General features: G+C 44.5%; 2 protein-coding genes across 3 annotated transcripts in view; one reads left to right on the top strand and one right to left on the bottom strand.

Annotated features, from left to right (window-relative positions):
- Positions 1 to 9,490, bottom strand: part of TAOK3 (TAO kinase 3) — a 249,497-nt gene extending 240,007 nt beyond the window's left edge. The window contains exon 1 of one of the 2 annotated variants that reach the window (XM_017887864.1): positions 9,184 to 9,490. The gene's annotated coding sequence lies outside the window, so the exon portion shown is untranslated. The remainder of the gene's footprint in view (positions 1 to 9,183) is intronic. The other variant, XM_017887867.1, reaches the window with a different exon arrangement.
- Positions 9,491 to 13,034: 3,544 nt separating this feature from the next.
- Positions 13,035 to 56,043, top strand: SUDS3 (SIN3A corepressor complex component SDS3). The gene is made up of 12 exons (XM_017887883.1): positions 13,035 to 13,373; positions 16,666 to 16,735; positions 21,437 to 21,492; positions 23,224 to 23,295; positions 27,072 to 27,091; positions 28,330 to 28,486; positions 38,855 to 38,950; positions 39,957 to 40,018; positions 40,182 to 40,203; positions 41,598 to 41,703; positions 49,158 to 49,242; positions 52,419 to 56,043. The coding sequence occupies exons 1-12, from the start codon at positions 13,232 to 13,234 to the stop codon at positions 52,515 to 52,517; spliced, it is 987 nt and encodes a 328-aa protein (XP_017743372.1). The 5' UTR covers positions 13,035 to 13,231; the 3' UTR covers positions 52,518 to 56,043.
- Positions 56,044 to 71,399: the final 15,356 nt, after the last annotated feature.

Below are 71,399 nucleotides of genomic sequence, written 5' to 3'. Positions count from 1 at the left end.
AGAGAGAGAGGGAGAGAGAGAGAGAACAGACAGACAGACAGACAGAAACAGGCTGATAGGAGCCTAAAAACAGGTTTATAGGCTGGGTGCGGTGGCTCATGCCTGTAATCTCAACACTTTGGGAGGCCGAGATGGGCAGATCACCTGAGGTCGGGAGTTTGAGACCAGCCTGACCAACGTGGAGAAATCCTGTCTCTACTAAAAATACAAAATCAGCTGGGTGTGGTGATGCATGCCTGTAATCCCAGTTACTCGGGAGGCTGAGGCAGGAGAATCACTTGAACCCGGGAGGCAGAGGTTGCAGTGAGCCGAGATCGCGCCATTGCACTCCAGCCTGGGCAACAAGAGCAAAATTTCATCTCAAAAAACAAACAAAAAACAAGTTTATAAATCTGTACTGAGTTTGGTAGGTCATGGGGAATTACTAAAGGTTTTGAAAACGTGAGTGTCAAAATCAGAGCCATACTTTAGGGAGAATAGGAGAGTAACAGTGTATTTAGGAAGAATGAAAATGAAAAGGAGACTGGAAAATTGTCACGGCTGTCCTTACCTTGTCTCTGTGACCTTTGGAAGTCATTTATCCTTTCTGAGTTTCAATTTTCTTATGTATGAATCTATTAATTATTCTTTTTGAAAAAAGTCAGGAGCCAGCTATGAGATTCAGCAAATGATTAGATAGTAGGAGTAGAACACACACATACACAATACAAAATTGTTTCAAGTGATTAAAATAATAAAGAGGCCAGGCACAGTGGCTAATGCCTGTAATCCTGGCACTTTGGGAGGCCAAGGCAGGAGGATCGCTTGAGCCCGGGAGTTTGAGACCAGCCTGGCCAACATGGTGAAACTCTCCTACTAAAAATACAAAAATTAGCCAGGCGTGGTGGCGGGTGCCTGTAATCGCAGCTACTCCAGAGGCTGAGGCAGGAGAACTGCTTGAACCTGGGAGGCGGATATTACAGTGAGCCAAGATCACACCACTGCACGCCAGCCTGGGTGACAGAGCAAGACTCTATTTCAAAAACACAGGCCGGGCGCGGTGGCTCAAGCCTGTAATCCCAGCACTTTGGGAGGCCGAGGCGGGCGGATCACGAGGTCAGGAGATCGAGACCATCCTGGCTAACTCGGTGAAACCCCGTCTCTACTAAAAAATACAAAAAACTAGCCGGGTGACGAGGCGGGCGCCTGTAGTCCCAGCTACTCGGGAGGCTGAGACAGGAGAATGGCGTGAACCCGGGAGGCGGAGCTTGCAGTGAGCTGAGAGCCGGCCACTGCACTCCAGCCTGGGCGGCAGAGCAAGACTCCGTCTCAAAAAAAAAAACAAAAAAACAAAAAACAAACAAACAAACAAAAAAACACAATAAACAGCTACCATTAAGCACACTTCCTATGTGTCACTGTGCTTGGCACTTTAAAAAAATCACTTCATTTATTCTTTTCACAGATCCCGAGAGGTATGGATTCTTATTTTACAGTTCAGAGAACTGAGAGCTTTAATGAAGACTTAAGTAACTGCCCAGGGTCAGGCAGCAGACATAGTAATGGAGCCAAAATCTTTAGCTGCCCAGATCTTTCCCAGTCTAAGGCCCTCTCTCCTTCCACTGTCTCTTGCTGTTTTTTATGTAGCAGATGAATAATGCTAACATTTATTCTTACATTCCAAAGGAATCATTATCTCTCTCACGTTTTATTTTATTTTTATTAGATAGGGTCTTGCTCTATCACCCAGGCTGGAATGCAGAGGGGTGATCATGGCTCATGCAACCTCCATCTCCCAGGTTCAAGTGATCCTCCCACCTCAGCCTCCTGAGGAGCTGGAATTAGAGGCATGCAATGCCATGCCCAGCTAATTTTGTACTTTTTGTAGAGACGGAGTGGGGGGTGGGGGTTGGGAGAGGATTTCCACTGTGTTGCCCAGGCTGGTCTTGAACTCCTGGGCTAAAGCAATCCTCCCGCATTAGCCTCCCAAAGTGCTGGGATTACAGGTGTGCCCATCGTCTCTTTAATACCTTTTAGATATACGTATTTTAAAAAGCACTCAATGAGGATAAGAAACAAAGTGTGGATATAAATATAACCTACTAGTTTGCTTGATCATTCATTAATTCATGCAATTCCCATTGACTGAGCATCCTTCATACCCTGTGCTTCGTACTAAGCATGGGGGATGCAAAGATGAATAAAATCCATCTCTGTCCTCACCAGCTAGTAAATAACACGCAGAAACAGGAAACTGGTATAAAACAACAGAAGAGAATTTTGCCAAGAGACGATGGAGGCATGTTACTATAATATTAAATCTCGGCTTTAAATCTTGACCTAGGTCATTTAAAAACTGTATGTATATGGTTTTGAAAGTATTTGTGTATTTACACATACAGACCCTGAAACTAAAAGCTAATGTTCAGAACAGAATAGAAAATTGGCCATGGGCTGGGCACAGTGGCTCACACCTGTAATCCCAGCACTTTGGAAGCCTGAGGCGGGCGATCACCTGAGGTCAGGAGTTCCAGACCAGCCTAGCCAACATGGTGAAACCCCGTCTCTACTGAAAATACAAAAATTAGCCGGGCGTGGTGGTTGGCGCCTGTAATCCCAGTGGAGGCTGAGGCAGGAGAAACGCTTGAACCCACAAGGTGGAAGTTACAGTGAACCAAGATTGTACCACTGCACTCCCGCCTGGGCAAAAGAGTGAGACTCGATCTCAAAAAATAAATTAAAAACAAAAAAAAAATAGAGAAAATAGGCCACGAACTATGATTCTGTTTAGTGTGCCTACTACCAAGACTAATGCATCCTGTCTTGATTAGTGCCATCTATTGTAATGGGTAAATAAAATATATTTGAATTGTCATACATAGCCTTGATTGCCATGGACATAAGCCAATATTAGAAAGTGAAACACATAAAATTAAATATGTACTGCACAGCATCCCTATTTGACTGGAAATAAAAGGTTCTCTTACTGACACTCAAAAATAGTGGAAGAAAGTAAAATTGATCCGTTCAATGAGTACTTTGATAACTGACTAAAACATTAATATAAAGTATACAATGTGAGGTTGATTTCACCACCCATCATTTCACTGAGGCCAGAGGTGAAGTGAAAGGGCCCAGAACACTAGACTCCAGCATGTAAACTCCTACTGCTAGGAGTTAAAGTCACGTGGACCACACCTCTTTGTTTAATGGAACTAGGTTTTTCTAAGTATAAAATGTTTACTCCAGGCTAGGTAAGGTGGCTCACGCTGGTAGTCCCAGCACTCTGGGAGGCGGAGGTGGGCGGATCACTTGAGGCCAGCAGTTTGAGACCAGCCTGATCAACACGATGAAATCCCCATCTCTACTAAAATTACCAAAATTATCTGGGTGAGGTGGTGGGTGCCTGTAATCCCAGCTATGAGAGAGGTGGAGGTTGCAGTAAGCCGAGATGGCGCCACTGAACTCGTCTGGGCGCCAGAGTGAGGCTATCTCGAAAACAACAACAAAAAAATGTTTATTCCAGGCCATCTTCTTTTTTTTACACACTCTAGGGATTAAAAATGTTTATTTGTGAGACAGGCTGACAAATGGTTAGGAGACTACTTTCCGATAACAAATAAAGAAATTGGCCCCTAAGTCATTCTTTTTGCCAGAGAATTAGCCCTTTAACTAGAAAAGTAGAAATAACTTAGAAAGATTTTAAATATACTTCAATATCCCTAACAAAGCTAAAGTCAGACAGGAAAAAAAAATATTAAGTTGATTTATAAAGCAGGTAACTTTAACAACATATGTCTGGAACAAAATTGATCAATTAAATTCTATCAGTTATTACACAAATTTGAAATATTTTATTTTCTTTAATTTGGTGCTTGTACCTTGGAAATGAGGGAGATCACATTTGGCCCATAAATTCAACATAACTGATGTATAATTAGAGGTGTATAGATAATATCACTTATGTTTCTTTTACTTAGCTGAGCCTAAGAAACAGTAAAAAAAACTTTTAATACAGCTTACAAATAATAAAGCAACCAATTAAATGGGTGACAAAGCTAAATTGTCACAAATTAAATTCCCTATGCTGATATGCAATCTTATAATATCCCACAACTTAAAAGTACAAATTCAAAAACTATCCATTACTGAAAAGTCGTCTTTTTTCGGAGAGTCACAAAATCCTCCCTCCCTCTCTCCCTTCTGTCTTTTTTCTGGGGGGGGTGGGGTGGGGTGGGGGGCGCAGCGAGGGAAGAAATTAAAACTAGGGAAAAAATTATTTTAAAAAAGAGGCATTTAACTAAGAATCTATTTTTTTAAAAAGTACCAACAGTTTTCATCTATTCCCCTATGCTACTGATATCAACAAATGTGAATACTGGCAGGCAATGAGAATGTTTATTCAGGTTGGCTTAAACATTACACCAAATTAGATATCAAGGTAGTCTCTAAGATTACAATAGTTTGCCTGTATCTGACTCCAGTAGTATAGAAAGTGTAAAATGTGTTATTGTATATACTGGGCAGTATTTGCATCCTGCTAAACAAAGACTGAAAACAGTTTGAGAATTAAAAAGAACTTGCAATGTGTGGTTGCTGTAAGCCTTCATATGGAACTGTAAGGCTCCATCTTAATGTATTTTATTACTATATTTTGAGACGGAGTCTAGCTGTGTCGCCCAGGCTGGAGTGCGAAGGCGCTATTTCAGCTCACTGCAAGCCCCGCCTTCCGGATTCAAGCGATGCTCCTGCCTCAGTCTCCGGAGTGGCTAGGATTACAGGCACGCCACCACACCCAGCTAACGTTTGTATGTTTAGTAGAGAAGGGTTTTCACTTTGTTGGTTAGGCTAGTCTCGAATTCCTGACTTCAGGTGATTCATCTGACTTCAGGTGATTCATCCGACTTCAGGTGATTCATCCGACTTCAGGTGATTCATCCGACTTCAGGTGATTCATCCGCCTTGGCCTCCCAAGGTGGTGGGATTACAGGCGTAAGCCACCATGCCTATTTTTCTATTAAAAAAATAACATGTCTGGGCGCGTTGGCTCGTGCCTGTAATCCCAGCACTTTGGGAAGCCGAAGTGGGTGGATCATTTGAGGTCAGGAGTTCTAGACCAGCCTGGCCAACATGGTGAAAACCCGTCTCTACTAAATATACAAACATTAGCCGGGCGTGGTGGCGGGCACCTGTAATCCCAGCTACTTGGGAGGCTGAGGCAGGAGAATCGCTTGAATCTGGGAGGCAGAGGTTGCAGTGAGCCGAAATCGTGCCCCTGCACTCCAACCTGAGTGACAGAGTGAGACTCCGTCTCAAAAAAATAAATAAATAAGATAAAATAAAATAAAATGAAATAAAAAGAAAATAAAAAGTTTAAATGAACAAAGGGGCTGGGCATAGTGGGTTTATGCCTGTAGTCCCAGCATTTTGGGAGGTGGAGGGGGGTGGATCACTTGAACTCAGGAGTTTGAGACCGTCCTGGGCAAGGTTGTGAAACCCCATCTCTACTAAAAATACAAAAAAAAAAAAAAAAAAAAAAAAAAAAAAGAAGAAGGAGAAAAAAAAAAGCCAGGCGTGATGGTATTTGCCTGTGGTCCCAGCTACTCAGGAGGCTGAGGCAAGAGGATTGCTTGATCTTGGGAGGCAGAGGCTGCAGTGAGAGGACATCCTGTCACTGCACTCCAACCTGGGTGACAGAGAGCTACACCCTGTCTCAAATAAATTAATAAATAAGCAAGTAAAGGTATAATGATTTCATATATTTATAGCTTCTCGTAGTATAGCTTTAGTTTTTTGAAACAAATGAAAACAATTTTCACAGAATCCCTACTCTCATAACCCCCAGGGAATGTAGTTATTACAGGCCTTTACTATCACTACAACTTCTACTGCAAAGAATCTCTCTTTAACGTCTCTGGATCAATACCATAACGTCATGTGGTTGAAATGACTGCTTTAGTCATCACTTAGGGGAGTATCAGAGCACCTTCTTTTCTTGCAAGGAAATAAATTTAATGTTTTGTCTTAAGAAACGATCATTTGTACCAGTCAGAAATGAGCTAAGAAATATGGTGGCAGCGCATCTGCTCAAATATTTCCATTACTTTGTAGAATTATCGGTGTTAAGATTCTCAATCCTTCCATAGACCATTTCATACATTGTATGCATTGCAAAATGAATATATGCCTGTTCTAAATACCCTTTCGAGTTAACTGACCTTATTTTTACTTGAATTCAACCTAGCATTCTGGAAAAATAAATTTAATGTAAAAAAATTACACTCGATACATCTTAAATATAGTGTCTCATATTTTAAATCTATATTTGCTGTTGCTGTTCCTCTCATCTGTATAATTTCTGTAACTCAGGAGAGGACTTCTAGTTAGTGGAATTTTCTTTTTTTCTTTTAGAGATGGAATCTTGCTCTGTCGCCAGGCTGGAGTGCAGTGGCGTGATCTTGACTTACTGCAAGCTCTGACTCCTGGGTTCAAGAGATTCCTCTGCCTCAGCCTCCCAAGTAGCTGGGACTACAGGCACACACCACCATGGCCGTCTAATTTTTTGTATTTTGGTACAGATGGGGTTTCACCATGTTGGCCAAGATGGTCTCCATCTCCTTACCTTGTGATCTGCCTGCCTCGGCCTCCCAAAGTGCTGGTATTTGTAATCGCAGGTGTCAGCCACTGTGCCCGGCCATGTTAGTGGAATTTTCATAACCACATCAAGCTCCACAATCTCTGAAGCCATATAAGAATGGCTCTGTATCAGATAATGTCAAATAAAATCCCTAAACACTGCATCTCCTCTACTTATTATCACTCTGATAAAAATAACTTCAGTAATTTTTGTCTTGGATTTACATAGCAGTTATATGTAAGGCATCTACATTATATCTTCAGAAAATAATACAACATTCCTTTATTCCTCTTAGTTGAAACTGCCCATATGGAACATTGGCAAAAGACTTCTAATAAAACATATTCTAAACCTGAAACAAAGGTAATATCTAAATAACTGACATTATATAATAATTATATTCCTCACTATTTTCCTGAAACCATCATTTTCGATGTCTGCGTCTATAAAAAAGAACCCAGTCCAAGAGAAGAGGTGAGGAGACACAATCTATAAACATTGAAAAGGAGGTTTTAAAAATTCAAATACAAAACTGCTGGTACAACCATAACAAGGCATGTGCATTTGAGTTTGAAACGTAGGTAGGGCAGTATTAACATATCCTAAGTACTGTGAACGACTAGCCTGATCATTAGTTTAATTTTCACATCCCTCAGAGTAGGAGGCTGTCCCTTAACTCCCACCCCCTATTGCTTTCCACTATTTGTTTCAGCCTTTTAATAGACACACATTTGCCTCCCACCAGGACACACTGTGTCTGGTTTAAATAGGTTTATCTCTCTCCTTAGCTTGTCCTGGAATTACGCCTTAAGCTCAATCCTGGCAGCTTTTAGGATAAGAAATCTAACTGGAAAGAGCTCTTAGTTATGCGACTCCAAAACCTCTTTTGAAAATTTAGTTTGACCTTCCAACTATCTCCAACAGATCAAAGCTAATCAGTCCGGATTCCAAAACTAGTATAGTTCCTTTAAATCTGCATTGTAAATAAACATTGATACTGATATGCTGCCAAATCTGAAAAAGTTTCTTAGCTCCTTGAGCTAAAATGAAAAACCAGTAGTCCAGGAAAACACAGTGGCCTATCAAAGAAACATTCTCATTCATCTAGAACACGGGTCTCCAAAAGGATCCCTGTCCCTTTCAACTTCTTGCGGTGGGGGAAGTGGGGGAGGTTTGAAGAAGCCCCTTCCAACTTTTCACCTGACCTTTTCATTAAGATCAGGAAGCCCCTCGCTTTCAAGGCGTCCACATCAAACTCTAAGGAACGAATGCGAAGCCAGCGGGCCAGTGAGAAGAGGTAGTAAGGCCGCGCAGGTCTCTTCATCATTCCAAGATCTTCGTCCTGCGGCCAGCCCCACCAGCCCCTCCAGCTCCTCCAGCCCGTGCATTCCACTTCGGAGATGTTTCATTACATAATCCGGCTCCAGAGTCCCCCCGGAGTCCTGGGGGCTCACTCTCCACCCTCAGGGAGGTCGCTGATGCCAGACCCTGGGAGCACCTCCCAGCCCACTGGTCTGCGCTGCCGCCGGCTCCTACTCGCTCGACGCCGCGACCGCGACCCAGGCTCCCCGCCGCGGCCGTTCCTGGGGGGCTCCCGCAACTTAGGGGGCGCGACCCCCCGCCCGCTCCCTCGCTGCTCACGCCGGGCCCCCGCTGTGCTGACTGGGGGCCCGACCCACAGCCCTGGCGCACTGCTCCTCCCTCGGGGTCCGCGCCTGCAACCGACGCTCAAAGCCTCTCTCGGGGTCCCACGCTCGCATGCGCTGTCCCGTGCCCTCTGGGGGTCCCCTCCTCTTACCCCGCCGTCCTGGCCCCTCTCGGGGTCTCTCTCCTCACACCCGCTGTCCCTGCCTCTCTCGGGGTGTCCTGCTGTCAGTTCCGCTGTCCCAGCCCAGCCCCTCTCCGGGACCCCTCCTCTTCTCCCGCTGTCCTGGCCTTTCCTGGGGTCTTCTCAACTCTGTTCTAAGCCCTCTTGGGGGGGGTCCCCTGTCTTCACATCCCCTGATCGGTCCCCTCTCTTCACTCTGTCCCGGCTTCTCTCTGGGTCCCCTCCCCTCAACTCAGGGTCTCCTCTCCCCGAGTGCTGTCCCAGCCCCTCTCGGGGTCCCCATCTCTCAGACTCTCAGTGCCGGCTCCTCTCGAGGACCCTTCTCCTCTCCGGGCTGTCCCGGACCCTTTCCGGGACCTGGTCCCTCGGGGGACCCCTCCCATTCCCCTATCCTAGTGCCTCCTGAGGCACCCACCCCTCACCCCGCTACCCCAGCCCCTCTCCGGGTCCCCTCCTCTCAAGCGCACTGTCCCGGCCCCTCTTGGAGACCTCTCCCTTCAGACTTTCAGTCTGGGATCCTCTCGGAGTCCTCTCCACTCAAAGCCACTGCCTCGGTACCTCTCGGAGTCCCCTCTCCTCACCCGCAGTCCCGGTCCCTCCCGGGGTCTCCTCTCCACAGTCTGCACTGTCGAGCCCTCTCCCGGAACTCCTCTCACTCGGGTCCCCCGCGCCCTCACTCCGCCTGGGGTCCCGCCGCTTCGGCTCCCACTGTCACCGCCCGGCGCCCCGGTGCTCTCACCTCAGACCTGCTGTCACCACCCCCGGGCCCGGCGCCGCCGCCGCCGCTTCCTCTCCCACACTTGTTCCTGAGTCGGTCTCCTGTGGCTTGTTCCCCGGGCGGATCCTTGGGGTCGGTCGACTGATGCCGGATCAGGCTGTGCAGAGCCTCTGCTCGCGAGCTCCGCGTTGGCGCCCCACTCTCACGCAGGACCCCGCCGCCCGGCGCCACACGGACCCTCCCGCGGGCCGCCGCTGCCTGCTGCTGCTGCTGTCCGAGGGGCGGCTCCTGCCAGGGGGGGCCAATCGCACCCGACTGCGCCGAGCACGCCCCGCCCCACCGACTCAGTCCGCCCGCCCCTGCCCCGGACCACGCCCCAGCTCAGCTCCAATAGGCAATCTACTGACCTTCCCTGATCGCGGGGCACAGGGCCGGGGCCGTATATAGGTATTTGATTGATAGAGCCTGGGAAGCCGAGCGGTCGATGGAGCCCGAAGATTGGCGGAGTTGTCGGTGGGCGGGCCAGGGCAGGGCGGGGTCTCCTCAGACGCGGAAGACTTTGCAACTTTAGTAACCCACGGGCCCGCCTGGGGTGCGGTCAGTCTTGTATGTGCTGCTCTCGGGTCAAAGTTCATGGCGCTTCTCCCCACGCCTTTACTTTTCTTGGGAGATTCCCAGGGACCACCATGTTAAAGCCTTTGGGGAGGACCCCAGTCACTCGCTAGACCTTGCACAGCTTTCTTAGTAATTCTGCCATGAACTAATATAGCATTTATTTGCCCAGGATTTGTAAACATTTCCTGGATTTAAACCATTTCTTTTTAAAATCTCTTGCAAGGGAGTTGCTTCTCCTTGCATTGAGTTCAGCAGCCGTCAGTTTGGTACCGTTGGGGGAAAATAAATCTCTACACAGTACTTGGTGCATACTTTGCCCAACTAAGCGTTCAATGCAGGGCACATTTTGGTGGGTGCAAGAACAAAGCTTTAGAAATTTTCAGTTTGTAGGTTTTTATGACAGTATGAAGACTAGTAGGAACCCTATTATTAGCTTAACAAGGTTTCAGCAAACCTATTCAGTATAACCTTTTTCCAGGGCCACAGGTTTTAATGATTTTATGTGAACGAGTGGCCAAAGGATAATGAGCTTTGACCCAAGTGTAATATGTGATAATCAGAGACTCCTCTTGATCCACGCTAAAGGATAGTGCCTGCCAGGGGTGAAAGTGCATCATGCTACTAAGACCCATTTGTGTTATTTTTGTGAAACTGGATACGCTGATCAACACCGGAAACAGAAAACTGCTTTCCTTACTCTTAACACCCTAAGTAAGTTTATGGACTTTAGAATTTAGCATTTTATGAAGAAATTGTTTCGTTTCAGGAACACATTTTGATCCTCAGTTTTGTCAGATGTATACAGGGCCTTAGTTCTCAGAGAACCCTCGATTGTTAACTTTTTAACTCCAGCTGACAAAATGGGTTTGTGTACTAAACAGTATACATGTTTCTTCTAGTGTTTAAGGATCATACTCCATTCATCACCTGAGGTCAAGAGTTCCAGACCAGCCTGGCCAACATGGTGAAATCCCGTCTCTACTAAAATTACAAAAATTAGCGGGGCGTGGTGGTGCACGCCTGTAATCCCAGCTACTCAAAAGGCTGAGGCAGGAGAATCACTTGAACCCAGGAGGTGGAGGTTGCAGTGAGTCGAGATGACGCCACTTCACTCCAGCCAGGGCGAAACAGCAAAACTCCGTTTCAAAAAAAAAAAAAAGAAAAAAAAAAAGAATCACACCCCATTCCAATTGTGATGTCCCCTTTTAAAGTTTCAGTTTGGGTGTTAGGGTAGGCAGAGAAGGCCTGGAAGCAAAGAAGTTGTGGAAATGGGGCTGGCAGCGCTTCATTTCAAGTCGAGTTGCTGAGCGGTGTGGCTGAGTACCATTTTGAGAAGGCATACAGAAAAAGATTTCAAGGTGGTAAAACTTGGTTTTGAGGGAACTTGATTTTTACAGGAGATTAGCGACTGTCCAAAATCATATTAAATAAATCTAAAGGTTGGGTAAGACTAAAGCCACAAGATAATTTTTTTGAGTAGGTCCACCTTCACTTAAGAGCATTTTTTAGTTCTGCAGCTGGCAATCTGGGTACAAAAAATGGGGTAAGTTTTCATCACCCAAGTGCTCAGTTGTGTCTGTTCATTACATATAAAAAAGAAATGCATGACCATTTACAGATGCTGTTTGCAGTCAAGAAGATAGCAGTAAAACATAAGCATGATAAAATCTCAGCATCTTGAAAGGAAACCATTTAGCAACGAAATAAACTTAAAAATTCATTGTATCAATGAACTCTTGATTTCTAAAATCTTTGCTTTTTCTGCACTATGATTATTGCTACTGATAGGAACGCAAGTTACTCAATATAGTTGATTGCAAATAATTTAGATGTGCTCCAACAGCACAAAGAAAGAAAATGACTTCATCTTTTGGACAAGAGACAGTTCTGAAATCCTAGTTTAAATATAGATGGCAGACCTACGGTGAGATCTGAGAATGATTCTTATTTAGAAGGCGCTTCAGAAGATCTCGGAACTCCTGGAAAGACATCTTAGCATTCCATTCTGGAAATTCTTTAGTTTTGTTGGGACAAAAAATCCCTTACAAATAGAGCCAAGATTTTAATTAAAGCAAGGTAGTAAATAAATGTCAAAATAAATGGGATGGGAATAATGTTTAATTTTTAGAAGAGTCCATGGGGGCCAATTCAGAGATAAATTTGATCACAAAGGTCTGGGAATGGGAATATTCGGTTCCACCCTGGTTTTCACAGCTGTGTTCATTTTCACTACTGGTTGCGTTTCCTACGGAGACTCGGGTGGAACATAAAAGTGGGGCTACTTTGGACAAACCATTAAAAACCTTATCCTTTTTTCTCGCTACACACTAGACCACACTGCTCTTAGCTAAAGGGACACCTTAAATCTATTCGTTGAGCAAAACTTATAACACCGTGTCTCTCTTCTACTCAGAGGGAATCGCACAAATTAATTCTTGCAGATACTCAGCTCTCCTGTTTTTTAAGCTTCCATGTAGGTCTTGCTTAGCCAAATAACTTCTGGTAGGCAAATTCTCCCCTTCTTCAGCTGAGAGCTCAGAGCAAGCTGTTGGATTAGGCAAAAGCACCTTTGAAAAAATTAATGTTCAAGGCAGCTGTACCGCAGAGGGCTTGGGTCTCCGAGTCTAAAAAATCAGACTGGACGTTGCTATTTTTTTTTAGGCAAACGACAGCTCGTTTCTCGTTTGTAAAACCGGGGGACCATCTTATCGAATAAGACTTACACAAATAGAAAGGATTCCTAAGGGCTGGGAAAATACTGTTTTGCTGTCCTCAGGATGGAATATCAGCATCCTTGTCTTTTAGCTCTTAATAAAGCTCTAAGTAGTCACAGGAGGAGCCAGGCTGCATGATCACGCACACTCTGGATGTCTAGGTTTTCCGACCTAACAAGGGGCAGTTCGCGTGGTTCCCCTGCTTAGATTAGAGACCACCTCCACCTGCCAAGGGCCCTTCAAACCCTCCGCCCCTAGGTCGCTAACGATCCCCGCTTTAGTTCTAGCTCCAGGCGCCGCCTGGTGGCTGTTTCCGGAAGTCGCCTGGGAGCCTCGGGGCCCTGACGGCTGCTGGGCCTGCCCGTAGATTTGCCTGACTCTAGAGAACCTGGCTCCGCCCCTCCCCCACTATACTTTAAGGATTTTAAGACGGCGATGAAAGGGCTGAGGCTGTGGCGACGGGAGCGTCCAGCGGCATCTCCACTCCCCCAAGGATGGCGGAGTCAGGCCGTCGTCGGGCAGCTCTCGACCCGGAAGTCGCTTGCGGCGCGAGGCCCCGGTTGCCGAGCGCGGGCGCGGGGGGCGGAGCTCGGCGGAGACCGGGAAGGGGTCGCCGCGGCTGTCGCGGCTCCCGCTCCTCGAGTTGGGGGCTCCCTCGGACGCTGCTAGGCAGACGGCGAGTACCGAGGGCGGGTGGCCGCGGTGTCCCTGGGCCACGCTCAGCTGCGGTCAGAGGCGACATGAGTGCCGCGGGGCTGCTGGCCCCGGCCCCGGCCCAGACTGGAGCGCCGCCGGCCCCCGAGTACTACCCCGAGGAGGACGAAGAGCTGGAGAGCGCCGAGGACGACGAGCGCAGCTGTCGGGGCCGCGAGTCGGACGAAGGTGAGTCCTGCAGCTCTCCTGGCAGCCGGGAGCGGAGGTGGGACCGCTGGGGAGGGGTGGGGCTGCTTGGGAGAGGGGCGGGGCGGCCTCTGGGGCCTGGGGCTGCGTGGAGGGGCCGCGGGGAGTTGCCGGACTCGGGGAAGTTACTCCCGTCCGCGCTGGAGTAGCGGGGAAGCCCTGGGTGCGTTACACTCGACTGTGATGGGGAGAGGGGACTTAGACGTTGTCATGCTGGGGGTCCCTTTAAGACCCCGTCCTCCCTCCCAGCCGTCTCTGATTGAACCTGAAGTCTTCACTAGTAGGAATGAGAAACTCATTTACTGAATGCACCGAGTGTAGTTCCCCCCTTTTTTGTGTCTGAGAGCATGAGTCCAAAGTTGCCCCTCCTCACCCCCGAAATGCATGTCATCTATGTTTTAGGTAGGACAACTCAGGTTGATTAAAGGAAAGGGACCTAGAACCAGCCAGATACAGGTTTAAATTTGGCTCTGTCACTTAACTCAGCTTTGTAAACTAAAGTTTCCGGCCTCGATTTACCCAGCTGTAATGGAGCTGTTTAATTCCCACACCTGACCTAGAAAGCACTTCCTAGGGTCGGTATAGGGATTAAATGACATGCGCATAAAGTACTTGGCCTGGTACAGTAAATACTCAGTAAATGTTCTCCCCACCCGCCCCCTCCCGGAAACAGGTAAGAGAGGGAGGGATTTGCTTAATGGTCCCCAGGTGTTGTGTTTTCAGTTCCATGCTCTTTACACTGTCATCACAACGTCTCAGAGCCTTGCTTTTCAAACTGAGCTTTATAATTTGAGGACGCTATTTTGGAGGGATGGAGGAGGAGGAGGGTCATGAAATATGAAAAATCAAGGGAGAAGAAAGAGGAGATAAAGAGAGATCTATATGTGAGTGGAATATTCTGGGACAAAATCGGGCCGTGGAGCAAAAGCTGGACCAGCTGTTTGGAATGGTGCATACGTTTTATTCATCTGAATTTCCCGAGTGCCAAGTAATGTGGCTGACCATGACAGGAACTCAGGGAAGGCCTCTTAACTGAAGGAGGGGAGAAGGGTTTGTGGGGAATTGGATCTGCCACAGCCTTACAAAAGACAGCTGCATATGCATGACACAGAAAGTTGAAGGACTGTCTTCGGTTTAACTCCATCCGAAGACGCGGCTTAACTAGAGATTTTGAATGTGAAGCACTTGCGCTGCATCTCATCCTCACGAGGGGGCGCGGTGGAGCCAAAATTGAGGGGTTTTTTTTCCTTCCAGTATAGGGGCTGTTAAAAATTTGTAGACACCCCAGCCATTAGCTTGTTCTAAGAACAATGTTTAAGATGTTTTGAAACAATTTTCGTTTGAGCATCTGGCCTCCTCCTTGTTCCCTTTAGTTATAACTTGGAAAATACTTGTGTCAGATTCCCTTTTTTATTGTATACAGTTGGTGCTCCATGTCTGTGGATTCTGCATCTGTGAATTCAACCAAGCGCAGCTCAAAAATATTCCGGAAGAAATTGGATCTGTACTGAACATGTGCAGACTTTTTTGTTATTCCTAAACAGTGTAGTGTACAACTACTTACATAGTGTTTACATTTTATTGGATATTGTAAGTAACCTTTCTTTTTTTTTTTTTTTTTTTGAGGTGGAGTCTCACTCTATCACCCAGGCTGGTGTGCAGTGTCGCAATCTCAGTTCACTGCAACCTCCATCTCCGGGGTTCAAGCAATTCTCCTGCCTCAGCCTCTGGAGTCGTTGGGATTACAGGCACCTGCCACCATGCCTGGCTAATTTTTGTGGTTTTATTTGTTGTTTGTTTTGTTCATTTTTTTTTTTTTTTGAGATGGAGTTTTGCTCTTGTTGCCCAGGGTGGAGTGCAATGGCACGATCTCAGCTCAAACCATTCTCCTGCCTCAGCCTCTCAAGTAGCTGGGAGTAGCTGGGATTACAGGCCTGCGCCACCACCCCCAGCTAATTTTGTATTTTGAGTAGAGAGAGGATTTCTCCATGTTGGTCAGGCTGGTCTCAAACTCCCGACCTCAGGTGAACCACCTGCTTTGGCCTCCCAAAGTGCTGGGATTACAGGCGTGAGCCAATGCACCCGGCCTTAACTTTTGTGTTTTTAGTAGAGATGGGGTTTCTCCGCGTTGGCCAGGATGGTCTGGAGCTCCTGGCCTCAGGTGATTTGCCCACTTTGGCCTTCCAAAGTGCGGGGATTACAGGCATGAGCCGCCATGCCTGGCCTGGATATTGTAAGTAATCTAGAGATGATTTAAAGTGTACTGTTGTCTGGGCATGGTGGCTCATGCCTGTAATCCCAGCACTTTGGGAGGCCGAGGGAGGCGGTTCAGTTGAGGCCAGGAGTTCAAGACCAGCCTGGCCAACATGGTGAAACTCTGTCTCTACTAAAAATACAAAAATTAGCTGGGCATGGTGGTGCACCCCTGTAATCCCAGCTATTTGGGAAGCTGAGGCAGGAGAATCGTTTGAACCCAGAAGGTGGAGGTTTTAGTAAGCCAAGATCATGCCACTGTACTCCAGCCTGGGTGACAGAATGAGACTGTGTCTCATAAAAAAAAAGTATACTGGAAGATGTGCGTAGGTTATATGCAAATACTGAGTGCCATTTTGTCAAAGACTTGAGCAACTGAGGATTTTGGTATCCAAGGGAGTTGCAGGAACCGTTCCCCCACGGATACTGAGGGACAGTCATGTATCCTGATGTAAAATGTGTGAAAGGTTCCAACTGGGTATGTATCAAAAGAGAATGTACATACTAGTTTTTTTCTGGAGCAGTGACTAAGGCTTGACTGCTTGCAGTATCCACTCTTACGCCCGCATCTCCTTTCTTGAATTGCCAGCATTGTTGTTTCTGCAGAAGTAGCAGCCTTCACCATAACTGCCTGTGTCTGAGACACCCTATTCTGTGGCTGCATTTCAGGTAAAGGCAAGCTTTTTGCATAAATCTGACTGTAAGTTGGAAATGGCCTTTTCTTTTCTGAAGTACAGCTGTCCCTCAATATCCATGGGGGACTGGTTCCGGGACTTCATGGATATCATAACCTCAGGATACTCAAATTCTTACATTGGCCTTCCATGTCCACAGGTTTCACGTTTGCAGATAGGGATGGCCTGCTAACTGTATGTAATGTTTTTCATGGATGACTTTGTGCCAGCCTGCATTGAATAGAAATTGATTTTATGGGAGTTTATTGAGTGCCTACTCTGTGTCAGGTGACGCCAGCTCTGTGAATTATGATTTTAACTAGCCCCTCTTTCCTAACTTTATTCAGACACTGAGGATGCTAGTGAAACTGACCTGGCAAAGCATGATGAAGAAGACTATGTAGAAATGAAGGAACAGTGAGTATGATTTGCCTGTGTCTTTACTAGAACATAGAATTGACAACAAAATCTTTTTATAGGTTGAGCATCCCAAATCTGAAATCTCAAATGCTCCCAAAACTAAAACTTCCTGAGTGCCAGCATGATGCTCAAAGGAAATGCTCATTGCACTATTTCAGATTTCCGAGTTTTGGATTTGGGATGCTCAACTGGTAAGTATATTGCAAATAATCTAAAATTTGAAAAAATCCAAAACACTTCTGATCCCAGAGCATTTCAGATAAGGGATACTTAATCTGTAGTGACCTTGTGTATATGATTTTGACCATAGCGCTTCCAAAGACCATGTATATTTGCAATTTCTCCACTTTAAATTAATTACATTTAATCAGTCTTCGCATTATAAGACTGTTGAGTACTCGCTAGAAAGAATCTTGAGGGCAATGGACACGGGGGAGGGAATGAGGCTGTACAGCAGGAAAGGACCTTTTACCACTTACTGTTTTTTTTCTTGAGACAGAGCCTCGCTCTGTCGCCCATACTGGAGTGCAGTGGCAGGATCTCGGCTCACTGCAACCTCCGCCTCCCAGGCTCAAATGATTCTCCCGCTTCAGCCTCCCGAGTAGCTGGGACTACAGGCACATGCTACCACGCCCAGCTAAGTTTTGTATTTTTAGTAGAGACGGGGTTTCACCACGTTAGCCAGGCTGGTCTCACACTCCTGAGCTCGTGGTCTGCCCACCTCGGCCTCCCAAAGTGCTGGGATTACGGGCGTGAGCCACCGCGCCCGGCCTTGGTTTTTCTTTTGTAATGGGCGCACCGGCGCACAGAGAAGATAATTGGTGTCTTTTTTTTTTTTTTGAGAAGGAGTCTTGCTCTGTCACCCAGGCTGGAGTGCAGTGGCCAGATCTCAGCTCACTGCAAACTCCGCCTCCCGGGTTTACGCCATTCTCCTGCCTCAGCCTCCCGAGTAGCTGGGACTACAGGCGCCCGCCACGTCGCCCGGCTAGTTTTTTGTATTTTTTTAGTAGAGACGGGGTTTCACAGTGTTAGCCAGGATGGTCTCGATCTCCTGACCTCGTGATCCGCCCGCCTCGGCCTCCCAAAGTGCTGGGATTACAGGCTTGAGCCACCGTGCCCGGCCCGATAATTGGTGTCTTGAAGCAGCTGGCTTCTCAGATGAGTGTGAACTCACTGCACTAACGTGCTAGACAAGGCGCTGGAGGCCTGGAGAGCTCAGAGAAGCCCCAATTGAAAAGCAGGGCTGCTGACTCTCATTTATTTATTTATTTGTATTTATTGATTTAATTTTTTTTTGAGACAGAGTCTCACTCAGTCGCCCAGGCTGGAGTGCAGTGGCACAAACTCGGCTCACTGCAACCTCCGCCTCCCAGGTTCAAGTGATTCTCCTGCCTCAGCCTCCCAAGTAGCTGGGATTACAGGCATGTACCACCATGCCTGGCTAATTTTTGTATGTATTTATTTATTTTTTGTGGAGACGGAGTCTTGCTCTGTTGCCCAGGCTGGAGTGCAGTGGCATGATCTTGGCTCACTGCAACCTCTGCCTCCTGGGCTCAAGCAATTCTCCTGCCCCAGCCTCCCGAGTAGCCAGGACTACAGGCACATGCCACCATGCCCCGCTAATAATTTTCATATTTTTAATAGAGACGGGGTTTCTCCATGTTGACCAGGCTGGTGTCAAAGCTCTTGCCCTCAGGTAATCCACCTGCTTTGGTCTCCCAAAGTGCTGGGATTACAGGCATGAACCACCCTGCCTGGCCACATGCTGACTCTCAGGCCAGTGCTCTGTCCGTGTTTGCACGTGCTCTCATCCAAGACTTCTCATTGTCTTCAAACAGAGCCACAGCTGAACAGATTCCAGAGAAACAAAAACCTCACTCACTTTTAGCGTACACCCAGATAGAAAACAGTATAAAGTATATTTAATATGTATTTGTTGAATGTGTCAGATTTTTAAAGTTCTTTACCTTTTAACAAGATGATCCACATTCCTTTCACTTGAGGTCCTTTTTGCAAATGTTTTGTGGCCATCCTCTGGATTCTCTCATTGTTTTTGTGCTTTAAAATTCAAAGGGGTAATTCAGCTAGGTCTAACCAGTGCTGAATAAAGACGGATTACTTTTTTTTTTTTTTTTTTTTTGGAAACAGAGTCTCACTCTGTCACCCAGGCTGGAGTGCAATGGCACAATCTCGGCTCAGTGCAACTTCCACTTCCTGAGTTCAAGTAATTGTCGTGGCTAAGCCTCCTGAGTAGCTGGGACTACAGGCATGTGCCACCACGGCTGGCTGATTTTTTTTTTTTTTTTTGTATTTTTAGTAGAGACGGAGTTTCATCATGTTGGCCAGGCTGGTCTTGAACTCCTGACCTCAGGTGATCTGCCTGCCTCAGCCTCCCGTCATGTTGAGATTACAGGTCTGAGCCATCGTGCTGGGCCACTTGTTTTTTGAGACAGGATCTTGCTTTGTTGCCTGGGCTGGAGTGCAGTGGCATGGTAGCAGCTCACTGCAGTCTCAACCTCCGAGGCTCAATCCATTGATCCTCCCACCTCAGCCTTCCAAATAGCTGGGACAACAGGCACGTGCCACCATGCCCAGCTGATTTTTAGAATTTTTAGTAGAAATAAGATCTCACTGTGTTGCTCAGACTGGTCTCGAATGCCTGAGCTCAAGCATTTCTCCTGTTTCGGCCTCCTGGAGTGCTAGGATTACAAGAATGAGCCAACATGCCCAGCCTTTTTTTTTCTTTCTTTTTTAAGAGACGGGGTCTTGCTCTATTGCCCAGGCTGGAGTGCAATGGCACAGTCATGGCTCAATGCAGCCTCAGACTTCTGAGCTCAAGTGATCCTCCTGCCTCAGCCTTCCAAGTAGCTAGGACTACAGGCACATGTCACCATGCCTGGCTGATTTTTTAATTTTTTGTAGAGATGGGGTCTTGTGATGTTGCCCGGGCTGGTTTCAAACTCCTGGCTTCAAGTGATCCTCCTACCTTGGCCTGAGAAGGATTACTTTAATAATTCATTTGATCCTTCTCACAGTTTCATTTCTGAAGCGGTGCTTGCTTTTTATTCTCTTCAAGCAAAAAGTTTGGTTTACCTTGACCATTTGAGAGGTATTTTTACATACCTGTTCTTTTCCTCATGCACAATCTCCATGAATGTGAATTTTTTACTGTTGTTGCTTACTTCTTCAATCTGTCAGTATTGACAGACTCAGAATTCAAAGGTATTGACTGGCACTCTCAAAGTGGAAAATAGCTTGGGTTTCTGAATACTTGTACATGGTTTACTCATTTGTTCCCTCTCCTGTACTTGATAGGTTTCAACATTTTGAGATGATCTTTTGATTGTGCCCCTTAGTATTTTTTTTTTTTTTTTTTTGAGATGGGGTCTTGCTCTGTCGCCCAGGCTGGAGTGCAGTGGCATGATCTCAGCTCACTGCAACCTCCACCTCCTGGGTTCAAGCTATTCTTCTGCCTCAGCCTCCCGAGTAGCTGGGATTACAGGCACCCACCACCATGTCTGGCTAATTTTTTTTTTTTAGTAGAGACAGGGTTTCACCATGATGGTCAGGTTGGTCTCGAACTCCTGACCTCAAGTGATCCACCCGCCTTGGCCTCCTAAAGTGCTGGGATTACAGGTGTGAGCCACCTCGCCTGGCCTCTCTTAGTATTTGATGATATAGAAAATAATTTCGGTTAAAATGGAATGCCTTGTGTAATTCAAGGTGAACATCGAAAGTACGTCAGAATTTGCCCTAAAAGAGTCAGACATGTGTGAGTCTCAAATTCTGCCTACTCTCTTCCCCTTACAGAGGGTTGGGTTGTATTTGCAGCCCTTATTTGAGCACTAAAAAGGTTATCACGCCCATGTGCTCACTTCAGCAGCACATATACTAAAAGGTTATTGTGCTTGTTATATGTTGGACAGTGTTCTTTCAGATCACAAATCTTGTTTTATCACTGTTAAATTGGGGTGTTTTCAGGTAGAAGCAAAAATATTTGCTGAAATGTGATTGATATGTGGAACCCACCTTCAGGCCGACTTGCTGAAGTTATGACTGCCTATAATCCATTAGATGTGAGAGGAAAAAACTAACATACCAAATGCTTTTGCTTTGTGTATGCTATGTGTTCCCATCCAGCTGGGGCTACAAGTAAATGCTGCCTTTTAACTTTTCTTTCTGAATTACTATTATTTCTCTGATCCTAAAAGAGCAGTGCTTGAAAAAATGACATGAAGGTTTATTAACTTAGTTCTCACACTGCTAAGCCTGTCTACGTAGAAAACATGCTGAAGGCATAATGTTACTCCCTTGTAACTTACAATCTAATTGTAGAGTTGATGTAAGAGTTGTGTTTCATGCCATTTCTACATTGTGTGTGTTCTTGCCTGTTTATCATTGTCACTTATTTATTAAAATCTGCTATTGTTGCAAGTTTTAGACGAGTTCTCTAAAGGTGGGATAACATGGGAGAATCTACAAAATTAGAATAAGATTGAGGAACGCGGGGTTCTTGTTCCTTTCTGATCCCTGTGGCTGCTGATGCATTTTAAGCCAGCAAGCAGACTTTACTTTCCTGTCTTCCTTAAAGGGACATTAATGACCTTCCCATAACAGCCCAGCTAATTTCTGTGAGTAGGTTATTTTGGAATTGAGTATTGAATGTTTTTATCTGTTAGTGTGACTTTTTTTTAATAGGATGTATCAGGACAAACTGGCTTCTCTCAAGAGGCAGTTGCAACAACTACAAGAAGGTTGGTGTGTGATTGAAACCTGCATTTCTAAATATGCTTCTTAATATTACAAACCCGTGCAATCTGTGTATTTCACTTATCTGTGGGAGCTATTTAAAGCGTGGTCTGGCTGATCTTAGCTATCCAGTACATTTTGTTATCAGTAAAGTGGTGACTTTCAGACTCCTGGATTTTGAAAAATTTATTTCCAATATGTGTGAGATTCTTTCTTCAAATGAAATCTCACTTGGAACTTTCAGTGGAACACGAATTGAACGCCACTGTGCCTAAAGCTAGATATTTTTAGGAGAGACATTGTTATCAAAGAATAAAGTTCTACTGTTTTTTCTAAACCAAATGTTTATGACCTGTGCATTATTCACACTGTATTTTCTCGTTTTTGCTTGTTAAATTAAAAGTGTATTGTATTTTGTCAAATGCCGCTGGCTGCTAAAGGCAGTGCAATGTCAGAGTTACGGGTGCAGGCTCTGGAGTTTTGTGAGGGGTTGGAATCCCAGTTTCCCTGCTTCTAGTAATGTGACCTTGGGCACACCAGTTTCTCTTGTTTAATCTGTTTTCTGATTTGGAAAATGAAAGTGAGAGTAGATGTGATTATGCACAAGGAGCATCTAGCATAGCAGTGTGCACACTGCGAGGTCCTGGGGACAGTTAGCTGTGGCAGTGAGCTCTTCGGTTTCATATCGTGGAGTCCCCTTGTCAGTGAAACAGCTTTTGCTTTTTCTTTGCTTTTTTTTTTTTCCCGAGGCTGAGTTTCGCTTTTGTCACCCAGGCTGGAGTGCAGAGGCACGATCTCGGGTCACTGCAACCTCCACCTTCTGGGTTCAAGCGATTCTCCTGCATCAGCTTCCCAAGTAGCTGGGATTACAGACACCCGCCACCAGGCCCGGCTGATTTCTTGTATTTTTAGTAGAGACAGGGTTTCACCACATTGGCCAGGCTGGTCTTGAACTCCCGACCTCAGGTGATCTGCCCACCTTGGCCTCCCAAAGTGCTGGGATTACAGGCATGAGCCACCGTGCCTGGCCTGAAACTGCTTTTTTCTAGTATGTGCTTTTATTGCTTGTGAGTGATCCACACCCTTGGACTAGCCCAAGGTTGGGCATTATAATCGGAAACACTTCCCCCACAAGATGTGCACCTCATAATTAACTGTTTTGTGGGAAGAGCAATGGAATGAATAGCGATTTGGTTAGAATCTATACCTGATCTGTTTAATGTTGTCACTAGTCACATGTGACTGTTTAAATTTAGTTAATAATTTAGTTTTTCAGTTCCCTAGCTACATTTCAAGTGCTAAAATAGCCACAAATGGTTAGTGGCTGCCATATTGGACATTGCAAATATAAAACACTTACACCATTGCAGAAAGTTCTACTGGAGAGCGTTGATCTAGACTTTACTGAAGGAGAATGAACCTTTTCCAGTAAAGGAAGGCCCGTTGATTCAGACTGTTGCAGCAACTGATCAGAACAGTGTGGAGATGTTGGTACTGTTCCACTCCCCCTCACTCACTGCAGACCCTTGATCCACTGGGTTGGGTGGACTTTAAATAGGCCCCTAGTGGTTTCTGCTGTGTGCCTTGGTTAAGAACCACAGTTAACTCTGCTGAGGTGTGTCTTCCTGTGGTGTTACTGGAACAGTCAGTGTTGATGCTACAGAATAATTTTAGGAAACAAAATGTAGGGCAGATTGATATTCACAATAATTTTATTTTTTAAATGTTGAAATCAGGTACATTACAGGAATATCAGAAGAGAATGAAAAAACTAGATCAGCAGTACAAAGAGAGGATACGGAATGCAGGTAAGGCTCCTTTAAATGGAAATGAATCATCTTTAAATGTTCGACCGTTTGCCGATCATCAGAGTAATGTAGCCCTAAGAGCTATTCTCCAAAATGTATCCCAGATGTTCTGTCAGGCAGAGTTTTCGAAAAAGAGACTTCCAAACTGTGGTTATGGAAAGTGGTTTCATCTTTTCCTAAGGAACGGCCCAGTGGTGGAGGGTGTCTGAGGAGGCTCCTTGCAGTTAGGTTGTTCTCGCTGGTACCCCAAGAGTGGTCTTGCACCTGCAACTCTTGCTCATGGCCGCATGGCTGGCCTGGTGTACAGTCAGAAGTGCGGCTGAGGAAAGGATTGTAGGTGGGTTTTGTCCCATTGTAAGTTTGTTTCTTTTGGTAATTCTGTGCTAGGATTGGGGAGGGTCCTCTTGTTATTTTCCCCAAGTATTGTTTCTGTAAGAATTTAGAGAAAAGGCACACTTTTGACTAGTTGTATACAGTAAATGTATTCATTCAACAAAAATGAACTAAGCACCTGCTACATCTAAGCGCTGTGAGCAGTGTGAAGTCATGTCACACATTGCTTTGACTTGAGGAAACTTGGTGTTTCATTGACAAAAGATACCACATGTGTAAAGTTAAGGAAGACCGAGTTAAAGAACCATGCAGAAAGTAAGATGTGACAACTGTTCTAAGTGTGTAGACATAAATTCCTGAGATTACAGGAAATCTCGTGTATGTGGTGAGTTTTTAACGCTCATCATCGCCCAGCAGTTTGGGTGCCAGCAGAGTCCTTGTTCCTGCGCTGGTAGAGTAATGATGGGTTTTAGAATGAGGGTGGGGCGCCACTCCTCATGCTGCCGCCATCTTTCATTCGGGGCCAGTGACTCTCCAACCCTTTACTGTCTCTCCTCAGTGAGAAGCTGCCCAGTGCATACCAACAGATAGAAAAGGGGCCGAAGTGTGTGTGGGCGCTGAGAAAGTGGAGCCCCAGCTATTAGCTCTCTGCCTTTCCACCTCCTGCCTCTTCCTGCTGTTACCCCCATTCTACTCTGAGTTCCTGAAGCTCCTCCTTGAGATGTCTTGAAAATCCTCAACTGGTTGCTCTTCCTAGACTTCCCCTTTAGCAGATAAAGAAGGTGGCATTTGTGGAAAGAGGTGGTCTTAGGTTCAGATCCTGCCTCCTCACTTTAGATGTGATCCTTTAAGCAGAATATTTGCTCTTGAAACCTCGATCTCCTCGTCTATAGAGGGGAATATTAATACCTCACGGAATTGGCATAAGATGGAAATAAGGAAAGAAAATGGATGTGAGTCATATTTCTGAAGTTAGAACAGCAGAATGAATATTGAGTTGTTTTTCTTCATTCTGCTCAGACTCTCAATCATGTCCTCGCGTGTTCTTTCTTTCTTCTTTTTTTTTTTTTTTTTGAGACAGAGTCTTACTCTGTCGCCTAGGCTGGAGTGTGGTGGTGCTGTCTCAGCTCACTGCAACCTCCGCCTCCCGGGTTCAAGGGATTCTCGTGCCTCAGCCTCACGAGTTGCTGGAATTACAGGCGTCTGCCACCACACCTGGCTAATTTTGTAATTTTAGTAGAGATAGGGTTTCACCGTGTTGGCCAGGCTGGTCTCGAACTCCTGATCTCAGGTGATCCACCCAGCTCGCCTTGGCCTCCCAAAGTATTGGGATTACAGGCATGAGCCAGTGTGCCCGGCCCTTGTGTGTTCTTTCACATTTCTCTCTCCTAGGTAAAAATGCAGAAGAGCTCCTCAATCAGTCACGACTTGAGCTTTAAAAAGCACATTCTTTGCAGAGATGATCCACCTGCTTTAGTGGTGTCTGGCTGCTTTAACTAAAACAACTGCCACCTCTAAGTGCTAATTGTCATTTTAACTTGTTGGTGCGAGGCATGATTTCTCGGAATGGCACAGGACTCCAGCTGTCTGGCCCACTTGTGCATGGTACGGGTCTGAAGTTGTTACAGGAATGATCACGTTGGGTTGGGTGTGCCTGGGTTCCTATGCCCAGCAATTCCCAGTGCCAAAGTGGGTAGTATTTTGGGGGCTAAACAAATAATGAGTGGCTTGTCCCTTTCCTCAATTAATTTTCTCTGTCAACAACTATTAATCAACATCTGGGCTTTTAATCGGGGGTTCCTGGAACTGTCAGCATTCTGTGGAGTTTGTATATGTGCTTTTTTCTGGGGAAGGGATTCATAGCATTTGCCAGGTTTACAAAGGGGCCCATGGTAGACTGAGAATAGCACCCCCTGGAGAATCTTTGTGGACTGTATGCACAGCCCCGTGTCACCCAGGAAAGAGTAGAAGCCATGAATCGGTTTTGCTTCAAGTTGTTGCGGGTTTGTAGACAGGTTTGTACTCTATTGTAAATCTGGTGGTGAGGGGAGGAGCTGCTAGGTAATGGTTACTAATCATCCAGCACATGGTAGGTGTTACTAAGTTGTTGAGTGCTGCTAGATGGGTGCTTTAAGGCATCTGAAGGGCATGATGTGTGAAGAGTCAGCAGGAAAGGCCTCAGGAGGGGGCCGCATTCAGTCAGGAACTTAGGAATGTGAATAGGAGATCACAGGGCATTGCGGGGGCAGACATCAGTGTGAGCAGAACTTGGCGACCTGACAGTGAAGCCCCAGGTGTGCCTGGAGCCTCTGTCCTGTGGATTATCTGTGAAGGTCCTTCCTTACCACACATATCCTTCATATAGTGCTTTAAAAAGGGGGTCTTGGCCAGATGTAGTGGCTCACGCCTGTAATCCCAGCACTCTGGGAGCTGAGGCCGGTGGATCACCTGAGGTCAGGAGTTCAACACCAGCCCGGCCAACATGGTGAAACCCTGTCTCTACTAAAAATACAAAAATTAGCCAGGCGTGGTGGTTCGTGCCTTTAATCCCAGCTACTTGGGAGGCCGAAGCAGTAGAATTGCTTGAACCCAGGAGGTGGAGGTTGCTGTGAGTCAAGATCATGCCACTGCACTCCAGCCTGGGTGACAGAGTGAGACTCTTTCTCAAAAAAACCAACCCCACCAAAAAACCAGGGGTCTCCATCCCCCAGGCTGCAGAACACTGGGCTGCCTCCCTTCACCCGACGCCTGCCCCCCTGCCCTGTCCCAGTCCGTGGAAGAATTGTCTTCCACCAAACTGGTCCCTGGTGCCAAAAAGGTTGGGGACCACTGCTTTAAAACATCATATCCACTCTGTTTCTGGAGTAATTGCATTATTTCTTCTTGACCCATCCTGCTACTGTGGGGACTGTTGGCGGGTGGACTGAGTGAAAGAAGGGATAAGTTTATTTTGCCAGGGGAGTCTCGTTCCTGCTGCACGTTTTTTACCCTCAGGTGGAACTGCCACAGCTGGTATGTTCAGGGCCACATTTTTTTTTTTTTTTTTTGACCAGGTTTCGCCCTGTCACCCAGGCTGTAGTACAGTGGCACAATCTTGGCTCACGGCAACCTCTGCCACTCAGATTCAAGTGAGTCTCCTGCCTGCCTCAGCCTCTCGAGTAGTTGGGATTACAGGTGCCTGCCACCATGCCTGGCTAATTTTTGTATTTTTAGTAGAGAAGGGTTTCGCCATGTTGGCAGGCTGGCAAGGCCACATTTTAACTAGACTTGAGTACTTCTTGCATCCTTTCCCTTCGTGTATATCAACATTTCTCTGATGAAAACTTTTGCTCTGTGTAACATGCTTTCAGAAAGCAATTACTGCTTCTAAATGAATGCTAACATCACTGTCTAGAAAGGTGGCACAGCCTAGCAAATCTAATTACACTTTTTATCTCTTGCAGAACTCTTCCTCCAGCTGGAAGTAAGTACCACAGATCTCCTGGGTTTGCAGGCCCTTTCTGAGACTGGACTCTTGCAGTCCTGATCTGGTGGCTTTTCCTTCTATCACCAAGTAGATAGTTTGGAAGCCTTCACCACTGTTCTGTTTGACTAAAGGACATTTGGTCTCAGCTCAGACATCCTGTCTGGTCATTTGTTGTTGAGCGGCCCCTGCTTATCACAGGGGAATAAGGAATACTCACCCCTCACTGCTTATTGACTTTTATCCCGCATTAGAGCTGTTTGGAAGTCTCTGAGTTATAACGGCCTCATAGTTTGATATTGGTCCTTGAAGCAGTTCAATCTCTGAATCGGCTCAGCATTTCTGTTTTACAGCTGCAACTCTCTGGGCCAGTAAAAAAAAAGACAGATTTCTAATTTTTCCTTTCATTCTATGGACACCTGAGTGCTGATTCTGTGTCAGACTCTGTGCTGTGATCCAGAGATGAGGGCCTGTATCTTTAGTGATGTACTGCTCCCAGGGTGGCTAGCATGTGTGTGGGGGTTACTTTTGGAGAAAGTCGTGGTTTTTCGGAGCCACGTTATTGGAACCCACTTTCCTTAAATCAGTTTGATGCCCATAGTCACTCAGCTGGAAGGATCACGTGATCGAGCCTGAAGGTATACTCAAGTGAGGTACACACATCCCTAGCCCACCACAGGTCCCGATGTCACTCACCACAATGGTGAGATTTGAAAAGCAGAGGCATATACAACTTTTGTCTTAGCATAATATCAATATTTGTGTACTTTGGGGTTCAGACACTTACTAAATGATGTTCCATTCTTTTGTCTTGCTGTATCAAAAATAATAGTAACTTATGCTATCTAGCCTCAATATCTTGTGATTATTTTTTGAATATACACAATGTAGAATCTCCTATTTCCCTTTGAAGCTGTAACTTTATGAGTGATTATTTACTCCCTTTGAGAAATGTGTTTTAGTATAAAATATAGGATGTGGAAGAGAGAAAAATATCTGAGTAGCAAGTGAAGTATACTCAAAAATAAGCGAAAGTCATGTGGGTCTGATTGTACACATTCATTGGAGGGCTTGCTCTCAGACACGCCGTTACTGCAAGTGTGTGTGAGAGGGAAACTCTGTGTGTCATGTTTCTAGCAAAGGTGTTTTCTTTGCTGTTGAGGACAGGGCTAGACTTTGAGTTGGAGCCATGGCTTCCAGGGCCGTGTACTCCCAGCCTGTGTTTCTCTTTTGCTCAGACTGAACAAGTGGAACGAAATTACATTAAAGAAAAGAAGGCAGCAGTGAAAGAATTTGAAGACAAGAAGGTTGAGCTGAAAGAGAACCTGATTGCTGAGCTAGAAGAAAAGAAGAAGATGATTGAAAACGAAAAGCTGACAATGGAACTGACTGGAGGTAGGAAAGCCCTATGGGGTGGGATCCTGGGGGTCCTGAGCGGGGCTGTGAAGGGCTGTTCCAGTTACTTTTGTCTTACATCTCAAGAGCAGAGCAAGGTGGAGAGTGGGTTTTGACCTTGTAGATGAGAGTTCCTCCTCCACCTTCTGTTGGCTGTGTGACCTTGGTCAAGCTGCTTAACTTCTCTGAGTCTATTTTCTCCTCTGTGAAATGGAGCTGATCATACTCTCTCACAGGATTGTGGTTAGACATATGAGTGCCTAGTACAGTGTCCTGTGCATAACAGGTGTTCAATAGTTGCTAGACTTTTGATAGTACTGGCAAGCTCTGGCTTAGGCTCTACTTAATTCCTGGGTCCGCTGCCATTTGTATCTTGGTTATGTCCCCACATTGCTTACCCAGGTCCCCCGTGGTGATGGGAATCCCTCTGCTTTGTTTTTTTCCAGTCTGCCTTAATTACAGAAGAGGTATTATCTTCCTTTGACCTAGATGTAAGAACAAAAGCTTTTGGCTCTATCTTCTGTGCTATTAGATCTCTCCTGCCAGGTGTTACTGTGAACATTTCAGAAAGACTTGATATGATTCCAACAGGATAGCTAAACTGAACTATTTTCCCATGAGGGTAGGAAAGTTACATGAGACTCAGAGCCAATCCCTTTTTAACCTTCTAGGATTTAGTAATCCACATATGGGAACTCAGCAGGTTGTAGGCAGGTTTCAGGGAGAAACAATATGGGCCGACTCTTCTGTTGCCATATGTAGACTGATGATTCCTAGAAGGATATAGGGAATTGGCTTGAACTCGCTATTTTGGAACTTGGCAAATACTGCAAGGCAAGTCAGTGGTGAGTTTGTCACTTGGATATGGAGGTGGCATGCCTTTCTGTACATCCCCAAATTTAACTCTTACAATTCAGAAAGTGCTGGGGCTCTGGCGTGTCTGATTTTAGCAGGGTTCCATAGGAAATGCATGCAATGTTTTTGTGGACGTTCTCAGGGCTGACTTTGAAATCAAAAGTAGCCAGTTAAGATCTTTGTTCCCCTCTGTATATTCCTGGTGTTGTCAACCAGCTTGGCCTTCTGACTGACACAGACTTCTGGCTCCAATCCTCATGGTACACTTAAGAGAATGTGGTTGTGCCTGAGGTGGGGTCTGACTTTTGAAAAATCTCTCCTCTGTTAGCTTCCTTGTAGAAAGACTTGGCAAAAGAAGTGAGCTCCTTGAAGGCCTCTGAAAGCAGCTCAGAAATGTTTTTTTTTTGTGAGAATGGATGCCAAAACACAGCTTCAGGCAGTATAGTCTTATTCTTGTGGAAGTGCTTATTTAATTAGACCAGTAGCACCATGGTACCTTGTCTGGTACCAGTCTGCCTGCCGGCTTTTGGACCTGCACACCATTTCCTTTGATAGTGGCTGTGACTGGCATCGATGCCTCATCGCTGTCTGCTAAAGCCACCAGATGTTTGGGAGCCTTCATTAGGCTAGTGGGAAATATTATCCGTTTATAGCTGCTCCCTCTCCATCTGTGGGGAAGGGTATCATCACCTTACCTGTGATTTGGCATCCTAATTATTGACAAGCAATTGATATTGTTTGGCCAGGCAGTTTTACAGCCAGAATCTTAACTGGGACAGGAGGCATCCTCAGTGACTTGAGGCTGAGCCTGCCAAGGTAGAAAAGACAAATAAATGCAGGGAAATCATTTGTAACGCAATAAAACTGATTACAGAAGTGTTTAAAGCTAGCCATGGGCATTAAAGGTATGGATGTCCTTTCTCAAGCCATTTGGTACCCTTGGTATGGAAAGCACTGCCAAGGTAATGATGGAGTGTTGGAAGACAAGGCGCTGGAGCTAGAAGGGTAATTAGCGTCTCCACAGATGGTGCTGCTGTGGTGTTGGATTAAAGGCTTGATTTCATTCCTCTAATTGAGTGACTTAGTTCACCTTTGTGGATTGATGCCCAATATCATTGTTGCCCAGCTCTGCCCTGAAAAGATACTTTTTAAAGTCTCCGTTTTTGGTTCGACATGAACATCTCTTGAAAAGCAAAGTAGGATAAGAGGCTGATGAGAAGCTTGGTCCAAATAACCCACCGGAAACGGGTGTATTTGGCGACTTGCTCATTCCCACCCTGACTTAAAGCGTTTACAAACCTCCATAGGAATTGGCAAGAGGTACTGTTTACCGCCCAAATCTCTTGTGGAAAACTTAGGGAAACTCGGTTGTTCAGGCAGAAATGAGTGATTGTACATAGAGAAGCTAGGATGAATTATAGTCAGTGCAGCGCAGCTTCGATGTGTTAGGTCAATGGGGTCTTGATAAAATGCGGATTCTGTTTCAGGGGCTTTGGAGTGGAGGCTGAGATCATGCATTTCTTTCTTTTTTTTTTTAATTTAATTTTTTTTTTTTTTTGGGGACGAAGTCTCACTGTCGCCCAGGCTGGAGTGCGGTGGGGCAGTCTCAGCTCACTGCAACCTCCGCCTCCCGTATTCAAGTGATTCTCCTGCCTCAGCCTCCCAGGTAGCTGGGATTACAGGCATACACTACCATGCCTAGCTAATTTTTGTATTTTTAGTAGAGACAGGGTTTCACCATGTTGGCCAGCTGGTCTCGAACTCCTGACCTCAGGTGATCCACCCGCCTCAGCCCCCCGAAGTGCTGGGATTATAGGTATGAGCCACCGCGCCCAGCTGAGATCCTATATTTCTGACCACCTTCCCCAGGGGTCACTGCTCCTGCTGGCCAGAGCACACTTCAGTAGTGAGGTTATAGGTACACTTGCCTGAGGGTGGGATTTCTCTGAAGCAGAGGCCAAGACTACAAGTAATCCAAATATTCAGTGAGAACTTTATGAGCTTTAAAATGTGGGGAGCTTTACCATTTTTAATGTGTATTTCTTTCTCTTACTCTTCTCTCCTTTCTTCCTGTAGCTCACTACCTGCTACTTCCTTTTCTTTTGTAAGTTCTTGCTCGTCAGGGGCGTCTTCCAATCCTCAGGCTTCCACAGTGAAAGCCACCTGTGACCCTAGTAAAGACTGTTAGTTTCCTTTAGAAGATGGTGGGTTCACGAGTCATAACAATGTCAGAATAGAAGGCTGTTTCCCAAGCACTTACACTGATCCAAGCATTACATAAAGGTATTAGAGCTAACTTTGCAGGCTGATAGACCAGGGCTGAATCCTGGCACTGTCACAGATTCAATTCTGAGGTAGGATTTTCTCATTTGGCCAGGGGATGATAGAACCTTCTGCAGAGGGTAGCTCTGACGTGAGATGAGATAATGCCTGTAAGTTGCTTCAGAAAGTAGCTGGTTCACAGAGTCAACACTCAGGGATTGGGAAGTTGTAACCTCACTGAGTTCCTGCAGCTCCCTTTGACCTTGGGGGTATTGCTTCTGATTTTATAGATGGCAGAGGTGGCTCGGAGAAGTGGAGCCATTTGCTCACAGTCCCTCAGTGAGACAGATAGTGGTTAAGCCAGTGTGTGTCTGGCTCCAAGCATATTCTCTTCACCACCACTACTACTGACTCTCTGCAGATACCATAGATACATGTGGTGGCACTAAGACTCACAAAATTAGGCTAATGGGTAAAGTCTGTGTCTTCTTGGAAGCTATTTTCTGATAGAAAGCTGACATAGCTTCCTTGACTTCCCCCAAGGTTATGTGGTGTTGAGATGGAGGGCCCCTAAATAAAGTTAACGATTTGACAGGCTCGTTTTTGACTCATTGATATATTTAAAGACAGGGTTGGCCGGGCGCGGTGGCTGAAGCCTGTAATCCCAGCACTTTGGAAGTCCGAGACGGGTGGATCACGAGGTCAGGAGATCGAGACCATCCTGGCTAACACGGTGAAACCCCTTCTCTACTAAAAAAATACAAAAAACTAGCCGGGCGAGGTGGCAGGCGCCTGTAGTCCCAGCTACTCGGGAGGCTGAGGCAGGAGAATGGCCTAAACCTGGGAGGCGGAGACTGCAGTGAGCCGAGATTGCGCCACCGCACTCCAGCCTGGGTGACAGAGCGAGACTCCGTCTCAAAAAAAAAAAAAAAAAAAAAAAAGGGTCTCACTCCAGTTGCCAAGGGTGCAGTGGTGCCATCACGGCTCACTGCAGTTCAACTTCCTGGGCTCAGGTGATTCTCCTGCCTCAGCCTCCTGAATAGCTGGGATTACAGGCATGTGCCACCTTACCTGGCTCATTTTTGTGTATTATTTTTGAGATGGAGTCTCGCTCTGTCACCCAGGCTGGAGTGCAGTGGCGCGATCTCGGCTCACTGCAAGCTCTGCCTCCTGGGTTCGTGCCATTCTCCTGCGTCAGCCTCCCAAGTAGCTGGGACTACAGGCACCCGCCACCACGCCCGGCTAATTTTTTGTATATATATTTTTTTATTAGAGACAGAGTTTCATCGTGTTAACCAGGATGGTCTCGATCTCCTGACCTCATGATCTGCCAGCCTCAGCCTCCCAAAGTATTGGGATTACAGGCATGAGCCACCGCTCCCAGCCTTTCATTTTTGTATTTTTTGTAGAGACAAGGTTTTCCCATGTTGCCTAGGCTGATCTTGAATTCCTGGGCTCGAGCAGTCTGCCCGACTTGGTCTCCCAAAGTGCTGGGTTTACAGGCGTGAGCTACCACATCTGGCTTTTTTACTCATTTTAAAACCCTAAGATATGTGTGGTTGTACTACTATAGGAGCAGTAAAGTTCACATGTATGCAGTAGATGCTAATGAGTAGTGACTTGGGTGTCAAGACAAGGAGAAGAGGCCCCACACAAATATCTCGAGAGGGAGAATAGAAGAGGTGACCTGGATTTTGGGCGGAGTGGGCCTGTCCTCAAGATGTTCTTTCCTGGTGCTAGCATTGTGGAATCAGGTCTTTTAATGCGCTTGAGGGTGCAGAGAGGAAGGCTCGACTGGCTCGCTGTTTATTGCCTTCCCTTCATAATGGGCAACTTTGGCTTTAAGGAGATTGGTCCTTTATTCCTACTCTGATTTGGCCTCCAAAGACCTAACAATGATTCTTGTGGATTTTTTTTTTTTGTTTTTTGAGATGGAGTCTAGCTTTGTCGCCCAGGCTGAAGTGCAGTGGCGTGGTCTCGGTTCACCGCAACCTCCACCTCCCGGGTTCAAGTGATTCTTCTGCCTTAGCCTCCCAAGTAGCTGGGACTACAGGTGTGTGCCACCACGCCCGACTAATTTTTATACTTTTAGTAGAGATGGGGTTTCACCATGTTGGCCAGGCTGGTCTTGAACTCCTGACCTCAGGTGATCCGCCCGCCATGGCCTCCCAAAGTGCTGGAATTACAGATGTGAACCACCATGCCCAGCCCTAACATTCATTCATGTTCCCCTCCCCCACAAACCTTAGGCATTCTTCTGTTACCACTGCAGCATTAATTTGCATCAACGTTGATGGCACCCTCCATCCTGCTAGAGAAGGGCATGATGTGTGCTAGGATTGCTCTGGGCTGCTAGTCTAGCCTGTGGGTCCCTGCCCTGGTTTGGAGGTAATTGCCAATCTGCTACAATGTTTAATCTGCAGTGGATTTTCTTTCTGCCACTTGTATCCCATTTCTTTTAAAGAAAATTTCCTTTTAAATTTAAAGTACATTTAATTTTTTGAGATAGGGTCTTGCTCTGTCACCCAGGTTGGAGTGCAGTGGCATAGTCTTGTCTCACTGCAACCTCTGCCTCCTGTGCTCAAGTGATCCACCTCAGCCTCCCAAGTAGCTGGGACTAAAGGCACCTGCCACCTAGCCCAGCTAGTTTTTTTGTATTTTTCTGTAGAGATGGGGTTTTGCTCTGTTGCCCAGGCTGGTCTTGTACCCCTGGGCTCAAGCGATCCACCCTCCTTGGCTCCCCAAAGTGTTGGGATTACAGGCGTCAGCCATTGCACCCAGCCTTATATTCTTTTTTGTTTTTTTTTTTTTTGAGACGGAGTCTTGCTTTGTCGCTGAGGCTGGAGTGCGGTGGCACAATCTCGGCTCACTGCGAGCTCTGCCTCTCGGGTTCACGCCATTCTCCTGCCTCAGCCTCCCAAGTAGCTGAGACTACAGGCGCCCGCCACCATGCCTGACTAATTTTTGTATTTTTAGTAGAGACAGGGTTTTACGTTGTTAGCCAGAATGGTCTCGATCTCCTGACCTCATGATCCACCCGCCTTGGCATCCCAAAGTGCTGAGATTACAGGCGTGAGCCACCACACCTGGCTATATCCCGTTTTTTAAGGAAGCCCCTTTGAATTGCTGCAATTAATATTTTTTCCAATAGATAAATATGAGCTTGTTTTAATAGTTGAAGTATGTTGAATTGAAGCTTTTACTGCTGTTGTACACTGTAGGCGGGTATGCTGTTGGAAATGAATAAATAGGCCTAGAGAAGTGCAGAACAAAAGGCCAGCCAGTAAACTGGTAGTTGTATGTAAATTGCAGGTTATTTATCAGGAATATCTCTCCAGAGGGACTGTGCTGTAATGACTCTACCACCTAGCATTGCTTCAACCTGAGCTCCCATTTTTTAGATGTCAGAACCAGTGCTATCTGTGGTGAGGGGTGGGGTGGGGTGGGGGTGTGTCTGTATCTGTCAGGTTTCCTAGTGAGTAGAACAGGAGGATTTGCACTATTAAAGGTCATATTGCATGGTGGTTTGGAGAGGAGTTGTACGCCTAGTCTTGTTGCTTATTTGGTGTTTTCTCTCACATACACTCTCACAAGTCTGCTTTAAATGCTTGATGTTTAATTACATAAATAGCATCTCCACTGAAGCAAACCTGTGAGGAAACCTCTGGATCAGAGAGGGGTTCTAATTTCAGCCAGTTTGAGTTTTTTTGTGGTTGGTGCATGATGTCGGAGAGGAAGACTGACTGCATCCCTGCTCAGGTGTCACACTGGGGTTGTCACACTCCAGGGTCTGAACTTCAGTTCTGGAAGTTTGATTTTTGTCAGTGTAGCCAGATTGAGCGTCTTGGGACTCTTAGAGGCCAAACTCCTAGGAGATTGATGGTAAAACTCAGGATACCAGCTCGTTGCTTACAGTGAGAAATAGAACTTCCAGGCACACTCAGACCCAGGTTGTCAGGCTCCATCCTTCTATGAAGAATCCACTTTAGAAGCCAACTAGGCAAACCTGGCATTAGAGCAAGGTGACTTCAGTGGATAATCTTACTATGTCTTTTGGGGCTGTGATACATGTCGATCACGTCCTCAAATCATGTCTTCCACCTGGCCCATTGGCCAGGACTGCTCCCTTCTGTCTCCCCTTTCCCGGATGGAAATGGAGACGGAGACATGCTGGTAAGTTTTAGGGGCTTCTCCAGAGTCTCTTCCTTCTGCAAAGTAGTCTTTTGGATAAAATTAATCAGATTGTTGCTGTGACCAGGCTAATAAAATAGATTTTTTTTAACCATTTCATAAGAATTTGATTATATTTGTTGGTTTGTAAGTGATACATTATATTTGTTGGTTTGTAAGTTATGATTTTCAGAGTTCAGTTGCTGTGATTGGCCTTTACTTGGCTTACATCCATCATGCATTGTCCACCCTCCCCACTCCCCAGTCTTGGCAGCCTGCAGAGCAGAGCACACTCAGCCATTCTCTTTGGCAGACAGAACATTCCATAATGTTCTCGGGCTATGTGCTTTTTCTTTGGTGCTCTCTTGGGTTGGGTGAGCTCCCTTTACACTTTATTTTCCAAATTAGGTGTCAGTGTTGTACAGCCTCACAGTTGACGTCAGCTGCTTTCGACTATGTAACTTCTTTTCAGCTCTTTGTGCCTTGAATTTTAAAAAGGATCTTCGTATAGTTTTTTCCTGCCTGAAAATATAATAATAAAAACTAGCATTGATAGAACTCCCGTTATGCCAAGCACCGTGCTAAGACTTCACGTGTATCATCACATGTAACCTTCACAGCGCGCTGTGGGGGAGGCATTATTGATACTTCTGTTCTCTAGACGAGGACACTTGAGACATACAGCACTTACAAAACTGTGTTAGGCCACACAGCTGTTGCAGGGATTCAGACGCACATTTATGTGACACTCCAGGTCTTAACCATGGTGCTGTGTCACTGGCCAGTAACTAACTGGAGAAGGGTGGCACCTCAGCATAGGGTAGGAGATTTTTTTAGGGAGAAGCCTTCCCCACTTATTTCTGGTGCTGTGTGTGTGTGTGTGTGTGTGTGTGTGTGTGTGTGTTTATACTTCCAAGTACACTTATAAATATTCATTAATTAGGTCTTTGGTTCTTATTTTACCTCTATTCCATTCATAGAAAAAAAAATTAATACTGCCCAGCCCATTTCTCTGAAGAGCAACATGCAGAAGCCTTTTTTTTTTTTTTTTTTAAATTTTTTGTGGCACATGTATGACATATTCTAAGATCCTGCACACTGCTTGGTAGAATTCGCTGAAGCCGCCCTGCCTGCTCTGCTTATTGTGTGCATAATCACAAATTAACCTTGTCCCATGATCAGGCTTGACCTCTTCTACCCATTCTGCGCAAAACATTATGCACCCCTACTGGGCCAGCCTCTTGCTAGGTGTTGGGGTGAAATTCAGACATCCAAAGGGGGTAGGTAATGACCTCTACACAGTGGCACTTGGTCTACTTGAGGTTTGTATAGATGCTCTGGTTACTTGGAGGATGGAATGAGTCTCTGCCTTTGAAAGCTGTCACAGAAGGGAGAGTATTGAACTGACTCTCAAGGGGTATTATGTAGGAGTTTGCTGGGCAGAAAAGAGGAGGGTAGGCAGAGGACAGCCATGCAAATACTTGAAGGCATAAAGTCTGGTGCCCTTGGGTAACAGGATAGCTAAAGGCTTGCACACAGTGTAAGCGTGAATGAAGAAGAAGGGAGGAAGACCAGAAATGAGGCCTGGCTTTTATCCTGTGGAGAGTGGTGAGCCACTGAAATATTTAGTAAGAAGATGGCCGGGTGCAGTGACTCACGCCTGTAATCCCAGCACTTTGGGAGGCTGAGGAGGGCGGATCACTTGAGGTCAGGAGTTTGAGACCAGCCTGATCAACATGGTGAAACCCCATCTCTACTAAAAATACAAAAAATTAGTTGGGTGTGGTGGCGCACGCCTGTAGTCCCAGCTACTTGGGAGGCTGAGGCATGAGACTCTTTGAACCTGGGAGGCGAAGGTTGCAGTGAATGAACATCGTGCCACTGCACTCCAGCCTGGGTGACAGAGTGAGGCCCTGTCTAAAAAAAAATCAAAAAAGAAATGTTTAGTAACGAGAGTGATATGCAAAACGATCTGATTTGTGTCCCAGGAAGATCACTTTGAGGGAGGGGAGGATGGACAGGACATGGGAAAGAACACTGAAGGCCATGGAGGTAATCAGTGGAAGGATGAAGGCATGAAGGGGAGGCAGAACCAACATAGCTGGTGAACCTCATGCCTGGGTGAAGGAAGACAAGTCGCAGATGACAGATTTGTTCTTGCATGGAAGAAGGGTTAGATTGGATGCCCCTGAGACACAGGAAAAGAGGCAACCTTGGGAGGGGAAATGGGGAGAACTGAGTTCGTGTGGGGCCTGGAGAATATGTGGTATCAGGTATCTATTGCCATTCAGAGGGATGTGTGGAGCTGGAATTGGTGATTGCAGATTGGTTGGGATACAGTCTGAAAGGAACTGACTGGACCCCAAAGATCACTGGTATTCAGGGAGCAGACCAGTGAAAAAGGACCCTGAGGAGGCAGGTTCACCTCCTTGTGCACCATGGCTTGGGAGGAGCGATTCGAAGGCGTGGGGAGTCAGCAGCAGTGTGAGACCACAGAGAGGAGTGCAGAAGGGAAAGAGGCTTTTATTGTGAGCCCTCATTGTGTCTTCTTGATAGTCAATAGTTACAAAAGGTTATAAAAGAAAAAAGTCTGAGTCTATAAATGAAAACTTCATATAAAAATGTTGGCACTGAGGCCAGTGGCCTCTAAAAGAGCTTTTTATACCCGTGGACTTCGGCACACCCACCCTCCGTGGGAACTGCAGAAATTAGCTGAGATGACCTTCAGGTTCCTTCCTATCTCGAGAGCCTGCGCCTCTGGGCTTCTTAATTTGAGGGAGAGGAGGAATATGCCCTAGGATATGAGGGTGCTGGAGAGATGCCCACAGTGGCTGTAATGCTTGACAGCAGGGCTGCATTTCTGAGAGGGGTGTGCACTTAGGGCAGCTGGTCTGAATTTTCCAAGCATGAACACTTCCTAAAATCTAATGGAGTGTCTGGCTATAACCATGTGTAGAACAAACATCCCCAGTAAAACAGTTCTGACTGGGTGGCTAGGGGGCAGATATTCTTACACTATAGAAATTCTTACTAACTTCAAGTGGGAGTTGGATAGATTTAACCATTCCATTCTTGCCACAGATTCCATGGAGGTGAAACCTATCATGACCAGAAAGTTGCGGAGGCGACCGAATGATCCCGTCCCCATCCCAGACAAGAGGAGGAAACCTGCTCCAGATATCCATTTACATCAAGCTGTAACTGCCTTTCTTTCTTAAGACTGTGGAATCCTGTGTTGATCCATTTGCTAGGGTATACATGGCCGTTGTCCTACAGAAATAGTAATATTTAATTGGAAAACGTGGAAAATGTTTGTCCAGGGGTTAGGGGTTGCTCTTTTTGTGGGAGTCCTCATTTGCTACTGCTTTTGATGGGAGAGATGTATAGAGAGTCGTGATTTGGAAAGGTGCTTTGCGTGCCAAGTTCAGCCTGGCTTTAATGCTAACGTCCAGATTCAGGGGCATCTGAAAACCTGATGTGCCTTAATTTTTTCACCTGTAATTTTCCACCTTCCAACCGTAAAATGAAGGCAGTAATATCTACCTCTAGGTACCTCCTCTGTTATCTATGTCCGTAATATAGTGGATTGCAAACTGTTTTTAAATTAAAGCAAATGAGGTTTCAGTCAGACATACAGCAGCCCTTTCATCATAAAAATGGTAACGGAAACAGGAAAGATGGAGAAGTGTTGTTTCTGTTCCTTTCGAGGAGATGGTAAATAGCTCTCTGCCCAGAATGGCGTAGTCATTTGTGTGCCGTCAGGAAAGGACATCACTTCAGGTCGCTTCGCCTTCACCACAGGATTTCAGTTGCTGAGGGAAGATTAGCCTTACCTTGGGTGTGTGTGTTTGTGCGAGTCTTTAGATCTTTGGAACAAAAGCGCTTGATATATTCATGATGAAATTCTTATTTTTACTGTCTCCTGTGCTGTATTATTGTAGATGCCTAATGAAGCTCATTCCACCTTCTCATCCTAGCAGTGGGGGATGTGAATTCTTTTATGTATTCAAGTACCATGACATTTAGTAGGAGAATCATAAATTTCTAAGCAGCAAACTGTTACTGTAGAAACATCATTTAACAAAATCACACTTTGTAAATTCTAAAATACTGGTACCATTTTGTTGATTACTCTTTGCTTGGAAACTGTACTTTTCACACAGAGTCCTTTAACTCTCAACACCCCAGCTAAACTATTTGTTAACAGATGAACAGATCATGGAGGATCTGAGAACATTAAATAAGGTACAGTTTGGCTTTTTTGATTTATTTGAAAACTCAGGCTTATGTGGTTTTCTGCTTTCCTTTGTTAACATGTTACTTGTTAAATCATTGTGATACCTTTGACACCTGAAGTTGCATCTGAAATGATTTTCTCTAAGATTTTTTGTTGTTATTCTTCCTACAGCTTAAGTCACCCAAGAGACCAGGTGAGTGCATGATGTGTTGGCATTTGTGCAATCTTTTTATCATGTTGTTGGAAAAGCATGTGAATACCTGTCAGGAAATTGTTGCAATTTTCAAAAATGAAATGTTTATCATTTGCCTAAGAGTAGACATCACGAAAACTGAAGGGGACCTTAACTACACCCCTCCCTGATTTCTTTTTTTTTTTCCTAACCTCCGCTTTGTTATTTTTATTTTTTTCTTAGGGTTTATTGTAAAAGAGACATTTGATTGGCTGGTAAAGGTTTCCTTCTGTGTAGGCATCAGGCATAAGATTTAAGTACACATCCATTTTTGAAAATGAAACCAGGATTTTAAGTATTACTGGCTTTCTAAAGCCAAGTCCTAGGCAGTTCTGCTCCAGTGGCTTTTCATGGCCTGACTCTGGTAAGGCATTCGAAGGCTGCTCTGACTCGCAGTTCATAGAAGAGACCAACCAGCTCAGTATTCATAGTTGTTCCTTCCAGAACAGCACTTGAGATCATCAGTGCTAGTTGCCAACTAGAATGCTGAATTGGTGACATCTTTTTTTGTTTAAAGCACCGTGATTACTCACACATCCCTCTACTTCCTGAGTCTTGTGGAAGAAAAACAAGAGTCTTCTTTTTCTGGATAATGTCTTCCTGGGGGCCTCTGCGGTCCACAGAGACGTCCTGACCTTCTGAGGCATGCATGATGGGGAGGGGGTGAGGGAGTTGTGTGAGTGTGTAAATTTAGTAGTTCTTGAAATGATTTCTGTTTTGGATTACGGAGTCTCACTCTGTCACCAGGCTGGAGTGCAGTGGCATGATCTCTGCTTACTGCAACTTCCGACTTCCAGGTTCAAGTGATTCTCCTGCCTCAGCCTCCCGAGTAGCTGGGACTACAGGCACGCGCCACCATGCCTGGCTGATTTTTGTGTTTTTACTAGAGACAGGTTTCACCATGTTGGCCAGGATAGTCTCATCTGTTGACCTCGTGGTCCACCTACCTCGGCCTCCCAAAGTGCTGGGATTATGGGCGTGCGCCACTGCACCCTGCTGAAAATGATTGTATTTTTAAGAGATTTTCATAATACTTGCCCTTTGATCACCAGGGCTTTAGTCCTACTCTAAGTGATCTTATAGATTTGCACATTTGACCTTAATCTTTCTGAAGCCCAGGTGTCTCTTCCATTTGATGAGGTTAATCTGTGCCTTGCCTACTTCCCAGGGTTGCTTTGATGATCAAGTTTAGATGGAATATACAAGAATTTTGCTGAATTCCTATGCATTATTACTGTAAGGGCTCAATGATGATTATTACCACATTCTGATAGTGTTTCAATTAAAGCATGTTAACTGGTAGACTCGCATGTGTTGGTTACATTCTTAGTCATGTAAGTGTTGGTTTCCTCCAGCATCTCCATCCTCTCCTGAGCACTTGCCTGCGACACCCGCGGAATCTCCAGCCCAGAGGTTTGAAGCTCGGATAGAAGATGGCAAACTGTACTATGACAAAAGATGGTATGTTATAGGAAAACCTGGACTACTTGTAAAAGTCTCATACGAACCACTTGGAAAGAGGGCTAGGGCTATTGTAGTTATTTCAGAGCATGGCTGCTGTTAAACTTACATAGTACTAAAAGTAGAAACCCATTAAAAAATGTATTACCAGTCATTTAACCAATACTTCTGGTAGATCTTTGAAAGCAGTGTTTCCCAAAACCATGTTCTGCTCCCCTTCCTTCTCCATTCTGCTGTCTCTGTACTAGAATTTGCAGGCTGCTGTCTTGTATGGTGCCCCTGCCAACTGGGGCTGGGGTATATGTCCCCCTGTGACCCCTCTTAACTCTGCCCCTGTGTGCTAAAGTTAGTAGGTGCTCTTCAGATTAAAGGATTTTGTGGTCATATCGGTTTGGGGGATGATCATGTTAATTAAGATAAGTGGGTTTCTCCCTTGTAGCACCCTTTGGGTCCTGTGATATGCTAATGTACACTGTGAATTTCTAAGATGTTATTAGATGTGTTTTGATGCCACATACCCTTTTTTCTTACATGATCCTGCTGCAGAAGTGATCAAGGATACTTGCTTGGGGGAGCTGTATCCTAAAACATTCCTAGTTTGTTTTTTTGTTTTTTGAGATGGAGTCTTGCTCTGTCGCTAGGCTGGAGTGCAGTGGTGTGATCTCAGCTCACTGCAACCTCCGCCTTCCCTGTTCAAGCGATTCTCCTGCCTCAACCTCCCGAGTAGCTGGGATTGCAGGCACCCGCCACCACGCCCAGCTAATTTTTGTATTTTTAGTAGAGACGAGGTTTCACCATGTTGGCCGGGTTGGTCTCGAACTCCTGACCTCACATGATCTGACTGCCTCGGCCTCCCAAAGTGCTGGGATTACAGGCATAAGCCACCGTGTCCTGCTGCATTCCTAGTTTACACTGAAGACTCTTTGAAACCTTCAGACCACCTAGCATTTTTCATTGGAAAGGTAATGGCAAAACAGTATGGAAGAACCTTGAAAGCTCATACTTTTGTTTATTCAACAAACATTTCTTCTGTATTAACACTTTCTGCTAGGTATGAAATGGATACTGCCATCATTTCTCAGGTCTTTTCATTCTGCTATATTTCTTTTTATTCTTTGTCCATATGCAGGCATACTCTCTATTCATTTTAAGTCATAGTGGACATATGGTTTGCTTTGCCTTTCCGTTTGGTTTTATACTGAGAATGTTTTTCTGGGTTACTATAAGGTGTCTGTAATTATCATTTATAATGGCTGTATAATGACCCTTTGAGTTTCAGTATCTAACCAAAACTTCCAAAATTGGGGTAATATTTATTTTGAATTCTTAAAAAAACCCAGCATTGTATTAGGTTGGTTACTTGATAACATTGTACTTGTCAAAAATGCTTCGGGTTCTTGTCATGCCTGAAAGAAACCATTTCCACCTACTAAGTTGCAGTGAGTTAATTACCCAGTAGATGCTGGAGGCTCACTTTATCGCTAAGGCTGGTCTTAATGACTTCTTCCCCTCTGATTTGGTTTTCTTTGGCCTTCTTCAGAAAGGTCGGTTTGCGTTGTATCTTAACATTATGTCTCAGAACACATCGCCACTAGGTGGCAGGCTCTAACAGCTTAACACCAAGAAGGGCAAAATGAGATGAAAAATGTTTCTAATAATGAAAACCAAATAACCTTTAAAGATCAAGCCCACACATAAGAACCATCTTTGAAAATGATGAGATTTATCACTAACATTTTTACGGATCTATGAGTCTTAAAGCCATGTGATATTTCCAGTCATGTTCATTTTGTTAATTGTGTTGCTTTGAATCTTCCTCCTTCTAAGCTTAATCCTCAGACTTGATGAGACATGTCTTGAGGGTGAAAATGCAGTAAAATAAAATTCTTGTTTTTTTAAAGAAAGGATCCACAGTGTCCGGTGTTTCCTAATGTAAACAAAATGGTCAGATTTGATGTGTTAGAACTAAGCATTTTGGAGGAATTTTCACCATCTTTCTTACATCAGCAGCAGCAACGTAGAAAATAATGTCACTGGATGCATTTTACTTCTTCAGTGAAATTGAAATTGCTTATTCTCTTGTTAAATATACTGTGAGAGTGTTGTTTTCTTCTCTATTCCGTATACTTTTCATTTTTGGCCTTGGCAGTCAGAGATCATAATGCAGTTGTTGAAGGTGGGTCTCTCTCTTCCCCAGTGACAATTGAAGAGTGTTCCTGGGAATACTGGCTGAGTTGCTCACTGGTGCAGAGCCAGCCTCTCCCATCTCACCAGACTCATGTTTGGCTTTTGTATCAGTTTGGAGGTTTTGTTTTTCTCTCTTCGGCAGACGTGGCCTGTGGCTGAGAGATCAGCTACGTTGCTTTATGCTCTTTCCAGGCGTGTAGAGTATTTTGGTGCAGCCATATTTTTGGCAGAAGATGTCTTGCTGAGTTTTAAATTACTTCAGCAAAACAAATGGGATTCAGGCATCGCATCTTGGTGTGAATACTTGCCAAGCTCCCTTTCATTTTGAAAGATAAGGATTTTCCCTTTGCCTTGGTCTTATACTGCTTTTAAGGCATTCTATATCATGCTATGTAAGTTTCGCTCACATTTTGATTTGGACTAATGACCTCTCAAAAAATACTGTGAAAAGTAAGTATTTGAAAATAACTAATTGATGGTACGGGTGGACTTCTGTTTTTCTCTCCTCATTTAAATCAGGGGCTGCCTGTGAGTCAGAAATGAAGCCACCCGCTTGCCCAAGTGCATTTTCCCCTCCAGCCTTCGGTTGACACAAAAGACTTAACAGTGAATATTTAATAGAAGAATTGGGACTCCTTGAGGTTCTGTAACATGGACTCACTTATTGGGGAAATAAAGTGTTAACACCAGGATTTCTCAGTAGGATAGAAAATTAAATTATTTTTCCTACCTCCTTGCCCCACTTTTGTGCCCACCTTCTTAAGAAATTGCTTTTCGAAAATAGTACAGTAGTGGTAATTTCTAGTTTTGTTGCGTTTAATAGTAGTGGTTCAAAGCTTTAAGAACTTAATTGTAGAGATTCCCAGGTCAGAATTTCCATTAGTAACAAAGTAATAAAGTCAGTTTGACATTTGGGGCTTATTCTTTGAGGCTATTTAAATATCTTTTTTCAGCAGCTGAGTTGCAGCTTGTAAAACAGGTTAATTGGCCAAAAAAAAAAAAATGCACATTTTACTACCCTATTGATGTTGCGTCACAGCACATTTTATATCTAAACGTATTTTAAATTTCTTCCCCCCTTTGATTTTCGTTAGAAATGAAAAGTAAATTTGTATGTTAAGGTTGTCACGTACTTTTTGGTTTCATCTTTAAAACCCCCCCGCATGAACACTTTATTTTTTATTTTTTTGAGACAGGGTCTCACTGTCCCCCAGGCTGGCGTGCAGTGGTGTGATTATAGCTCACTGGAGCCTTGATCCCCCTGGCTCAAGCGATCTTCCTGCTTTGGCCTCCCGAGTAGCTGGGACTACAGTCCTCCATTACCATGCCTGGCTAATATTTTTTTGATTTTTAGTAGAGATGAGGTCTTGCTATGTTGCCCAGGCTATCCTCAAACTCCTGAGCTGAAGTGATCCTCCTGCCTCAGCCTTCCAAAGTGCTGGGATTACAGGTATGAGCCCTGCACCCTTTAATATCTAAGGACTTTTCAGAGAATTCAAATAATCTAATAGATTTGATATCTAGGGATAGTGGTTCCCCAAGACATCGTGTAGTGCATGAGGATCCCTTGAAGGTCACAGAGACTGATTCAGCGGGGACCTGGGGATCAGTTGGTTTGGAAGTTGGCTGCTTTGGGAAGCATGTTGGCCACCTCTACTTTGGAGCAAATGGGGACCAATGGTGGACATTCAGGCCACCACTGTTCAGTGATTCCAGAGGAGGCGGATCTGGGAGGTGGCCACGTTCCCAAGTTCCAGACCACTTCTCAGAGGTAATAGACCAGCTTGCATCATTTACTCCGGGTGTTCACTTTTAAGTCAGTTAAATGTGTTGGGTTTGGGTTCAAGGTACAACTGAAGGAAAATACAATGCATCTCATGAGAATTGTTGGACTAGCCTTCCAGAGTCAGCTCTTTACTTCAAAAGGTCTCTGTGAGGATATGATACACAGATACACATGTAACATGTATATGTGTTTTTTTTTTTTTTTTTGGAGACAGAGTCTCGCTCTGTCGCCTAGGCTGGAGTACAGTGGTGCAATCTTGGCTCACTGCAGACTCCGCCTCCCGGGTTCAAGTGATTCTTACCTCAGCTTCCGAAGTAGCTGGGACTACAGGCACACGCCACTATGCCCGGCTAATTTTTTGTATTTTACTTATTTATTTATATTTTTTTGAGACAGTCTTGCTCTGTCGTCAAGCTGGAGTGCAGTGGTGCTATCTCACTGCAACCTCCACCTCCCGGGTTCAAGCTGTTCTCTCCCTCAGCCTCCCAAGTAGCTGGGACTACAGGTGCGTGCCACCATGCCCAGCTAATTTTTGTATTTTTAGTAGAGACGGGGTTTCACCATGTTTGCCAGGATGGTCTAGATCTCTTGGCCTCATCATCTGCCCGCCTCGGCCTCCCAAAGTGCTGGGATTACAGGCGTAAGCTACCGCACCCGGCCAATTTTTTATATTTTAGTAGAGATGGGGTTTCACCTTATTGCCCAGGCTGGTGTCGAACCCCTGAGCTCAGGCAATCTGCCCACCTCGGCCTCCCAAAGTGCTAGGATTACAAGTGTGAGCCACCATATGAACCACCATACCTGGCCAGATTTTTTTTTTTTTTAAGACAAAGTCTCGTTCTTTCACCCAGGCTGGAATGCAGTGGCATGATCTCAGTTCACTGCAGTCCCTGCCTCCTGGGTTCATGCAATTTTTGTGCTTCAGCCTCCCAAGTACCTGGGATTACAGGCACCCACACTGTGCTGGCTAATTTTTGTAATTTTAGTAGAGACGAGGGTTTCACCATGTTGGTCAGGCTGGTCTTGAACTCCTGACCTCAAGTGATCCACCCACCTCGGCCTCCCAAAGTGCTGGGATTACAGGCATGAGCCACTGCACCCAGCTGTAACGTGTATGTTTTATCATAAACACAGGAACATAGTGGACATAGTTTTGTTTTTTGTTAGCAGCATATTGAGCATGTTTCCGCACTTGTAATATTCTACACCACATCCATGACCTTTCTTTATTAAAGTGTTTAGAAAGTTGTATCAGAATGACTTGAGGGTAGTTACATTTTGTTTTGTGTCTTTATCTCTTTAATAACTTCTGGTCCCTTTAGAATAACTGTGAGTATTCTCCCTCTGTATTTTTATTTTAACCATTACTCAAGACATGACTATTTAGATAGGAGAGCAAACTCAGATGTGAGAGAGAAATCAGGGGAAGTGTTAGAGTGTTAGTATGAACTTAGCTTTTTCTTAGGCATTGTACAGTTCGGACCTTGATAGTACATGTTTAGCATAATGAGGGTCCCCTGCCAGTTTACCAACTAATATAGAGCCGAAAGCAACTTTAAAACTTGCATTTAAACCATTCTTGCTGTTCTAATTGAATTTAAAATTCTTTTTTTTTTTTTATCTTTTTTTTTTTTGAACAGAGTCTCACTCTGTCGCCCAGGCGCTGGAGTGCAGTGGCCGGATCTCAGCTCACTGCAGCTCCGCCTCCCGGGTTCATGCCATTCTCCTGCCTCAGCCTCCCGAGTAGCTGGGACTACAGGCACCCGCCACCTCCGCCAGGCTAGTTTTTTTTTTGTATTTTAGTAGAGACGGGGTTCACCGTGTTAGCTAGCCAGGATGGTCTCGATCTCCGACCTCGTGATCCGCGCCGTCTCGGCCTCCTAAAGTGCTGGGATCACAGGCTTGAGCCACTGCACCCGGCCCTCTTTTTTTTTAAGATGGAGTCTTGCTCTGTTGCTCAGGCTGGAGTGCAGTGGTGTGATCTTGGCTCACTGCAACCTCTGCCTCCCGGGGTCAAGCGATTCTCCTGCCTCAGGCTCCTGAGTAGCTGGGATTACAAGTGCCTGCCACCACGCCTGGCTAATTTTCATGTTTTTAGTAGAGATGGGGTTTCACCATGTTGGCCAGGCTGGTCTTGAACTCCAGATGTCCGGTGATCTGCTCGCCTCAGCCTCCCAAAGTGCTGGGATTAAAGGCATGAGCCACTGTGCCTGGCCTAAAATTCTGTTTCTTTTAACAGTATTTTCAGAAAGTACATTGACCTGAAAACCTGAGTTTTCAGTTCATAAGTAGCAGGTTAAAGAGAATTGAGACCCTAGACTGGAAAAAGTTCATTATGGGAGTGAAGTGCATCCTGTACTGTGATGTCTTGGCAGTAGGTTATTTTGTTATACCAGCAAAACAGAATAAGCAATCATGCTTTGCTGGGAGATGCGTTTTGCTGAATTTACACGAGTTTATGGGTCTGGTTAGCCAGATCTTTGCAGCCAAAATGAACCAAAGTTTATGTTATTAACCGATGTGGGGCTGGCCCAGGCGGGAGTTGCTAGCTGCAGCTCCGCTAATATTTCCAAGTCTTGTAATCCAGCAGGGGCTCCTTCATCCTGTGGCAGCTGCTGTTGTCCATCTGGGCTTTGGCCCCCAGCAGCTTCACTTTCATCCTTGACCTTGTCCCTGAACATGTAGAAATAAGAAGTGGCCCTACGCTATAGGTCGACAGTAGATGCAGGAGTTGAAAGGGGAGTGTTTGTCTTATCTACGTTATTCAAAGCAGCTTTCCCAAATGTCCAAATTAAATACCCTTTGGTATAGACACTTGGAACTTTGCCTGATTAGCTCATACCAGGTGTGGTTATTTAATGTTCTTTATCCCCAGTGTATTTGAAGCTCTGTGATAGTGGAGACCTTGTGGCTTTTCTCACTGTCTGTCCCCAACCACCAGCATAGTCAGTGGTACACAGTAAGTGCTTAATGAGTATTTTTGAATGAGTGACTAAAGGGTTGAAGTCAGCCTTCCTTCTTGTTGGTGACTGACTTGGACAAATAGAAAATAAATAACAGTTGCTTAAGCCTATTTATTTGTTTTGTCTATCAAGCCTTCTTCAGTGTCCTGGGGTGGGGCCAGAAAGAGGGAACAGAGTTTTATTTAAAATTTTAATTTACTTTTGTACTGGGTCATATAGTCCAAAAAAAGGGAAAAATATATAGTTTTCCAACCCCTTTCCTCAGCCTCTTTTTTCCCCTCCATAGAGGGACCAAGGAGTGTAAGCTGTAGATCCCAAAGAAGATTAGGTGGTCTTCTCATCTAAGGATGGAAGCCTTTAAATTAACCTTCATTGGAAGTCCAGGCTAGTCCTCAAATGTAAATTATTAAGATTTCTTTAATTATAATTTTTGTTGTGATGGTGTTTTCATTTTGTTTGGCTTTCACTTTCTCTCTCTGTCCTTCCCTTTTTAAAAATATGTGCCTTGTTTTTGTCAGGTACCACAAGAGCCAGGCCATCTATCTGGAGTCAAAGGACAACCAGAAACTGAGCTGCGTGATCAGTTCTGTAGGAGCCAATGAGGTGGGAACCACACTTCCTCACCTTTAGGAAAGCAAAACGTGTACTGTGAAGTGTTGATAGGACAAACCTGAAATGAAAGTGCCACCAAGGAAGTACAGTGGGGTCACGTCTTCTATGTGGGTTAGATTCTAAAGTCAGGCAGAAATAAAGTCAGGCAGAAATTGCACATTGTCAAAATCATCCTTGAAAAGCCCTTACATTTGCTTGACTACAATGTATGCAGATTTGTCTATTCGATAGGATGTTTGTGAACTCCCTGTACAGCCACTGATTTGGCAGCCACAGAGCTAGATTCCAGGAAAGAACAAAAAGCAAGTTGGTGTCTGTACATTCAACTCCTGCTTCTTTATTTTAATTTTTGTTGTTTTTGAGGCAGAGTCTCGTTCTGTTGCCCAGGCTGGAGTACAGTGGCGCTATCTTGGCTCACTGCAACCTCCACCTCCCAGGTTCAAGTGATTCTCCTGCCTCAGCCTCCTGAGTAGCTGGGATTACAGGCACCCACCACCGTGCCCGGCTAACTTGTATTTTTTTTGAAGTGGAGATGGGGTTTCACTGTGTTGGTCAGGCTGGTCTTGAACCCCTGACCTTGTGATCCACCCGGCTCAGCCTCCCAAAGTGCTGGGATTACAGGTGTGAGCCACCGTGCCCAGCCAACTCCTGCTGCTTTTTAAGGTAACCATCTACTGAGAATGGAGCTTGCCTGTGGAGCATACTCCATCTTGGTTTTGTTTTGTTAGAACTTTCACACATACCAGTAGATTTGTTTCTTGCTGTGAGGATTAAGTGAGGCCCTGGCACAGCGTCTGGCACCCAGTAAGTGCTCACTAAATGAGTACTGACCTGAAATGACCCACACGCCACTTGCCTGCCATCTTTCCTAGCTGAGATGTCCTATTGTGCCTCAAAACAAGTTGCCAGGCTCATGCCCTTGGTTTTTGGTCTCCTCGAGACACTCCTGCAGGATGGGGTCTGGTTTTAAAGTCAACTCAGAGGGTTACACCTGAGGATGATGTGACTGCCCTCTGAGTTCTCCAAGTGGTCCTTCATGAGGAGTATGTCTGCAATGTGTAACTTATATTGTTAGTTAAAAAAAGTTAAAAACTTTAATAGCTGGATTGGCTTGATCTTTTATCAGTCCACAAATGTCTGCAAAGAAATTGATTTTTATGTGTCTACCCTCTGTAACTTATTTGTGCCAGTGCACAGTAAATCTAGTGAAACTGGATTATGAAATAACTTAAGCCTCTACTATTCTTCCAGCTTCCTGAATTGAAAATGCCCTGAAATGTGACTAGTTTACAAAATGATTGTTTACTTAGAAGTTAGGGAGAGCCTTCTAGATAAATGAATGCCATTCTTCTCTGGGCTGAGGATCTGTGTGAGTTCCCTCAAGCCAAGTCAGAACCAGAACAGGGAAGCTAATAGAGAGACCTGTTCCTCAGCCAAGAGGTGTCACGATTTCATGATAAGCATTTGCTCCTGGCTGGCTGGGTTGTTCTGCAAGCCCCTGTGGCCTTCTAGTACCTGACCCTAACTTCAGAACCAGTGCATTATTCTCCTCTGTGATACCTCAAGATTTTTCAGAAAAATAGAAATGCAAGTTAGATTGTTTTTCTCTCTCTCTGCCGAATATTGTCACGTCTTGACATAATAGAGTGTCAGTGAGATCTGACAAAGAAATGGTGACACTGAAACATGTCTCCTGGAAGGAAGAAGCTTCAGTGCACTGAAGATATGCAACTGGCAATGGCGAAACCGTTCTCATTTCTTGGAAGTGTTCCAGCTCATTTTTCAGATTACATTCTGGGTGATATTGGAGCTATTTGGCTTTAGCATAGCTCGACTCCAAGCAGGTTTGGTGGGTAGCTCTTGAGTGTGTTGATGACTCCCTGACTTAGCTTTTCTTGGGATCAGTTTTTGGTTTAAAATGATTCTGCAAGGTCCCTTGGAGGCCTAGTTTCATGTGAGGTCTTTAACTTTTTAAATTTTTAAGCCAGTGCATTTGACTTTAAAGTCTCTACTGCTCAATAATCACATTAAAGAAATTGAGATGAAACTGAGAATAAGCTTTTTTAAAACCTGAAAGTTGAGTCCAGGAAGGAGGAGATAAATCTGTAAACTTGTATCTTTGGGTGAGATGCAGACCTTTCAAAAAACTGTGCTTTTGGCTCCATTTAATTGCATGTTACAGAAAAACAGGCAAGAAGAAGCCAGAGACTGCTTTGGTAGAGAAGAGCCAGGGGCTTTGATGTCAGACATCAGAATTCACATCGTGATAAGTGACTCAGCCTTGCTGAGCTTTGGTTTCCTCTTCTTTAAAATGGGGCCAATGATAGTAGTTATTTCATAGGGTGTCTTGCGGGTGAAAAAGCTCAGCCTTATCAGCACAGTGTCTGGCACACAGAGCTCAGTAACCCTGGCTCAGGGGGTCAGGTGACTGGCAGCAGCTCCCCTTCTCACCCATGGCTTTAGGATGCCCCTTATTGAGTGCACTTGTCAGCCCTGGCAGTCCCCCTGTTGCAAGAGTTCATTCTCAGTTCAATGGAAGAATGCATCTGCCCTGTAAAATGCACTGTAATCTGATACTGTCTGGGGGAGAGGGATATGGTGAGGAGGGAAGGACTCTCGGAAGTGCTTCAACCTTCTCATGATCCTAATTGGGCCTTAGCTCATTAGTGGGCATTTTTCTATTGTTGGTATTTTTTCCCCCTTTTTCTGCACAACCATTAGCCTTCATTGCCAGGAAACCAGAGATTATATAATGTGGAAGTCCTTTGGGGCAAGGAAAATACTTCCAAATTTGATTGAAAGTTTGTGTTTATGAAAAGATGTCTCGAGTGTTGATAACGCAGTAATCAAACCAAATTTAAAAGCGTCTTTAAGATCAAGGCAGAAATGGAACCCAAGGTTGCAGTGCTTTCCATTTTTGTAATCACAGGTGTGAGAGAGATGGCCGAGAAGTGAGTTCAAGGCTGATGCCTGTTCCCAGAGGCATGCCTTTAGATGGCCCGAGGTCAGAGGTGCTTATGAAGTCCTCACAAGTTGAGACAGTTTATTCCAGCAAGAGGCTACCAGCTTTCTGCCTGCGTCTCACTCGTGCCGATATTTTGATGGTGTGGGAGATTTGCTGTTCTGTATTGAACTTCTCATCTTGTTCCCTTTCCTCTCCCCTGCAGATCTGGGTGAGGAAGACAAGTGACAGCACCAAGATGAGGATCTACCTGGGCCAGCTTCAGCGCGGGCTCTTTGTGATCCGCCGACGCTCAGCTGCTTGACTTTCTGCAGTGCTCTTCTCTTGACCCTTTTTCTGGAGTGGGTTTTATTTTTTTTTGTTTTGTTTTGTTTTCTTCTTAATAGAAAAATGTTAACTTCCTGGGAATAGCTACTCAGCCTTGGAAATGGAGAGCACTGTCGTGGATTCCTTAGGACACTTTTACGGCCGGTCACTTCCAACTTTGTCAGTCTTTTCTGCCTCAACTTCTTCCAGAGATCGGTCACCAGGAGACTATTTTACTTTCAGGAGTATTGGGGGTTTGATTTACTTTCCTTTTCTTTCTTTATTTTTTGCTTATACTTGTTTTTGAAAACCTCTGAGTTTGAAGGGACAGCTGTTTCTATTAATTATCTTTAGGTCTCTCTATCATGGAGAAGAGCAGGAAGGGATACACTCTCCAGTGCATTTTCATGTTTTGAATCCGATTAGTGGATCATGTAGCTACTTTCCCCATTGAGCCCAATTCACTATTTCCCCAGAAGCTTGGGGCAGAGGTCCTAGCAGAAGGAGATGAATTCTCCTGGCTCTCAGACTTCTCGGAGAAATAAATGCTTTGTGTGACATCTGGCGCACGCCATCCATTCCACTGGCTGAGTGATGGAAAACCTTGCCTGGGAGACTGACTATGTGCACTGAAGTAAATGGGGTTTGGGGAGGGGACATTTCATATTTATAATGTGCTGAAGGTACCATATTTTAAATGTTATTTAATGCAGGTGATTTATTCAAACATTTGTTCTAGCTTAAGCTAGAACGTTTCAGAAGTTTTCATTTGGAATTCCTTCCTCTCCCTTGTTCCCAAGTTGGCAGTAGTAGTAGGTGCCACAGGCTGATTATCTGGGTAATCTCTTATGGGTGGGAGGTGAGTCTGATAGTGCAATAATCAGTGATCTGTAGACCCTCATGCACGATTCAAGTTTCACTCTTGTGGCTGATGCCATTTTTGTACGTTGGCCATTCCAAACCTGCGGAGAACTTTGTTGTTAGTTGCTGAGCACTCACAGCTTCATTTGGCCCAGGTTGAAGACAAGGAAAGCTCTGCTGTGGCTGCCTCTGGACTGACAACCTCCCTAATGAGTCCTGATGAAACAGCCTTTCCTACATCCTTCCCTCATTCCCATGATTGGAGAAATGATTCATTGGGTGATGAGTGTTGGGGTTTTCTATAACTCGTGTTGCCATCTTGAGATGTTTAAACATTTGGGGGTTAGAGCAACTGTTAGCGTCTCTATGGGCAATCAGTAGAACTTACACATTCTAGGAAATCTTTCTTTGTAAGTAATTCATTTGGTCTCAAGTGATTCTCTTCATGTTGTCTCTTGATGTACATACCCCATAGCAAGTTGGGGGGCTGTGATGACAATTAAATCACCTTCTCTGAAGTTCTGGCTCTACAGAGACCAAACCTTACAGACTTGTACAAGTAAAGACTTATACAGATAGATTTTTGTTTTAATTTATCTGTTTTTTCCTCTTTTTTTTTTTCTGGTGTTGGAGTCTTGTTTAGAAAACAGGATAAATGACGCTATTATCAAAAGTTGCCTGGGGTTCTGTGTTTCTTCTCTGCCCTCCACCCCCCGACTGCTATGATGTTTACTACAGTGAACCCAGCCCATTGTAAACACAGGCTTCACCTGTTCTTGTTTGTTAGCCTTGGCGGTGAGACAGGACTTCCCTCTCTTGAACTGTTACACATACGATGTGTATGTCACGTCGCATATCATGCAGCTGTTGGTTTTCATGTAGTGCCGTGTGATGGAAATGAGATGTATTTCATGTATTTTTCCGTTGAAGGTGGGGTTTTTCAGTGATCATGTGTTTTGTCCTAAACGGTATACCTAAGTTTGTTTTTATTGTTGAGGATTGTATTGATAACCACTGGGGTTCTGCATTGAAGCAGCAACAAGTTGCCTCTTTTTCTGGCCTTCTCTGGTGGGACCTCTGTACTTTTGTGAAGCAACTATTTATTTGAAGACCAGGGTATGGGCACTTTTGCCTTCTCTCCTCTCTGACTTTTGAAGGTATTGAGGGTGCCCTTAGTCGTAGTCTCGACTCCACTACTGCCTTCTTGGTGTCCTCACAACCCTTAATTGGGCCTAGTGAAAATGGGGACAGATGAGAAGTCCATTTGAGAATCAGCATAGTAAATTACATTTCTAATCCCAGAGGACTTAATCTTTTCTTTGTCACCCCAGAGGTGAAAAATCAGCAGTTGAACTGTTCTGACAGGTCTCATTGGTGACCAGGAACAGAAGCAGCCTTCCTGTTAGTAAATGGGGTTACTTCTCTGGTGGGCAGAAGCCTAACTAAAGGGGGAAACACACTTTGAGGTTTCTAGATAAGGAGGAGGTTAGCTTCTAGCCTGGGTGGCCATTATTCCAAAAGATCTTTGTCTCTCACTAGACCCCAGGGCACCAGATGAATTTCCAAGTTTAAACTATATCCTGCAAGTGATTACTTTGAAAAAGGTTGGTCCAGACCATTCTGATCAAGAACCTGTGTATGTGTTGTGTTAGAGGCATCTGCCTCAAGTCTGTGTACAGTATTTGCTGCGGGTGTGTTCCAATATTCATTTTATCTCTGCTTGGAGGTTTTGTGTGTTCCCCTTCCCCCATGCCCTGCCTACCCCATTTTCCCTGAACCATGTGCTCTTGAATAATTTCCAGATGGATTTCTGTAGCCGTACCAAAGCCAGGGTGTTTTCATTCATGCGGATACTAGTAATTATAGATGTCTGACGACCTAATTTTTCTGTTTGAACTTCTAACTGGGGCCAGTGTAAGATCGATCCCAGAGGCTGATCTGCAAATCAAGCTACATGTATTTGTATATGAGACCCTGTGTTCAGGATCTTTTCTAAGAAATATGGGGTTTAAAGTGGGGTTGACTGTATTTTTTAACCTAATTCTGGAGAGAGGATTGTATTTTTTACAGTTTTTTGGTTTTGGCTTCCTTCTAACATTTCTTTAGCCTTGAATTTTTACTAAATAAATTTCCTCTTGATTAAATTTTTTTTTTTGTTTCTCATCTGGGAATTTGAAATCTCGGTGCTTACTGTTACACCAATTTTTCCAAAGAGTTGAAATCACTTTAATGCCAGAACATGGTAAATTTGCAGCCATTTCAAGCAGCTGGTAGTCTTTTTTTATAACATCGTTAACGGGTACCATTAAATATTCTGAGAGGTGAATGTAAAATATAAAAGGTGTAGGGTTTTTTTTTTAAAAAAAGAAAACAATAAACTTTCAAAGAGAAAACCAGCATAAAGTCTGTATTGTATCCATTGACTTGATAAGTGATAGAAATTTATTTTAGGTTTTTGAGCCGTTGCTTATGGGGAAAGGAAGTTAGGGCAGAGGAAGGGATATTCTAGGCATTTAATTCTCAGTGAAGAGTAAGATATAGAATGATGTCAGGCTAATACTCAGTTTTGTAAAGAGCGATCTAGGGGTGTTAACCCTTAAATGTTTGTGCACTCTCTTCTTGTTGCAGATAAAAGTAATTAAAAATCAAGTGAATAAAATGGATCTTGGGTGGAAAAACAACCTTGAAATAAACTTGCGATTGAGGATACTGTTCATTTGGTGCATGATTAAGGAGGATATTGTTCCTGGCTCTTGAGGTAGTGCCTACCAATCTTAACCAAACAGTGATGGTATTTGTGCTGCTCCCAGGGTCAGCCGACAAGCCTGCGTGCTGCCACAGGTGACCGACCTGGTGGACCTGTGACCCAGTTGTGGCACCCCTTTGGGAAAGACTGCTTTATGCTTTAGATGATGGAGAGGGGTGGTTCCTGTTTTTAAAATGTTTGAATTATAACAGAAATGTGCGCAGTTTTAATTGTAGAAGTTGTTGAAATCTCTCAAAGTGAATTCATCCGTGTAACTATCAGAGCATCCAGATCAAGAAATAACATTCCCAGAACCCACAAGCCCCTTTGACTTTCAGCTGCTCCTCCTGACTAGTTTTCTCTGTTTTAAGTACCTTAACCGTCAAGCTCTTGAGCTGCTTCCTTCCACGGTTGTTTTGGAAGAGCCAGGTACCTGGTATAGGCTAGGGATTGACCAGGAATGCTAAGAGCGGGCAGCAAAGGATATGACTCAATGGGGAGGGGAAAAACAGATTCAGGTCAGCCTGCTCACCCTCCCCGTTGTTCCCAAGGCAAATGGGGCTTGCCCTTGATGTCAGAGTCTGCCTTTTCTTGAGTACTTTGTATATGCCAGGCACTGTCTTAAACCCCTCGTGGGAGGCACTTTCTACTGATCTTCACAATCTCTGGAACAGTACTAACTCCCAAATTTAAGGCTGGCTCAATCTAAGCCTTGACTTAATTCTAGAAACCCCGGGCTCAGCACTGTGCCCCACACGTAAGTACTCTGTAAATGTTAGCAGATGATATTAGGGCATGATGTGCCAAGGCAAGCTGGTGAGTAATAGTGCATGTTCTGGTGCTGCGCCCTTCCCTTGTGTTGCCTTGTTTAAGCCTCATGATAAGTTAGGGAGAGTACACTGCTGCTTTCACCAGTATTTCATTAATCAATTATTATTTTGGTCACCCATGAAGCAAGTATCTCACCAGTTTTTAAAGAAGGAAACAGACTCCTTGAATTAGAGGAGGTGATTCTCCAAGGTTGCACAGTACGTAACAGTCTGGATTTAAAGTTTCCAAGCCAGGTTTTCCCCTAACCACTATACTTTGCAGTCCTTCCCCATCTTAATCTGTTAACATTACATTCAACATTTCCACCTTTCTTCAGGGCTTCCCTGGGAATATTTTTGTTTTTTTTTTAATCTGCTTTCACCTACTATACACACATGCTCCCAGAGCAAAATGCTAGAAGTACAAACACTATTATTTGCCAGGATCCTTTCCCCTGCCTGGTAACTCTGGGTTTCTCTCTCAGCAGTATAGCCGAGAGTCATGGTGACCAGCCAAGAGCTTGCTTTCTGTTGATCCTGCATAAATATAACCATCCTAAAAAGGAATGGGAACAGCTCATTGGTCTTGATGAGAACTGCTTTATCCAAAAGCAACAGGAGAGCCTTTGGACGAAAACATGTATCGGTATTTTTTCAGATCACTTCCTCCCTGCCTGCCTTATCATCTATGGAGTTGGAGCCATTGAATTGGTTTCTAAACATGTCAATGTGGAGTTGGCCTTCTGCATCTTGATGCTCTGATGTTGGTGGACCTTTCCATGGCATGCCCTCCTGTAAAGGCACTGTAATGGAAGAATACCTCAGCTGCATGTCACCTGCCCTGAAACTGCTCAGTTCTAATTGGCGACCTGCTTACCAGCCAAATCGGGAGTGTGCAGTCTTTGGGCAGAGGCAGGACTGGAACCAATTTCTGGCCTCTTTGACTATCATTTGAGGAACTCCAAGCCCCATCCTTGGGAAGGCTAAGCACTTTTCCTGCTTTTAAAAGGCACCTGATGGAATGAGAACTAGAAACACATCATTTCACTCCCTTTGGACATAATATGTATGGTGAGGAATACATTTCCTTTAGGAACTCTGGTGTTTACCAGAATAGATATTTTTGTGAATAACTGATTATTAAGACAAAAAGATAGGTTTAGGAGGATCCCTAGAGGAGAGAGGTAGATAAGAGACAGCATAGGTACCAAGATGCTTAATCCCTTCACTCATTTAATCTGTGTTTGCTCAATTCCCTGAAAGATACAGATCTATAAAATACTCACTTTACTGATACAAGAAGACCAATAACCTGAATCTTAAAGATTCTCTCCTATTTTTCAGAAGTTGGAGACTTAACGGTGTGTTGTGTTTTCCCGTAGGCTGATGCTCAAATCTGTTGGCATCACCTCTCTCTGCCATTGGTGTGGACAGGCAGGGGTAAAGTAGGTGGCATTCTCAGAGCCAGTGAGGAAAACAATGCCCCAGGTCCTGGAAGTCAGCAATGCCGGTACGGAACAAGCAGATACTGAACGTAGGAGTGTAGTACAGGTTAGCAGCCCCTGCAGGTAATCAAGAATCCCCTTTCTTTCACCACCGATTATTTTCATAAGTGTTCAAGTGTTTACTGAGATGCAGGGCGGCATTATGGCTAAGAAAAAAAGCTTTGGAATCAGGATTTGAATCTGGCTTTACTGTTAAGCTGGCTAGGTGTGACCTTGGGCAACTTAATTTCTTTCAACCTCAGTTTCCTCATCTGCTAAATCGTATCTACTTCAGATATGTTTGTGAGGATTCTAATAATACACATACAGCCCCAATTTCCTTCTGGTAGGAATAAAATTTAAAAAAATATTTAAAACAGCACCTACTATGCTAAGTATTTTGTTAACTCACTGAATCCTCGTAACAACCCTATGAGGTAGCTACCATTATAGTCCTCGTTTTGTAATTGAGGAAATTGAGAAACACATTAAGTAACTTGCTCAAGGTCACACAGCCAGTAAATGGCAAGCCAGGATTCAGAGCCTGGGCAGTCTCTCCAGAGTCCCTGCCCTCATTCACCTTGCTGTACTATGAGGAGTACGTAACACAGGGTTGGACATGGTTACTGCCAGTCTATGGAGACTGTTCCTACCATTGCAGATGCTGTGGCCATTTGTATACTTCCTCTCTTTGGATGGTAGTCTGAGTACCAGATCCTAAGCGATCAAAACCATTTCAGGAAAGCTACTTTAGCTAACGGCAGACTACAAAGGTAAAGCTGCCAGCTTTAGAGACCATGCTCAGCATCACCTACAAATGGATGGGGACTGCCCCAGGTGCAGGGGTGAGAAGGACTCTGAGGCCCAAGTTCCAGTATAGCAAGAAACAGTGGCCCAATCAGTTTTTTCTGCTGTGAGCAAGGGAGCCCATTTAGTGTTCCTGATTTAGTTTGAGCCCTTCATTTGAAGATGAAAAAGCTGCAGCCCAGAGATGTTAAATGACTTTCCCGTGGTCTTAGGGCTCTAGTCAGTACTACAGCTGGAGTACAGTTGGGACAATCATTTGAGGACCTCTTTATGCCAGGCTGCGTGCTGGAAAGCATAGTGGACAGCTCCTGGGATGTGAGAGTTTTCAGGACTAAAACCAGAAAGTCCCAGGCACACTGGGATGGAAATACCTTAACACTGCCATGGTTTCGTGGGTTCATTTTTGTCTCTGTCTGTACCTGCACAGCGGAGGTGATGAAGGCCCTGAGTTCATAATCGTGGCCTAGCCACTCACTAACCTTGGGACATTTACTTAATCTCTATGTGCCTCAGCGTTAGGGTATTCCCATCCCAGTGTGCCTGGTTCTTTCTGGTTTTAGTACTGAAAGTCTTGTATCCCAGGAGCCCCGTCAGACTGGGACAAGCTGGGACGGTTGGTCACCCTACTCAGTTTCCACTGTAAAATGGGGCTGACAACTGCTACTTTTTCACAGATTTGATTTGAGGGTTAAATACTTTATTATGGATTAAGTACTTAGAAATAGTGTTTGGGACATAGTCTATTCTCTGTGTGTGTGTGTGTATATATATGTATATATACACATGTACATATGTGTGTGATATATATTACACATATGCACACATACATATACACACATACACATACATTTTTAGAGATGGGGTCTCACTGTGTTGCCCAGGCTGGAGTGCAGTGGCTATTCACAGGTACCATCATGGCTCACTGTAGCCTCAAACTCCTGGCCTCAAGCGATCCTCCTGCCTCAGCCTCCCAAGTAGCTGGGACTAAAGGCAATATATATTTATTTTTCCTTGTTATTCTTGTTTTCATTATTATTGGAACAAAGTGTTTCCACCACAGAACGGGTCCCTGGAGATCTTCACTCTTATCCCAAACAAGACAGGGAACTTTGCCATGATCATCTTTTGGTCACCTGCAGCGAATTGTTTGGAGTGTTTCTTCATCTGCTTGAAATAGTAAATAATCATAAGCTTGAGGAACACATTCATCATTGCATTCAATTCGAAAACCATTTATTGAATTTTACTGCATGTCAGGTAGTGTTCTAGGCTCTTTTGGGGGATTCAGAGAAAGCTAGGCAGGCCTTGAGCAGTGTCTACGACCAGGAATGGGAATTCCATACAGAGGAAATGGCTTGAGCAAAAGGACAAGTGGGTATGAGGCATGTTTAAAGTCAAATAGTAGCGTGTGTTGAACATACATCACAAGCCTTGAACTTTTTTTTTTTTAAGACAGAGTCTCGCTGTTACCCAGGCTAGAGTGCAGTGGCACAATCTCAGCTCACTGCAACCTCCACCTCCCAGGTTCAAGTGATTCTGCCTCAGCCTCCTGAGTAGCTGGGAATACAGGTGCCACCACGCCCGGCTAATGTTTGTATTTTTAGTGGAGATGGTTTCACCGTGTTGGACAGGCTGGTCTCGAACTCCTGACCTCATGATCCACCCGCCTCAGTCTCCCAAAGTGCTGGGATTATAGGTGTGAGCCACCGCGCCTGGCCACAAGCCTTGAGCTTTAAAACCAGTTTGCTCCCTATTTGGTTATCTTTTTGCCCTTTCCCATCACCGCCTTTTCAATTCTGCCTCTCTCCTTTCTTCTCCCCACTGTGCCAACCCTGCTTGCTCTTCTTCCCTTTTCTGTCACCAGTGCGGTGGTGGCTCGTGGCTGTCCCGCAGTGACACTTTTCAATTTCACACTTACATGCTCCTGAAAGTATCTGTAAACTGACTCATATGTAAAACCAATAAAGGGCAACAGCACACATTCCTGTTAGACAGTAATTTTACCTGACTTCCTTTCTCCTACTTTGATCAGTCCTCTTCTCTCAAACATGGTCCTTTGACCTTCCCAGAAGTGAAAGCTTACGGGAATCCAAGCATACTGGAGCCCTGCAGGCATATTAGGAAGGAATAAGGGCTGACACTTATCGAGCACGTACGACATGTTTGGGTGAGGGCTAAGTACTTTTCATTATTGTATTTAATATACTAAACTGCCATGTGATGTGTGTCTTCGTGATTCCTGTTTTACAGATGATGAAAGTGAGGCTTGAGGAGGGACGTGTTCACCTCTGCACCACGTTCACACATTCCCTTTCCCCCGTGGCTTCCCTCATCCTGATATAGATGGCCAAAGCATAAAGCACCCTTAGTTGTCATCTTAGCCAACCACTTCCATTTTTCGCCTCTGGGAACAGACGCCGAGAAGGGAAGGAACTTGCCTGAGATCACACAGCTGATTAAGGGTAGAGCAGAAGCTAGAACTCAGTTCTTGCAACTCTCAATTCAACAATCTAAATGGAGAAAAGAAATCCAGTTGTGAGACTCAGAGGCAGGGGCTTGAGACAGGTTTGAATTTGGATTTAACTCTGTTGCTTACAAGCTGTGTGAACTTAGGCAAATCACGTAACCTCTCGGGGCTCCAGTTTCCTCATCTAGAAAGTGGGACTGATAATGTAAGGTTTATTGTCAAGATTAAATGAAGTCATGGAAGCAAAACAATACAATAACTATTGTGCTTCAAACAAACTGTAGGTCACTTGAGTGCTTTAGAAAATATAACCTGACCAGGTGTGGTGGCTCACACCTGTAACCCCAGCACTTCGAGAGGCTGAGGTGGGAGGATCACTTGAGCCCAGGAGTTTGAGACCAGGCTGGACAACATGATGAAATCCTGCATCCATGAAAATTATCCAGGCGTGGTGCTGCGTACCTGTAGTCCTAGCCGTTCAGGGCCTAGCCACTCAGGGCCTGCATACATGTAGCCCTAGCCACTCTTGAGCCTGGGAGCCTGGGAGGTCAAGGCTGCAGTGAGCCATGATCGCACCACTGCACTCCAGCTTGGGAGACACAGTGAGACCCCATCCCCAAAACCAAACAAAAGAAAATGTAGCCCACACTGTTGACTGCCCGTGCTGGGTGGGCATGGTTATCGCGGGGATTGCCTATCCCAACTCCTGCCCCACCTGCTCAGGCAGGTCCCATTGTGCCTCAAGGATAAGCGCATCGTGAACTTCAAGGGTATGCCATCCAGGAAAGGCCAACAGAAGCCATTAGTCAAGTGGCTTGACTAGTTCAAGACAAGCAGATCTCCAGGCATCTGTTCTGCAGCTTGTTAACCTTCTCACCAGAGAAGAGTCGGAATTGCTGCCCTCTGGGTGTGTGGCGATGCCCACTGGATTGTGAGCCAGAGAGGACAGGGACTGAGTCTTTTTGTTTTTCCTTCAAATCTCCCAACACGAGTACATTGTAGGTGCCCACGGAGTGCTTGCTGAATGAAGGAATGGTTAGCTACTGCCTCCTACTTCTCATTGCAGGATATCAGTATCTTTCTAAAATCATAGTAATATGAAAGCTATCCAGAAAGTCAAAAGGTTCCACAAAGTTGGCCACAAAATAGAGTAGCCCTCTGCCCTCTGCTTTATTTCCCCCTCCCAGAGATTATTTTATCTCTTTTGGCTGATTATTTTGGTATCTGGTATCTATTTCTAAGTAGTCTGCTTATTATTGCAGCTCGATATTTCAGTTCCAGGCGCTATCTACTAAATTCTCACTGTGGGGTCATCCTTCGCTCTCCCAATATAGTTATTTCAGGATTTTGATTAGGTCAGTATTCAACATTTATGTTATTATGACTATGTAAATGCTAGTCAGAGCTGAGCCGTGTTGTACACTGTGATTGCTTTATCTTGACAGCTTTTCCCCTCAGGAGTTAATAACTGTCTTTTTTTTCCTTTTAGTTGTTTGCTTAGTTTTCTATGTACTTATTACTAATTCGATCTTAAACTGTTCACCAAATGTCCAAATTCTCCCCCTAAGGCATTCTGATGCACCAGCTATTCCGTCAATTTTGTTACCTTGAAAAAGCTTCCACCTTGAGGACCCCAACTTGCTCTGCACTGGACTGGTTCCTCCTGGTGTGGCACACAGCTGTCACTCTGGAGTTCCTGCACCACCATGCTGGAGCTCCCCATCCCTTCTTTGGGTTTGAATCTTTCATTTTTTGTTTGTCTTCCTATTTCTCTACTTTACTCCCCCATTTTGTTAAAGCACATTTCCGGCCACTTCCCTAGCAAGACTGAAAAGACTTTCATTCTATTCTTCTAAGTGCTTGGCACTTAAAGTATATTTTAACCACCCCATTCCTTCCTTCATTTTCATTTCATTTCCTCTTGCTGTTCATTCATTATTGTTGGCATTCTCCACTGTCAGTCTTAAGACGCAGATGTTTGCATGTCTGTGTTTAATCTGCTTTCCATCCGCTAAAATTTGATTGTTTCTTCTGCAATGCCCTTTATTTTGGTGGGTTTAATTCTAATCTGGACATTTTTCTTCAAAATTTTGAAGACATTGTTTTACTGCTTTTAGCTCCCAATGTTGCCCTTGAGAAGTCTGAAATTATTCTGCTTATTGATTCTTCTAGATGACTTCTTAACATCTCTGGAAGCCCATAGCATTCTCAGTGTTTTGAAGTTTCATGATGATGGGCCTTGGTGTGGGCCCACTATGCTAAGCAGTTAGGAGGTTTTTCTTTCTTTTTATCATCTGGGGAGAATCAGTGCTTATGAGGGTTTTTCATTTCTGAAAATGTATGCCCTTATATTCTGGCGGAGGAATATATATATATAATGTGATAGCCAGCCTCCAAATGGCTTCCAGTGATTCTGTCTCTGGTAGTCACACCCTTGTGCACTTTACCCTTATATTGGAACAGGGTTGATCTCTCTGACCAATAGCCTGCAGCAGAAATGAAGGTATGTCACTTCTGAGATTGGGATATGAAAGATAGTGCAGTCTTGGATGACTTGCTTTGGGAAATGCCAGCGACCATGTTGACCAGCCTTATGGGAGGCCCATGTGGCAAGAAACTGAGGACTTCTGCCAATATCCAGCTGGTAACTGAGGCTTCTTGAAGCCCTGTGAGTGAGTCACTTTGAAAGTGGATTATCTAGCCCCAGTCAAGCATTCAGATGAAACTGCAGCCCTTGCCAACAATGTGACTGCAACTTCACAGGAGACCCTGAACCAGAACTATCCTATTAGGCTGCTCCCAGATTCCAGACCCTCAGAAATTGGGTAAGATAAAAAATATTGTTATTATAAGCTGCTGAGTAATTGGGCCAATTTGCTATGCAGCACTGGATAACTAATGTAATGGATAATTACATTTTCTCTGTTCTTGTATTCAAAAATTTCTGTTACTTGGATTTTATATTTCCTACAACAGTCTTCATATTTTCTTTTATCTCTTATTTTCCATCTCTTGGTCTTTTTACTCTACATTCTGTGAGATTTTCTGAATTTTATTTTCTAACCCTTCTGAGTTTTACCTTTGTTCTGGCATTTACAATTTTTTTCTAAGAGCTATTTTATTACCTGATTTTATAGTCTTTTTTTTTTTTTTTTTAAACAATAGTATCCTATTGTAGAGTTCCTTAATCCAGAGATTCTTTATTTTACTCTCTTTACAGAAGAAACCTCCAGTATTTTGCCAGGTTAGGATCTAGGCAGTTTTGCTGTGTGAAGTAGGGAACAAGGGATCTGAGAGCCTCTTAAACTGAATTTAAACCAACCCCTTTGCTTCCCCTTCCATGTCTAGAGTTCCCCCGGTGCTGCTAATCTGTAATTCTCAGTTTTCTCCACTGTCAGCTTAAGATTCAGCTGTGTTTTTTAAATTTACATTCAGCTTCTACAATTTTTTTCTCTCCAATTTCTTTATTCTGGTGGGTTTAATTCTAAAAAAAGAAAAAAAAAAAGCCTTTTTTTTTTTGTGGGATTTCATGGAAAAGGGGAAAACAGATATGTATATTTAACCAACACTTTTTTTTTTTTTTTTTTTTGAAATGGAGTTTTGCTTTTAGTTGCCCAGGCTGGAGTGCAATGGCGTGATCTCGGCTCAACTGCAACCTCTGCCTCCCAGGTTCAAGCAATTTTCTTGCCTCAGCCTCCCAAGTAGCTGAGATTACAGGTGCCCACCACCACACCTGGCTAATTTTTGTATTTTTAGTAGAGACAGGGGTTTCACCATGTTGGTGGGGCTGGTCTTGGATTCCTGACCTCAAGTGATCTGCCCGCCTCAGCCTCCTAAAATGCTTACCCAACACTTTTTACCTCAGCTGTTATGCCATACCTGCTCCCACCTCTCTTTGGGACTTTCTGTGATTCATTGACTATCTCATAGTCACCGTGGTTCTGAGGTCATGGTCCTTGAATAATTAGAGTGGGAACATTAGTAGGCCATTTCCAAATAATCAGTACGTCCTTACTTATTGCAAAGCTGCTGACTTGTGCCTGAAGTTACGTCAATGGCCTTTAACTGCAGACTTTGATTTCAGAGCTGAGTGTCAAGATTTAAGAAAAGGAATTTACATACCTGCACCTTGAAGGTCTGAATGTCTGTATATAACACAATGCCTGTAGGTTTATATGCATATATATGGAATACACACATCTCGAAAATAAGCCTCTTGCCAAACAAAACCCACCTTTGGACTGTGGGTGAATTGAGAAGCATGAAAAATGTGTAGCCTAAAGTATATTTAAATATTCATGACAACTTCAAAGCGAAGCTGTTGGGAAGACTAAGCCACCTGGAACACAGCTGTGATAGCACAATGAGGCCTTCTGAAAAATCAGTCTCATGCAGTGCTGGGAAGAATATTTGGAGGTGACCGAGTCAGACCTCCTGCTGCCACTGTAATAAAAGCTATTTTGGATTTGCCATGTCCATTATTAGTGAGATTAGATTAATATTTAGAAAGTGTCTTCCTGTCTTAAAGATAATTGTATTTTGAATTATACAACTTATGTGGGGCAACAAATTCCATTTCTTTACTTCTTATCCTTCTTGCAATATGATTTTTAAGAATGGCAATTATGTGGCACACTTGGCCATTACTCTTCCCCCTGGTACCCATGGCAGACATTAGTAATTAATCATGGCCATCATTTCCTCTAGGCTCAGATGTGAGATATCAGAATCCTTTTCCATGCATGTTCCTGGAAGCCACTGAGAATTGACTGGGAAGTGGGGAACACACCACATGAAACATACATGCCATTTCTGGTTGGGTCTTTTATCCCCAACCTCAGTTGAACAGCCTTCAGTTCACATTGTTTTAGCCAAAACTGATTTATGCATTGTGTTTTCAGAACAGATTAGGGTAGAATTTGTGTGTGTGTGTGTGTGTGATGAAAATAACCTTAGTAATTCTGTTTTTGTTTTGGTAACTCAGGACAACTCACACCCCCTGATTGTCCTGATTTTTTATTTAAATGCTGAGTTGAAGTGCTTGTGCAGTTGGTTTCTTGAACTGAACAGCACACTTTACGTTTATTCTATTGCATGTCATTGTCTTTTTATTCTAGGCAAGGGGTCAGCAAATTATGGCACACAGGCCAAATCTAACTCACCACCTGTTTTTGTAAATAAAGTTTTATTGGAACATAGCTACTTCCCTTACTTTGTGCATTATTTATGTCTGCTTTTGCACTACAAGGGCAGAGTTGAGTAGTTGCAACAGAGACTGGCCCACAAAACTGAAAATATTTACTATCTGACCCTTTACAGAAAAAATTTTCTAATGTGGTTCTAGGTTATCACTTAAGCCTCTTTTGATCCTCAACTTTACCCAGTATTTTCTCCATGTACACTAAAATTATTTGCTAACCCACTTAATTATACTTCTTTCCAGCCTACCTTTCTCCATTTTCTTTACTGGTTCTCCCAAGCAATGTTAAATACACTGTTGCCATTCACATGTACTAGTAATAATACTCCTATTTCTCGAGCACTTCTTATGGTCCAGGCAGTACTAAGCACCCTACATAAATTAAGTGAGCAAAAATGTAAGTGAATTGCTTGGCATAACGCCTGGCATGTGGTAAATACTTGATTATTATCTTTAATTTTTACAGCAGCTCTACGAAAGGGTGGGTATTACTAAATAAAGAGTTTAAGTAATTTACTCAGGGTAGCTGAGCTGCTAAGTAATAGAACTACATTCCAACTCAATTTGGACCGGTTGTAAGACTTGTGACCTTTCTGTTAAACCTTACTGTCTTTTTTCTGCCATATTTTCCAGGCTTACCAGTCTAGTTATCTGTCAAATGATTATATAAATATGTAATTATATAAATGTACAATATATGTAGTTGTGTTAGGGGTGGCAAATATCCAGATTACTGGTGGTGAATTCGTATAGGTCTGCAGCAACCTCAATTCTTGCCTCCTCAGAAGAAAGAATTCGACGGAGGGCCGTAAGGCAGAAAGAGTCAGGCAAATTTCAGAGCAGGAGTGGAAGTTTATTAAAAAAAACCTTAGGAAAGAAAGGAAAGTACACTTGGAAGAGACCCAAGCGGGCACTTTGGAGGTCAAGTGCCCGTTTAACCTTGATCCTAGGACTTTATAGGGTGGCCTGCTTCCAGCATCTCTCACCCCTTTCCTTTCATTCCACATGTGCGGTGCCCTCCTTGCACCTGGGAGGTGAGCATGCGCAGTGTGTTTAAGCAGTTGTATACATGCTCACCTGAGGCTTTCTTCCCTTTGCCTGTGAAATGCCCCTGGAAGGTCATATTTCACCATTTTGCCTCTTAATGCAAATGCTCGAGCCCACTTGCTTAATCCTGAAAGCTGCCGATTACCAATTTCAGGTGTTTTTATCTATTGGGAATCGCTGGTGCCGACTGTGACCTATTACCATTTTCGTGTGACAACTGCTAGACAATCAGGAAACTGCCAAGCTATCACCTGATGGTCGTCTGACATTCCTGGTGGGTGGGGGGAGCCCTCTCTTGCCTTGCTCATACCTGAGCAGCTACCTGTTTAACAGTTGTATATATGTGTGGTACAGTGTATTATCTCAGATCTTCCTTTAAAAATGGCCAGGTTCTCTCTACTAAAAAATACAAAAAAAAAAAAACTAGCCAGGCCACGGTGGCGGCGCCGCCTGTAGTCCCAGCTACTCGGGAGGCTCGGAGCAGGAGCAATGGCCTAAAACTGGGGAGGCGGGAGCTTGCAGTGGGCTGAGATCCAGCACTGCCCTCCAGTACTGGGGACAGAGCGAGACTCCGTCTCAAAAAAAAAAAAAAAAAAAAAAAAAATGGCCAGGTTCGATATTGTTCCTATTTTATAGATAAACTGAGGCTGAGAGAATGTCATACAGTTCATAAGCTGTTTGCTGGTATAATTCAAAGTTTGTGTAATTAAAAATACTTTATACCACACTGCTATGATAAACAACCATGATCCGTGGCTGAGCTGTCATTCATTCAGCAGTTTTTACAGTATACATTTATAGAGTACCTACCCTATACCAAGTCCTATGCTCAATCCATGCTATTTTTTTTTTTTTTCTGTAGTAATCCCCCCTTCTCTGCAGTTTTGCCTTCTGTGGTTTCAGTTATCTACTACTAGCCATGGTCCAAAACTATTACAAGGAAAATTCCAGAAATAAACCATTCATAAGTTTTAAATTGTGCGCTGTGCTGCATAGCATGATGAAGTCTTGAGTTGTCCTGTTACTTCCAGCCCAAGAAGTGAATCATTTCTTTGTCCAGCATCTCCACACTGTAGACACTACCCACCCATTAATCATTTAGTAGCTACCTTGGTTATCAGATTGACTGTCGAGGTATCGCAGTGGTGGTATTCATTATTTTACTTTTAGTAATGACCCCAAAATGCAAGAGTAGTAATGCTGGCATATTATAATTGTTTTATTAGTTATTGTTAATTTCTTATTGTGCCTAATTAAATATAATATGTATATATGAAAAAACTTAGTACATACAGGGTTTGGCACTATACAAGGTTTCAGGCATCCACTGGGGGTCTTGGAATGTATCCTCCTTGGATAAGGGGGGCTACTGTATAGTGAATTCCTTTCCTAAGTGCTCACAAACTGTCCATCTAATGTTTGTTTTTTCATTTAGTGTATTTGGTAACAGATGTTTTGGGTTACATTATCAACCCTTCTAATGAATTTCAAATCCTACCTGTTTTGCACCTCAATTTCCCCACCTGTGAAGTGGGAAAGATAATATCTGTTTTCACATCTTTTTTTTTTTTTTGAGATGGAGTCTCGCTCTGTCACCCAGGCTGGAGTGCAGTGGCCAGATCTCAGCTCACTGCAAGCTCCGCCTCCCGGGTATACGTCATTCTCCTGCCTCAGCCTCCCGAGTAGCTGGGACTACAGGCGCCGCCACCTCGCCCGGCTAGTTTTTTGTATTTTTAGTAGAGACGGGGTTTCACCGTGTTAGCCAGGATGGTCTCGATCTCCTGACCTCGTGATCCGCCCGTCTCGGCCTCCCAAAGTGCTGGGATTACAGGCTTGAGCCACCGCGCCCGGCCTGTTTTCACATCTTCTAATTCTCTGTGTTTGGGAGACCTTGAACAAGAAAGTTTACATTAAACAGAGGTAGCACAGTGGCAATCTGTGGGTAGGATCCAACCCAGAGATTTTTGGGCTTACGCAGTGAATTTTAAGAAATTGAATTAATTTAAAAAGTTTAAAATGGAGAGATTTTTGAACTTTTCTTGAGTAATTAGATAACCTTGCAAGACTGGGCTTGTCTCACGTGGACACAATGGACTAGAGGAAGCTTCTTTCTTTAGAGCACAAACTCTCCTGTTCCCCATCTCCATCATGCCTATTGTCTTCCCCACATTGAAGCCATGTCACTTACTGTTTTAAATGTCCCATTTTAGTCATTTGCTCTACTGTCTGGTCTTTGTAGACATTTGAATTTGAACATTCAATCAGAAGAGATTTCAGCTGGGCATAAGAAAGAACCTCGTCAACAAGATGAAATAAACATGCTTTACAACCGTTTGATCTGACTGGATGGAAAAGCCTTAATTCCCTGATTCTATGTAATTTTTTTTTTTTTTTTTCAGACAGTCTCGCTGTGTCACCCAGGCTGGCATGCAGTGGTGTGAGCTCAGCTCAATGCAACATCTGCCTCCGGGGTTCAAGCGATTCTCATGCCTCAGCCTCCCAAGTAGCTGGGACTACAGGTGCATGCCACCCATCACGTCCGGCTAATTTTTGTATTGTTAGTAGAGACGAGGTTTTGCCATGTTGGCCAGGCTGGTTCTGAACTTCCGAACTCATGTGAACCACCCGCCTCAGCCTCCCAAAGTGCTGGGATTACAGGTGTGAGCCACTGCACCCAGCTGATTTTATGTATTTTAAAGGAACTTAACTTTAAATCAGAATAGGACATTTTAAATTAAATAAAAGCTGTTTTTAACATGCACATACATCAGTATAGACTGTGATGCCCACCTGCTTATTGAGGGCAAAATGTTAACTCTATTAGGCTGCTAAGGAATTACATACAAATTCCAGCTGGTCTCACTGAGAAGCCACTGGGTACCTTGGACAGTGCACCACCATCACCAGTTCTTTTCCGAGTTTGCTCTCCTGCCGGAGAAATACTTTGTTTTGTATACACGCTTAAAGTCCAACTAACTCCGGACTCTTATTTTTAAAACAATTGTCTCTCTGATAAAGGGGACTAGAGGCCAGGCATGGTTGCTCACGCCTGTAATCCCAGCACTTTGGGAGGCCGTGTCCGGCAGATCACAAGGTCAGGAGATCAAGACCATCCTGGCTAACCCCGTGAAACCCCATCTCTACTAAAATATACAAAACCAAAATTAGCCAGGCGAGGTGGTGGGCGCCTGTAGCCCCAGCTACTCGGGAGGCTGAGGTGGGAGAATGGCGTGAACCCGGGAGGCGGAACTTGCAGTGAGCCGAGATCGTGCCACTGCACTCCAGCCTGGACGACAGAGCGAGACTCTCTCAAAACAAAACAAAACAGTGGCGGGGGCGGGGGGGTGGTGGGGACTAGAAAAGAATGGATAATTCTGCCAAAATGTCAATTCTTCTGGACATTTTATTTCCTTTATGCCTTTTTTTTTTGTTTATTGACTGCCTATTTTGAAGGACTGG

Source organism: Rhinopithecus bieti, unplaced genomic scaffold (assembly GCF_001698545.2).
Source record: "Rhinopithecus bieti isolate Rb0 unplaced genomic scaffold, ASM169854v2 scaffold_17010, whole genome shotgun sequence".
NCBI lineage: Eukaryota > Metazoa > Chordata > Mammalia > Primates > Cercopithecidae > Rhinopithecus > Rhinopithecus bieti.
The sequence above is the reverse complement of the archived record's forward strand: the minus strand, read 5'-3'. Positions and strand labels throughout refer to the sequence as shown.

Excerpts from the sequence above, each read along its gene's own strand:
- SUDS3 (XM_017887883.1), top strand. The coding sequence starts at position 13,232 with ATGAGTGCCGCGGGGCTGCTGGCCCCGGCCCCGGCCCAGACTGGAGCG. Across the intron at positions 38,951-39,956 it reads GAGGAGGAAACCTGCTCCAG|CCCAGCTAAACTATTTGTTA; the intron begins ATATCCATTTAC and ends AACTCTCAACAC. Across the intron at positions 40,019-40,181 it reads ATCTGAGAACATTAAATAAG|CTTAAGTCACCCAAGAGACC; the intron begins GTACAGTTTGGC and ends TTCTTCCTACAG.